At 39.7% G+C, this 72,089-nt stretch overlaps 1 long non-coding RNA gene across 1 annotated transcript; it reads left to right on the top strand.

Annotated features, from left to right (window-relative positions):
* Positions 1-40,328: 40,328 nt before the first annotated feature.
* Positions 40,329-41,270, top strand: LOC110927832. Its single transcript, XR_004889106.1, has 2 exons — positions 40,329-40,470; positions 40,683-41,270. It is a non-coding gene; the product is annotated as an uncharacterized LOC110927832 (long non-coding RNA).
* Positions 41,271-72,089: the final 30,819 nt, after the last annotated feature.

Below are 72,089 nucleotides of genomic sequence, written 5' to 3'. Positions count from 1 at the left end.
GATTCCAGTTGCTACTGATTTTAAATAATAAATAAAGTATTTTAGACTTTATAAACTGTCCGGGAAACTCAGATTTCCTGTAGAACTCAGAAAGCTCTTTAAAAGCCTTTAAAATGACCGAAAAACCCCTACGGGGCGTATAATGAACTTAAACTCGTTACGGGCAATACGGAAGGTATCCTACTGATACCACAACCTCTTTAAAACATATTGACTTAGGAAACAAGTGTAGGACCCCTACGGTTACCCGTTACGCCTTTTGCGCGCACGGTTCGGCTTATGTAACTAGTTTACATAAACTAGCCGAAACGGGCCAAACCATATCGGTTTGACCTCAAATTCCAGAGTGTGAGTATTATACCCACATAAAACGAGTCTCCGAGCTTGTTGGGTCTAAATCACATTCCATTCCCGGTTTTCGCCTTTCACGCGATTAAACCGTAAACATCCTTTGAAACTGACCCGTTAGGATTCTAGTAGGTTATTTTAAAACCTTCGTTCCAGAATAGGAGACCAGTAAAAGCTATCTGCAATTTATTTCAATTAAGGATTATACTTGCAAAGGTAAATACTTTTAACTTATTTTCCGTTATACGGGCTTGGGTTACGGTATCTAAAATACCGCTTGGTCGGGCAATTGACCCCAACTCATTAGAAGTTGGGTATTATCAATGTGACCCGTTTGAAAACTTGTTTTGTTGGCTTGACGCCTTTGGGGGCTTAATGACCATGTCCCGGATATCCTTGGCAGCATTTACGAATGGCCACGACCTTGACATCCCGGTGTAGGCGTACACCCGGCATTATGTCTATAATTATAAAAGTGTAGCCGTTGGTTACCCGCCACGGTTTTATACTATGTGGTGTGTCTATTAAACTTTAACCCGACACGACTCAGGCGACCGAACGCATAGTAACATGTAATTCTTTACAAGATTTGATTATAAATTATCCCTAGTTATAAAAAAGTTTGTGCCTTGTGCATTCAAATCAATTTTATTAAACATTTTACAAAAGTGTCGGTTGAATGTATTTACCAGTGTAAACTGACGTATTTTCCCAAAAAAGATTAAATGCAGGTACTAAACGCAATCGGCTGGCTATAGCTCCTTAGCATCTTAAAGAGTCTCGCAAGCTTTTGATGCCTTATCTGTTGAACAATATTTTTATGTATTATTTGATCCCCTGTGGATTTTATTTCAACGAACAGTGATACTTTGATATTACGGTAAAGGTTGAAATATATTTATCTTTATGCTTCCGCTGTGCATTCATATAATTGTGTGGTTTGACTATATTGTTGCCAACTACGTCACGGTAATCCCCCACCGGGCCCACCGGTGAGACACGTGGAAATCGGGGTGTGACAGGTTGGTATCAGAGCCAACATTGAGTGAATTAAACACTAGCCTTTGTGTTTAATCTCAGTTACACAATTGCACATACTTGAGTCTAGACAAGAACATAGGACAAATTCGAATTTGTTATTCCAGTTTGTCTTTTTATTGTTTATTGTTATTTAAAGTTTTAAAAGCAGGAAAAATGCCACCTGCAATCAGACGAGGAAGAGGAGGAAGAGGCAAAGGAACGATCATTACTCACAATGATCACGAAGCTGGACCTTCGAACACGCGAGCTCCTTCCAGTACAAGGAGTGAAGAACCACAGAGACGAAGAAACCTTTTTGAACCTGCGAGACATTCTACCTCGCATAGCTCAACACCCTCATACCGCTATTCATTTGGACCAGACTCGGAAAATAATCCCAATAACCCTCAACCATCCTTTTTACCTCTACAGCGATCTGCATCGCACCGTGCTTTTGATGATCCCACTCCTTACTTCAGAGGTCAGTTTAACCCAGCAGATTACATTCAGGAACCTGCAGGCTTTGTCCCGTTAGGACCACAGGATCACTTCTCAGAAGACCATATGGATGAGGACACAGATCCCATAGAACCTGCTCGTGGTACGCCCACACATCCTATCGAGATCTATGATGGATCTTCTTTTCATGGCACACCTTATCAAGGGCCCGATAGTTTTCAAGCGCTGTTCAACCAGCACGAGTGGTACTTCACACCCTCCCATCAGACATCGCAACACCAGCAGCAACAGCAAGATCCCTCTGAGGATCCACGTTTCGTGGCAGTTACGCCACCACCTCCGCCACCGGTTCAACCAGAAATGCCTGATCCGCCAAGGCGTAGGAGATCGGGTGCTCGTATGTCCACCCGAAGAGGGGAATTCCACTTCAGCACCCCTCGACACTCAAGTGGTAGTCACTACCCGCCACTACAAGAAGAATGACCTTCAAGTCCAGTACAGGAGGCGAACTCCGCACCAGTTGCACCATCTTCGCCACCATTTGGGTATGACCACCCAATACTTGCATACACGGGTCCAACAGCATACAACCCGTTCGAACAGCCGTCGTACACGCATTACAATTACAACTATGAGCGCAACCCATATGTGATAGCGGCTAGGTATAATGCCCGCTATCCCGACGGAGCTTTTGGAAACCTAGGGATACCAGATTACTCAGCTCATGGGTATCCAGCACCTCCTAGACCTCCAGTTCTGGAACCGGCGCCACAACCATGTTTCTCTCCTCCTGAACAAGAAGAAATCCTCCATCGGTTAAGTCGTGTGGAACGGGATTTCGAGGAAGAACGAAAGAACAACAGGGGATTCCTTAAAGGTCTAGCGAACCTGTTGAAGGGAAAGAAGAAGAAACGTGACCATTAGTCCTTATATATGTAATTTCTATTTTAAAACAAGTCCCTACGTGGACGTTTATCGTATTTCAGTCCCTACGTGGACTTATCATTTAGTCCCTGCGTGGACACCTATCTTGTATTGGTCCCTGCGTGGACTTGTCTCTTTATTAACCTCTATGTAGGTATGTACTTGTTTAAAATTCCCGTTTAGGGCAGCGTGTAATCGTATTTGAAGTTTATGGAATGTTATGTTATAGATTTCATTTTGTTATTACTATATATGAAATAAATCAAAATCATTCCTTTTAAATTTAAATCTGCCTAAATAAAGAATCTTAAGAGTGAAACCTAGCCAAGTGTCTTTTTAGACCCGGCCAAGATGGTAAGACCTGATTAAAAGATTCAGAATTCCAGTTAACCTCTGCAATCATGTTAACGTTCATGGCAAATGTGATTCGTTAAAATCGCACGCGTCATTCTTGTATAAGAATCCTTCTAAGGATTCCAAAGCCCAAATTAATGATATAATAAATCATGGGTTAAATCATCAATAAAGATGATCAATTATTAAACATCCATTAGCGATGTAGTGCCTACGGGCCAAACTTGTTAAACATCCATTAGTGATCTAGTGCCTACGGGCCGAATTATTAAGCATCCATTAGTGATGTAGTGCCTATGGGTCATAATTATTGTCATAATAAGACAAAAGACAGTGGTGGTCTATGACTCCCTGTCAGAAAGGGTAAAAGGACTACGGTTCAAACCTTCATACCTTGATTCTCTGTAATCTCGGCTAATATTATAAAAACGTCCTCGTGACTAGGCTTTTGTGCCAATAACAATATTAATTGTAATTAGGATAAGTATGTTCAAATCCTAAATAAAAGTGAGTAACAAATTAACCAGATATGGTCTCTGTTACCATGGTTAATGAATTGCCATAAAAGACAATTCCATAATAAACTCCTAAATAAAATTTTCGTTATCTTCTGTAACAGATTCAAGTTACCATGGCTGACCCTAGTGGAGAAAATAGCCACTCGAAGGAAGACGAATATGATAACGCCCAAGTTCATCTGACGGGCGCAGAGTTGAAAGCTCTTGTCGATAATGCTGTCAAGGCAGCTCTGGATCGACAATATGAGGAATATACTGAATCTCGGAGCCGAACTATATCCAAACCACACTCAAAGCCAAAAACCCACACCAAATCTCACAGCAAATCGCTGTCCAAGCCTAAAAAGGACGATGATAATCATTCGTCCAATGAAAACAATGTCTGTCAAGAGAGAGTATATACTGACGCATCTCGCGCCAGAGGCTGCACCTACAAGTACTTTATATCATGCAAACCCCGAGACTTCATTGGGGAGAAAGGAGCGGTCGATTGTATGACGTGGCTTGACGAGATGGACACCGTGATGGACATCAGCGGCTGTGCAGAAAGAGACGTGGTAAAGTTTGTGTCTCAATCATTCAAGGGCGAGGCCCTGGCTTGGTGGAGGTCGTTGGTACAGGCCTCGGGAAAGGCTGTTCTATACAGCATGACATGGGAAGAATTCATTTCTCTCATTAAGGAGAATTACTGCCCTCAACATGAGGTGGAAAAGATAGAATCCGATTTTCTATCATTGGTGATGACAAACCTTGACTGCCAAGCCTACCTAACGAGCTTCAACACGATGTCCCGGTTGGTTCCATATCTGGTAACCCCGGAGCTAAAAAGAATCGCTCGTTTCATCGGTGGGTTAGCCCCCGAAATAAAGGCAAGCGTGAAGGCCTCTCGGCCAGCGACCTTTCGATCTGTAGCCGATATATCTATGTCCCTTACTCTGGATGAGGTCCGACAAAGATCGCTAAGGAATAAAGAAGCTGAAAAGAGAAAGCGTGAAGATGAAACTTCATGGAGGTCGAGCAAGAAACACCGTGGAAACGGTGATAACAAGAGGGGGTCGGAGTCAAGGAAGGATGGGCAACAGTCTGGTGAGAAGCCCAAGTGCAAGACTTGCAAGTGACATCACTTTGGAAAGTGTAGGCTCGAGTCAAACTCGCAGACCCAGTCGAGGTCGTATGCTTGTGGGTTGTGCAAGTCCAAGGACCACAAGACCGTGGACTGCAAGAAGATAAAAGATGCAACCTGCTATAACAGCAATGAGAAGGGGCACATTAAAAGCAACTGCCCTAAATATGCCAAGAAGCCTGAAGAGGCCAAGAAGAACAATGCTAGTGTCTTCAGGATGGAGGCGAAAGATGCAGTGCTGGATGATACGTGATCACAGGTACTTTTCTCGTAAATGATATCTTTGGATGATAACGTGATCACATGTACTTTTCTCGTAAATGATATCTTTGCAAGAGTACTTTTTGATTCGGGCGCTGATAAATCTTTCGTAGATCATAAATTTTGCAAATTGCTGAATATGCCTGTCAAAACCTTAAATGTGAATTATGAGGTAGAGCTAGCAGATGGTACCATAGAAACCGTCTCCACTGTGTTAGATGGATGTGTGATATCCATTAAGAACCACTCTTTTCCTCTATCTCTACTTCCCTTTAAATTGGCCGGTTTTGACCTAGTATTGGGTATGGACTGGTTATCTCACAACCAGGCCCAAATCATCTGCAACAGAAAGCAGATTGTGATAAAGACTCCGGCTGGTGAATCGCTTACCATTCGGGGAGATACCCAGTACGGATTGCCTGAGCAAGTGACTATGCTCAAGGCTTCAAAATGTCTAAAGAAGGGTTGTGTCATCTACATGGCACAGGTGATTATTGAAGAGCCTAAACCGAAGATAGAAGAAATTCCCGTCATTTCGGAGTATCCAGAAGTTTTCCCTGAAGATCTGCCTGGTTTGCCACCAGATAGGCAAGTGGAGTTCAGGATCGATATCATCCCTGGAGCAACACCTATTGCTAGAGCACCTTACAGGCTAGCACCAACCGAAATGAAGGAGTTGAGAACCCAGCTGGATGAACTGCTAGCTAAAGGTTTCATCAAACCTAGTTCGTCTCCCTGGGGAGCACCTGTCCTGTTTGTTAAGAAGAAGGACGGATCGATGCGTCTGTGCATCGATTATCGCGAGCTTAATAAGGTCACGATAAAGAATAGATATCCCTTGCCGAGGATCGACGATTTGTTCGATCAGTTACAAGGGGCAAGTTATTTTTCGAAGATTGACTTGAGGTCAGGCTACCATCAGCTGAAAGTCAGAGATGAAGACGTACATAAAACAACATTTAGGACTCGTTACGGTCACTACGAGTTCCTAGTGATGCCTTTTGGGCTCACAAATGCACCGGCTGCGTTCATGGATCTCATGAATCGCGTCTGCAAGCCGTACTTGGACAAATTTGTCATCGTTTTCATCGACGATTTTCTTATTTACTCTAAGAACCAAGCTGACCATGAGAAACACCTTCGCTGTATTCTCAAACTGCTACATCACGAGAAACTCTATGCCAAATTCTCTAAGTGCGAATTCTGGCTACGAGCAGTCCAATTTCTAGGATACGTTGTCAGCGAGCGTGGTATCCAGGTGGATCCCGCTAAAGTAGAGGCTGTCATGAATTGGCAAGAGCCAAAGACGCCTACTGAGATTCGTAGTTTCCTGGGGTTAGCAGGATACTACAGGCGATTCATTGAAAATTTTTCAAGGATTGCTGCGCCCTTAACTTCCCTGACCAAGAAGAAGATAAAATTTGTTTGGGGCCCTAAGCAGCAAGAGTCCTTTGATATTCTGAAGCAAAAGCTGAGCAACGCTCCTGTGCTGACACTACCGGAAGGTACCGAGGAGTACGTAGTTTACTGCGACGCATCACACACTGGCATGGGGTGTGTGCTCATGCAGAAAGGCAAGGTTATTGCCTATGCTTCGAGACAGTTAAAGGTGCACGAAAAGAATTACACCACCCATGACTTGGAGCTGGGTGCCGTTGTGTTCGCACTAAAGCTGTGGAGGCATTACCTGTATGGTATCAAGTTTGTGATCTATTCGGATCACAAGAGCCTTCAACATCTGTTTAATCAGAAGGAGCTAAACATGAGGCAACGCCGTTGGATGGAGACTTTAAATGATTATGATTGTGAAATCAGATATCATCCCGGCAAAGCGAATGTAGTCGCTGATGCCCTGAGTAGAAAGGAAAGGGTGAAACCCATCCGAATCAATGCCAAGAGCATTGAAGTCAAGAATAATTTGATTGAAAGGGTGTTAGCTGCACAGAGAGAAGTTGTGTTGGAAGCTAACTATCCTCAAGAGAAGCTAGGAGTAACTGAGGAGCAGTTAACTCTTAGCAAGGACGGAATTTTACATTTGAATGGACGAATATGGGTTCCGATTTATGGAGGACTACGAGATGTTATCCTCCAGGAAGCCCATAGTTCCAAGTATTCTGTTCACCCGGGAGCTGATAAGATGTATCAGGATCTAAAGGCAAATTATTGGTGGATAGGCTTGAAAAAGTCTGTAGCCGCTTATGTAGCAAAATGCTTAACTTGTGCGCAAGTCAAAGCTGAGCATCAAAAGCCATCTGGCTTGCTACAACAGCCTGAACTTCCTGAATGGAAGTGGGAGTGTGTAACTATGGATTTTATTACCAAGTTACCCAAGACGAGGAAAGGAAATGACACAATATGGGTTATAGTTGATAGACTGACTAAATCGGCACATTTCTTACCCATCAAGGAGACTTATAGCTCCGACATGTTAGCCCAGTTATACGTTGATAAGATTGTAGCCTTGCATGGCATACCTGTGTCTATTATCTCTGACCGAGATACTAGATACACGTCTCATTTCTGGAAAAGTTTCCAGCAATCTTTGGGCACACGTTTGAATTTTAGTACGGCTTACCATCCTCAGACAGACGGTCAGAGTGAGCATACTATTCAAACGTTAGAAGACATGTTGCGTGCATGTGCTATCGATTTAGGTGGTAATTGGGATAAGAATCTACCACTAATCGAATTCTCCTACAACAATAGCTACCATACCAGCATTAAGGCTGCGCCCTTTGAGGCATTATACGGTAGAAAGTGTAGATCGCCTGTTTGTTGGGCGGAAGTTGGAGATGTCCAGTTATCAGGACCAGAGATAGTCTTCGAAATGACGGACAAGATTGTCCAGATTCGAGACCGTCTCAAAGCTGCCCGAGATAGGCAGAAGAGTTACGCGGATCCAAAGCGTAAAGATTTTCACTTCGAAGTAGGTGATAAAGTATTATTAAAAGTATCACCCTGGAAAGGGGTGATGCGTTTCGGTAAGAAAGGCAAGCTAAGCCCGAGATACATAGGACCTTTCGAGGTTATCGAACGGGTCGGGTCCGTTGCCTATAAGTTAAACTTACCAGAAGAGCTCAATGGAATTCACAATGTGTTCCACATCTGCAATCTAAAGAAGTGTTTCGCCGATGAATCACTGGTAATACCACATACAGATGTGCATATAGATGAGAGCTTGAAATTCGTGGAAAAACCTTTGTCGATTGAAGATCGACAGGTAAAGAAGCTTCGAAGGAAGCATGTACCTATTGTTAAGGTCAAGTGGGATGCCCGTAGAGGTCCCGAATTCATGTGGGAGGTTGAATCCATGATGAAAGAAAAATACCCTTATTTGTTTCAGTAAATCTCGGGTCGAGATTTATTTTAAGGGGGTGAGGATGTAACACCTCGAATTTTTGTGTCCAATAAATAAATGACACGTGTCAAATACGACAAAAATATTATAAACCCGGATTTAATTAAGATATGCGATAGGATTTTCGGATATGTCGACATGTTAATTTTATACCTCTGAGCGACTCCGTTATTATAAATCCCGAGACCCCAAGCAAATTTATAAGCACCTAATCTTAATCGGGTCATCATTAATAATAATCAAAAGTATCCAAGTTAATTAAAATGGGTTCTAAGAAAATAATGCAATGCAAATGATAAGACATGAGCCCATCCTCTTTTGCAAACCCATATTGCATAATGGGGTAGACATCTGGTCAAGTATGGGTAAAAGGCCAGCCATCAAAATTATTAATTCAAAGTTGACCGTTCAATGCATGAAAGGTTAATTTTTTTGCCACTGTTGAGCATTTACGGACCGTAAGGGTCATGCCTTACGGACCGTAAGGGGGTGAAGGGGTAAAAGTGTTTCCGCCACAGGCTTACGGACCGCAAGGCCCAAGCCATACGGTCCGAAAACGATGCCCAGCGACAGAAAGTTGGATGTTGGCTGTTTAAAGCGGTAAAACATTAATGTAAGGATCTTCCAAAGATATGGGCGACCCCTACTCACTCCCTAACACTATAGGACACTTGTTGATGATCAAGGAGCATGGGTAGACTTGTTTGTCAACAATCTAGGGCCTTATGAGCACTATATAAGGGCCTCATTGCACAACAAGTCCTTCACACCCTTCTCTTGCATCTCTGATCATCTCTGGAGCTCAAGACTTCTATCTAAGCTTCACATTTCATGCATAGAACTTCTGTAAGTTGGCTCAACCCTTTATGGTTTAGTTTTTGCTTAAAAGTCAAACCGTCTTAATTAACGGTTGACATAACGGTTAATCACAAATGGTCCAGTGATTAACCGAATCAAAAGTAGTTATAAGTTGGTATTCATGTGGGCTTAAACCCTTAAAAGGGTTCCCCCTGATCACCACTCTAACTAGTTCAAATGACGAGTCAAACATGCTTAGAAAAAGTCAACATAAGTACTATTTTGCGATTTACGCATAATCTGTAATGTGGATGGTATGCAACCTATTTAAACACTCATAAAACATGATAATAAGTGTATTAACAAGTCTAAGCTTGTTTGATCCGGCCATTTGCTATATTGACCCGGTTCGGAGCCGAAAGTCGCAAAACTTTGACTTTTGCTTTGACTTCAGTTCTGACCCGTTTTAGGGTAATGTAGATATGCCTTAGGACTCTCTTAGGACCAGGTTACATGATGGTATAACCCTCTGTGACCGGTTCGTCGTTTGTCCAAGTCTTTTACACCTTTCCGTTAAGTGCTTAAAAGTTGACCGTAACGCCCTTTTCAAATTAAAACGAGAATTTCGGACACGCGAAAGGATCAGAACCTTGGTTACTGAATTCTAAGCATGTCCCTAAAGTTTCACGTCAATCCGAGGTCTAGAATAGAAGTTATGCTAAATAGCGCAATTAAAGAAAACTTTTGTAATTAACGGCGCAATTAGCATAACGCCTATATAAACCAAGATTTCGACACCAAACCTTTTACACACTGATGTAAAATAACATTTTGGGATTTTTAAAGATTTTTAATTATTTTTGACCTGCTCATAACCTGCGGTTATGGCATCGGTTCGGTAAATACCGAATATGCCCTTTTTGGTCATAATTTGAGTTCTACAAGGTCTTTTGACCCGATTCCAGTTGCTACTGATTTTAAATAATAAATAAAGTATTTTAGACTTTATAAACTGTCCGGGAAACTCAGATTTCCTGTAGAACTCAGAAAGCTCTTTAAAAGCCTTTAAAATGACCGAAAAACCCCTACGGGGCGTATAATGAACTTAAACTCGTTACGGGCAATACGGAAGGTATCCTACTGATACCACAACCTCTTTAAAACATATTGACTTAGGAAACAAGTGTAGGACCCCTACGGTTACCCGTTACGCCTTTTGCGCGCACGATTCGGCTTATGTAACTAGTTTACATAAACTAGCCGAAACGGGCCAAACCTTATCGGTTTGACATCAAATTCTAGAGTGTGAGTATTATACCCACATAAAACGAGTCTCCGAGCTTGTTGGGTCCAAATCACATTCCATTCCCGGTTTTCGCCTTTCACGCGATTAAACCGTAAACATCCTTTGAAACTGACCGGTCTAAGCTACGGCTAAATTAAAGACCCGTTAGGATTCTAATAGGTTATTTTAAAACCTTCGTTCCAGAATAGGAGACCAGTAAAAGCTATCTGCAATTTATTTCAATTAAGGATTATACTTGCAAAGGTAAATACTTTTAACTTATTTTCCGTTATACGGGCTTGGGTTACGGTATCTAAAATACCGCTTGGTCGGGCAATTGACCCCAACTCATTAGAAGTTGGGTATTATCAATGTGACCCGTTTGAAAACTTGTTTTGTTGGCTTGACGCCTTTGGGGGCTTAATGACCATGTCCCGGATATCCTTGGCAGCATTTACGAATGGCCACGACCTTGACATCCCGGTGTAGGCGTACACCCGGCATTATGTCTATAATTATAAAAGTGTAGCCGTTGGTTACCCGCCACGGTTTTATACTATGTGGTGTGTCTATTAAACTTTAACCCGACATGACTCGGGCGACCGAACGCATAGTAACATGTAATTTTTTACAAGATTTGATTATAAATTATCCCAAGTTATAAAAGAGTTTGTGCCTTGTGCATTCAAATCAATTTTATTAAACATTTTACAAAAGTGTCGGTTGAACGTATTTACCAGTGTAAACTGACGTATTTTCCCAAAAAGATTAAATGCAGGTACTAAATGCAATCGGCTGGCTATAGCTCCTTAGCATCTTAAAGAGTCTCGCAAGCTTTTCATGCCTTGTCTGTTGAACAATATTTTTATGTATTATTTGATCCCCTGTGGATTTTATTTCAACGAACAGTGATACTTTGATATTACGGTAAAGGTTGAAATATATTTATCTTTATGCTTCCGCTGTGCATTCATATAATTGTGTGGTTTGACTATATTGTTGCCAACTACGTCACGGTAATCCCCCACCGGGCCCACCGGTGAGACACGTGGAAATCGGGGTGTGACAACAGTAACCCTAAATGATGCTCGTACCTTCAAACGAATGAATCATGGATCGTACGGAACGAATTGTGGAAGAAAGTGAGAAATTACAAACTACAGGGGCCAAATGTGTCAACATGTTTAAGTTATACCTCTGAGTGACCTTTGGGCATACCCAAGGCTTTGTAATGGTAAATTATACTCACTAGAATGCGCGATATAAATTTCGCGAAGTTCCGATTCAAAACAAGAAAGTTATGATCGAATTCGTTAAAAAGGGTTAAAAGCGTCAAACATTGAAAGATAAGACTTTTCGGGTAATAATAAATTAACCAAGGGTTAATATGTTGGGTAGAAGTTCCGAGGCCCTTATCCGTAAATAAACGAGGCCCTAAAACGCAAAGTTACCCCTTCGAAACCGAAAGGCCAGGGCAATAATGGCAAAAGATTTGAAAATCTTGGAAATCAAGTCTCAGGCGGGCCGCGTTACAGATCTGAGTGATCTTACGCGGGCCGTGAGCCATGTGCAGATTCATTTACTGACAATAGGATCCAGGCGACCCGCGTAAAGGTAGCCTGATCCTTAACGCGGGCCGCGTCAGACCGCCAGATGCAGAATTCGGGGACAAGTTCACTGTTTGCTATTTTAACCGCCTTAGAATGCCATTATGAGAGCATGGGCGCCCCCTAAACGACCCCTAGCACCCAGGGACACATGTTGATGATCAAGGAACCCTTGTAGCCTTAGTTGTGATGATCTTGTGCTTCCATTTTCACTATAAAAGGCCATGAGTTGTGCACTTAGTGAACACACCTCAAACCTGCTTTCTTGATCACCTCTGGAGCTCAAGAGCACTCTTCTAACATCTCTGGGCGTGTACCAAGCTTCTGTAAGTATGCCTAACCCTTTCTGGTTTAGTTTTCACATAGTTATAGCTTGAATGTCAATCCATCGTAATTAACGATTGACTTTACGATAAATCACAAATGGTCCAGTGGTTTGTCGAATCAAAGGTAGTTATATGTTGGTGATCATGTGGGCTCTAAACCCCTAAAAGGGCACCCTCTGATTCCCAATCTAACTAGTCCAAATGTCGAGTCAAACTTGCTTAGAAAAAGTCAACAGAATGCTATTTTGCGATTTTATGCATAATCAGTAATGTAGATAGCGTGTAACCTGTTTTTACACTCATATAACATGATAATAAGTATATTAACTAGTCTAAGCTTGTTTGATCCGACCATTTACTGTTTTGACCCGGTTCGGAACCGAAAGTCGCAAAACTTTGACTTTTGCTTTGACTTCAGTTCTGACCCGTTTTGGTATGATTTAGATATGCCTTAGGACTCTCTTAGGACCAGGTTACATGATGGTATAACCCTCTGTGACTGGTTCGTGGTTGTCCGAGTCTTTAGCACATTTCCGTTAAAAGCTTAAAAGTTGACCGTAACGCCCTTTTTACTTTAAAATGAGAATTTTGGACATGTGAAAGGACAATAACCTTAGTTACCAATTTCTAAGCATGTCCCTAAAATTTCACGTCAATCCAAGGTCTAGAATGGGAGTTATGCTAAATAGCGCAATTACGGAAACTTTAGTAATTAAACGGCGCAATTAGCATAACGCCTATCTAAACCCAGATTTCGACACCAAACCTTTTACACACTGATGTAAAATAATATTTTGAGATTTTTAAAGATTTTTAATCATTTTTAACCTGCTCATAACCTGCGGTTATGGCATCGGTTCGGCAAATAACGAATATACCCTTTTTGGACATAACTTGAGTTCTACAAAGTATTTTGACCCGATTCCAGTTGCTACTGATTTTAAATAATAAATAGAGTATTTTGGACTTTATAAACTGTTTGGAAAACTCAGATTTCCTGTAGAACTCAGAAACCTCTTTTATAATCTTTAAAATGACCAAAATACCCCTACGGGGCATATAATGGATTTAAACTCGTTACGGGCATTATGGGAGGTATCCTACTGATACCACAACCTCTTTAAAGCATATTAACTTAGGAAACTTGTGTAGGACTCTTACGGTTACCCGATATGCCATTTGCGCGCACGGTTCGGTTTGTGTAACTAGTTTACATAAACTAGCCGAAACGGGTCAAACCTTATCATTTTCACTTCAAAATCCAGAGTGTGGTTGTTATACCCATATAAAATAGGGCTTCAAACTTGTTGGGTCCAAACCACATTGCATTCCCAGTTTTCGCCTTTCACGCGACTAAACCGTATATATCCTTTGAAACTGACCGGTCTAAGCTAAGGCTAAATTAAAGACCCGTTAGGTTTCTAATAGGTTGTTTAAACCTTCGTTCCAGAATAGGAGACCAGTAAAAGAAACTTGCATTTGTTTATTAAGTATATTACTTGCTCAGGTAAATACTTTTAACTTATTTTCCGTTATACGCGCTTGGGTTACGGTATTAAAATACCGCTTGGTCGGGCGATTGACCCCAACTCATTAGTAGTTGGGTATTATCAATGTGTCCCGTTTAAAAATTGGTTTTGTTGGCTTTACGCCTTTGGGAGCTTAATGACCATGTCCCGGATATCCTTGGCATCATTTTACGAAATGGCCACGACCCCGACACGCGGGTGTAGGCGTACACCTGGCAATGTGTCTATATTAATTAAAGGTATAACCGTTGGTTTTCCCGCCACGGCTTTATGCTTTGTGGCGTGTCTATTAACCTTAAACCCGGCACGAACCAGGAGACCGAACGCATAGTGAACATGTAATTCTTTTACAAGATTTAATTATAAATTCTCCCAAGTTATAAAGAGTTTGTGCCAAGTGCATTCAAATCAATTTTATTAAACATTTTACAAAAGTGTCGGTTGAATGTATTTACCAGTGTAAACTGACGTATTTTCCCCAAAAAGATTAATGCAGGTTCTACTCGTAATAGGCTGGCCACTCCTTAGCATCATTAGAGTCTCGCAAGCTTGGGATGCCAATATCTGTTGAACAATTATTTTTCTATCTTATTTTGATCCCCTGTGGATTATATTTCGACGATTGAGATACTTGGATATTACATTCAATAGTTGAAATATAATTATCTTTATGCTTCCGCTGTGCATTTATATATTGTGTGGTTTGACTATATTGTTGCCAACTACGTCACGGTAATCCCCCACCAGGCCCACCGGTGATACACGTGGAAATTGGGGTGTGACAGGTTGGTATCAGAGCCAACGTTGAGTGAATTAAACACTATCCTTATGTGTTTAATCTCAATGACACAATTGCACATACTTGAGTCTAGACAAGAACATAGGACAAATTCGAATTTGTTATTCCAGTTTGTCTTTTATTGTTTATTGTGATTTAAAGATCTGTTAAGCAGGAAATATGCCACCAGCAATTAGAAGAGGAGGAAGAGGCAAAGGGCCGATCACTACTCATAATGATCACGAGGCCGGACCTTCGAACATGCGAGCTCCTTCCAGCACGAGGAGCGAAGAGCCTCAGAGACGTAGAAAAAACCTCTTTGAGCCCGCAAGACGGTCTACCTCACACAGTTCGACACCTTCATACCGTCACTCTTTTGGGCCAGATTCGGAGAACAATCCCAGTAACCCTTAACCCTCGTTTATACCTCTCCAGCGATCTGCTTCGCACCGTTCCTATGGCGATCCTACTCCTTTCTTCCAGGGTCGATTTAACCCGGCTGATTACGTCCAAGAACCAATAGGTTATAACCCTTTAGGACCTGAAGACCATTTCTCCGAAGATAATGCGGTAGATATGGACGAGGATACAGATCCCATAGAACCTGCACGAGGTACTCCCAACCATCCTATCGAGATCTCTGATGGGTCATCCTTTCATGGAACACCCTATCAAGGTCCCGATAGTTACCAGGCGAGGTTTAACCAGTGTGATTGGTACTTCACACCTTCTCACCACTTCACGCCTCATGAGCAGCAGCAACAGGATCCCTCCGAGGATTCGCGTTTCGTGGCAGTTACGCCACCGCCTCCACCGCCACCAGTTCAGCAAGCACCTCCAGATCCGCCAAGACGTAGGAGATCAGGCGCGCGGATGTCCACCCGAGGAGGGGAATTCCACTTTAGCACCCCTCGCCACTCGAGTGCAAGTCACTTTTCGCCAGTGCCTGAAGAACCACAGTTAGGGGAACCTTCGGGTCACCCTGCAGAGGTGAATTCTGCACCAGTTGCACCACCTCCGCCACCATTCGGCTATGACAATCCTATACCAGCATACGCCGGTTCCACCGCATACAACCCGTTTGAGCAGCCGACTCACACACACTACAACTATAATTATGATGCCGACCCATACGTGGTAGCGGCTAATTACAATGCCCTCCATCCTGACAGACCTTATGGAAACCTTTGGGGACTAGATTACTCAGCTCATGGGTATCCAGCACCTCCTAGACCTCCGGTCCAACAACCGTCGCAGCAGCCACGTTTTTCTCCACCGGAGCAGGAAGAAATCCTCCACCGTCTAAACCGAGTGGAACGAGACTTTGAGCAAGAACGTAAAAGTAATCGTGGATTCCTTAAAGGCCTAGCAAACCTACTAAAAGGGAGGAAGAAACGAGATCATTAGTCTCTTTATGTACTATAGTATTTACTATTACAATCAAGTCCCTGCGAGGACATTTATTTTGAGTATTTTAGTCCCTGCGTGGACATTTATCGTGTTTAGTCCCTGCGTGGACAATCGCATTTCAGTCCCTGTGTGGACTTATCTTTTTGTCCCTGCGAGGACATCTATCGTATTTAGTCCCTGCGTGGACAATTGCCTTTCAGTCCCTGCGTGGACTTATCTTTTTGTCCCTGTGCGGACATCTATCCTTGTATTTGGTCCCTGCGTGGACTTGTTTTCTGTAAAACCTCTGCGTAGGTATTTGGTCTATTTAAAAAGTCCCGTTTGGGGCAGTGTGTAATCATTATTACGATTAATGGAATGTTAAGCTTATAAATTTCATTTTTGTCATTATATATGAAATAAATAAATCAAAAATCATTCCTTTTAAATTAATCTGCTTAAATAAAGAATCTTAATGGTGGAACCTAGCCTGGTGTCATTATAAGACCCGGCCAAGATGGTAAGACCTGATTAAAAGGTTCAGATTCCTGTTAACCTCTGTAAACATGTTAACGTTCTTGGCAGATGTGATTCGTTAAAATCGCACGCGTCATTCCTATATAAGAATCCTTCAAAGGATTCCAAGACCCAAGTTAATGATCTGTAAATCATGGGTTAAATCGTCAATAAAGATGATCATTTATTACACATCCATTAAGCGATTTAGTGCCTACGGGCCATACTTATTGTCATATAAGACAAAAGGCAGTTGTAGTCTATGACTCCCTGTCAGAAAAGGTAAAAGAACTATGGTTCAAACCTTCGTGCCTTGATTCTCTGTAATCCCGGCTTATATTGTAAAACGTCCTTGTTACTAGGCTTCTGTGCCACTAGCAATATTGTTATAATTAGGATAAGTTATATTCAAATCCTAAATAAAAGTGAGTAACAAATTAACCAAATATGGTCTATGTTTACCATGGTTAATGAATTGCCATAAAAGACAATTCCATAATAAACTCCTAAATAAAACATTGTCATTATCTTCTGTAGCAGATTCAAGTTTGCAATGGCTGACCCAAGTGGAGTTAATAGTCAATCAAAAGAGGATGAAAATGATAACGCCCAAATTCATACAACGGGCGCGGAATTGAAAGATCTAGTAGACGGCGCTGTTAAGGCAGCCTTGGATCGACAGATGAAGAATACACCGAGTCCCGAAGCAGAACCTTGTCTACACCACACTCAAAGCCAAAAACCCACTCTAAATCTCACAGCAAACCACCCTCGGCTCCGTCTAAGCCTATGAAGGACAACGATAGGCACTCATCCAATGAGAATAGCGTCCACCCTAAGAAGAAAGTGGTTGACGATGCACCTCGCGTCAGGGGTTGCACGTATAAGTACTTCGTTTCCTGCAAACCCCGAGACTTTACGGGGGAGAAGGGCGCTGTAGATTGTATGACCTGGTTAGACGAAATGGACACTGTTGTGGACATCAGTGGTTGTGTTGAGAGAGACGTGGTGAAGTTTGTTTCACAGTCGTTCAAGGGTGAAGCCCTAGCGTGGTGGAGATCTCTGGTTCAAGCCTCTGGGAAGGCTGTTCTGTATAGCATGACGTGGGAGGAATTTATCGCTCTCATCAAGGAAAATTATTGCCCTCAGCATGAGGTTGAAAAGATCGAGTCTGACTTCTTATCTTTGGTCATGAAGAACCTGGATTGCCACGCATATCTCACGACTTTCAACACTCTGTCGAGATTGGTTCCGTATCTTGTAACACCGGAACCCAAACGGATCCGCGCTTCATTGGGGGTTTGGCCCCAGAGATAAAAGCTAGTGTGAAGGCTTCTAGGCCTGCTACCTTCAGATCCGTGGCAGATATATCTCTGTCTCTCACACTAGATGCAGTGAGGCAGAGATCGTTGAGAAATGCTGATAGCGAAAAGAGGAAACGTGAGGATGATGATTCACGTAGATCCAGCAAGAAGCATCGGGGCAATCGTGACCACAAGAGGGGGTCAGAGAACAAGAAAAATGACCGACAGTCGGGCGATAAGCCCTTGTGCAAGGTTTGTCAGAAGCACCACTTCGGAAGGTGCAGATTTGAAAAGAAATCCCAGCCAAAGGCCTGTGGGATATGCAAGTCCTCTGAGCATAGGACTCTTGAGTGCAAGAAACTCAAGGATGCAACTTGTTACAGTTGCAATGAGAAGGGGCATATCAAGACGAACTGCCCGAAGATAGTAAAGAAGGCTGAAGATGGGAAAAAGACCAATTCGATGGTCTTTCAAATGGATGTTAAGGAGGCTATCCAGAACGACAACGTCATAACCGGTACGTTTCTTATCAACGATGTATTCGCAAGAGTATTGTTTGATTCTGGAGCAGATAAATCCTTTGTGGATGATAAGTTCTGTGAATTGTTAAAATTACCTGTTAAAGCCTTGAATGTGAAATATGAAGTAGAACTAGCTGATGGTACAATGGGAACAGTCTCAACTGTTTTAGATGGATGTGTTATATCCATTAGGAATCATTCATTTCCTTTATCCCTGTTACCCTTTAAACTAGCTGGTTTCGACGTAGTGTTGGGTATGGATTGGTTATCGCATAACCAAGCCCAAATCATGTGCAACCAGAAGCAAGTGTTAATCAAGACTCCGTCTGGAGAACCACTTACCATCCAAGGAGATACTCGACATGGATTGCCTGCACATGTATCTATGCTAAAGGCATCCAGATGTTTGAAGAAAGGATGTGTCATTTATATGGCACAGGTGACCATCGGTGAGGAGAAACCCAGAATTGAAGACATCCCAGTCATCTCTGACTATCCAGAAGTTTTCCCAGAAGAACTGCCTGGTCTGCCACCAGACAGGCAAGTAGAATTCAGTATCGACATCATTCCAAGAGCCGCACCTATTGCGAGAGCACCTTATAGATTGGCACCCACGGAAATGAAAGAATTGAGGACGAAGCTAGATGATCTACTAGCCAAAGGTTTTGTTAGACCCAGTTCGTCTCCCTGGGGAGCACCAATCCTGTTCGTCAAGAAGAAAGATGGTTCGATGCGTCTATGCATCGATTACCGTGAGCTGAATAAAGTTACAATCAAGAATAGGTATCCTTTGCCCAGGATCGACGATTTGTTCGATCAGTTGCAAGGAGCGAGCTATTTCTCCAAGATTGACCTACGGTCAGGCTACCATCAATTGAAGGTCAAGGACGAAGACGTACATAAAACTGCATTTAGGACTCGATATGGTCATTTCGAGTTCCTAGTGATGCCTTTTGGGCTCACTAATGCGCCTGCCGCATTCATGGATCTCATGAATCGCGTTTGTAAGCCTTATTTGGATAAATTTGTCATTGTCTTCATCGATGACATCCTCATCTATTCAAAAAGTCAAGCTGACCATGAGAAGCATCTCCGATGTATTCTCAAACCGCTTCATCAAGAAAAGCTTTACGCCAAATTCTCTAAATGTGAATTCTGGCTACGAGAAGTCCAGTTCTTTGGACATGTAGTCAGCGAACGTGGTATCCAAGTAGATCCCGCCAAAGTTGAAGCCGTCATGAATTGGCAGGAGCCGAAGACACCTACGGAGATTCGCAGTTTCCTAGGTCTGGCAGGATACTACAGACGCTTCATCGAAAACTTTTCAAGAATTGCTGCACCCCTAACTTCCTTGACTAGGAAGAGTATAAAGTTTAATTGGGGCCCTAAGCAGCAAGAAGCTTTTGATATCCTCAAACAAAAGCTGAGCAATGCTCTAGTGTTGACATTGCCAGACGGAATGGAAGAATTTGTTGTGTATTGTGATGCATCGCACACCGGTATGGGTTGTGTGCCTATGCATCACGACAATTAAAGGTGCATGAGAAGAATTACACCACCCACAACTTGGAGTTGGGTGCCGTTGTATTTGCACTAAAGCTCTGGAGACATTACTTGTATGGCATTAAATTTATGATCTATTCTGATCACAAAAGCCTCTAACACCTGTTCAATCAGAAAGATCTGAATATGAGGCAACGACGTTGGATGGAAACTCTGAACGACTATGACTGTGAAATAAGATACCATTCAGGCAAGGCCAATGTAGTCACAGATGCCTTGAGCAGGAAAGAAAGTGTGAAACCAATAAGGATCAATGCCAAGAGCATTGAAATCAAGAACAGTCTGAATGAACGATTTTTAGCTGCACAGAAAGAAGCTGTGTTAGAAGCTAACTATCCAAACGAAAAGCTAGGGGTAACTGAGGAGCAGTTATCCTATGGCAAAGACGGAATTCTGAGATTGAATGGAAGGATATGGGTTCCTGTTTATGGAGGTCTTCGTGACGTTATCCTTCAGGAAGCCCATAGTTCCCGATATTCCGTACATCCTGGGGCTGATAAAATGTACCAGGACTTGAAGGCAAATTTCTGGTGGATAGGCTTGAAGAAGTCTATAGCCACCTATGTAGCAAAGTGCTTGACTTGTGCGCAAGCAAAGGCTGAACATCAAAAACCATCAGGCTTGCTACAACAGCCTGAGCTTCCCGAGTGGAAATGGGAAATGGTGACGATGGATTTCATCACCAAGTTGCCGAAGACAAAGAAGGGAAACGATACAATATGGGTAATAGTTGATAGACTGACTAAGTCAGCACATTTCCTACCCATAAAGGAGACTCATAGCTCCGATATATTAGCCCAGTTGTTTGTAGACAAGATTGTAGCCCTTCATGGCGTGCCTGTGTCTATTATCTCTGATAGAGATACCAGGTACACGTCACACTTTTGGAAGAGCTTCCAGCAATCTTTGAGTACACGTTTGAATTTCAGTATGACTTACCACCCTCAGACAGATGGACAGAGTGAGCGTACAATCCAAACGTTAGAAGACATGCTTCGTGCATGTGCGATCGACTTAGGTGGCAGTTGGGATAACCATCTACCCTTGGTCGAATTCTCCTATAACAACAGCTACCATACCAGTATTAAGGCTGCACCTTTTGAAGCCCTATATGGTAGAAAATGTAGAACGCCCGTTTGTTGGGCAGAAGTTGGAGATGTCCAGATGACAGGACCTGATATAATATTTGAAACAACGGACAAGATTGTCCAAATTCGCGATCGATTGAAAGCTGCCCGAGATAGGCAGAAGAGCTACGCAGATGTGAAGCGTAAGCCTTTCAATTTCGAATTAGGCGACAAGGTATTACTTAAGGTATCACCCTGGAAGGGGGTGATGCGATTCGGTAAGAAAGGCAAGCTAAGTCCGAGATATATTGGACCTTTTGAGGTAATCGAACGAGTCGGATCGGTTACCTACAAATTAAACTTACCGGAGGAGCTCAGTGGTATCCACAATGTGTTCCACATCTGTAACTTAAAGAAGGGTTTCGCCGATGAATCACTGGTTATACCGCATACAGATGTACACATCGATGAGAGCTTAAAGTTCGTTGAAAAACCTGTGTCGATCGAGGATCGACAGGTTAAGAAACTTCGCAAGAAGTATATACCGATTGTGACGGTGAAATGGGATGCCCGTAGAGGTCCCGAGTACACATGGGAGGTAGAGTCCACGATGAAGGAGAAGTACCCTCATCTATTCCAATAAATCTCGAGGTCGAGATTTCTTTTAAGGGGGTGAGAATGTAACACCTCGAAATTTTGCGTCCAATGATGTAGTGACACGTGTCATAAGTATGCACGTGGTATTAAATACTAAATAAAGGACCAAGGTTGACAAACATTGAAAGTATGTAAATTCGAGGGTTAAAAATGTCAACGAGGGATAAATATACTGTACAGTAACCTTAAATGATGCTCGTACCTTCAAACGAATGAATCATGGATCGTACGGAACGAATTGTGGAAGAAAGTGAGAAATTACAAACTACAGGGGCCAAATGTGTCAACATGTATAAGTTATACCTCTGAGTGACCTTTGGGCATACCCAAGGCTTTGTAATGGTAAATTATACTCACTAGAATGCGCGATATAAATTTCGCGAAGTTCCGATTCAAAACAAGAAAGTTATGATCGAATTCGTTAAAAAGGGTTAAAAGCGTCAAACATTGAAAGATAAGACTTTTCGGGTAATAATAAATTAACCAAGGGTTAATATGTTGGGTAGAAGTTCTAAGGCCCTTATCCGTAAATAAACGAGGCCCTAAAACGCAAAGTTGCCCCTTCGAAACCGAAAGGCCAGGGCAATAATTGCAAAAGATTTGAAAATCTTGGAAATCAAGTCTCAGGCGGGCCGCGTTACAGATCTGAGTGATCTTACGCGGGCCGCGAGCCATGTGCAGATTCGTTTACTGACAATAGGATCCAGGCGACCCGCGTAAAGGTAGCCTGATCCTTAACGCGGGCCGCGTCAGACCGCCAGATGCAGAATTCGGGGACAGGTTCACTGTTTGCTATTTTAACCGCCTTAGAATGCCATTATGAGAGCATGGGCGCCCCCTAAACGACCCCTAGCACCCAGGGACACATGTTGATGATCAAGGAACCCTTGTAGCCTTAGTTGTGATGATCTTGTGCTTCCATTTTCACTATAAAAGGCCATGAGTTGTGCACTTAGTGAACACACCTCAAACCTGCTTTCTTGATCACCTCTGGAGCTCAAGAGCACTCTTCTAACATCTCTGGGCGTGTACCAAGCTTCTGTAAGTATGCCTAACCTTTTGTGGTTTAGTTTTTACATAGTTATAGCTTGAAAGTCAATCCGTCGTAATTAACGATTGACTTTACGATAAATCACAAATGGTCCAGTGGTTTGTCGAATCAAAGGTAGTTATATGTTGGTAATCATGTGGGCTCTAAACCCCTAAAAGGGCACCCTCTGATTCCCACTCTAACTAGTCCAAATGTCGAGTCAAACTTGCTTAGAAAAAGTCAACAGAATGCTATTTTGCGATTTTATGCATAATCAGTAATGTAGATAGCGTGTAACCTGTTTTAACACTCATATAACATGATAATAACTATATTAACTAGTCTAAGCTTGTTTGATCCGACCATTTACTGTTTTGACCTGGTTCGGAACCGAAAGTCGCAAAACTTTGACTTTTGCTTTGACTTCAGTTCTGACCCGTTTTGGTATGATTTAGATATGCCTTAGGACTCTCTTAGGACCAGGTTACATGATGGTATAACCCTCTGTGACCGGTTCGTGGTTGTCCGAGTCTTTAGCACATTTCCGTTAAAAGCTTAAAAGTTGACCGTAACGCCCTTTTTACTTTAAAATGAGAATTTTGGACATGTGAAAGGACAATAACCTTAGTTACCGATTTCTAAGCATGTGCCTAAAATTTCACGTCAATCCAAGGTCTAGAATAGGAGTTATGCTAAATAGCGCAATTACGGAAACTTTAGTAATTAAACGGCGCAATTAGCATAACGCCTATCTAAACCCAGATTTCGACACCAAACCTTTTACACACTGATGTAAAATAATATTTTGAGATTTTTAAAGATTTTTAATCATTTTTAACCTGCTCATAACCTGCGGTTATGGCATCGGTTCGGTAAATACCGAATATACCCTTTTTGGACATAACTTGAGTTCTACAAAGTATTTTGACCCAACTCTAGTTGCTACTGATTTTAAATAATAAATAGAGTATTTTGGACTTTATAAACTGTTCGGAAAACTCAGATTTCCTGTAGAACTCAGAAACCTCTTTTATAATCTTTAAAATGACCAAAATACCCCTACGGGGCATATAATGGATTTAAACTCATTACGGGCATTATGGGAGGTATCCTACTGATACCATAACCTCTTTAAAGCATATTAACTTAGGAAACTTGTGTAGGACTCTTACGGTTACCCGTTACGCCATTTGCGCGCACGGTTCGGTTTGTGTAACTAGTTTACATAAACTAGCCGAAACGGGTCAAACCTTATCGTTTTCACTTCAAAATCTAGAGTGTGGTTGTTATACCCATATAAAACAGGTCTTCAAAATTGTTGGGTCCAAACCACATTCCATTCCCGGTTTTCGCCTTTCACGCGACTAAACCATATATATCCTTTGAAACTGACCGGTCTAAGCTAAGGCTAAATTAAAGACCCGTTAGGTTTCTAATAGGTTGTTTAAACCTTCGTTCCAGAATAGGAGACCAGTAAAAGAAACTTGCATTTGTTTATTAAGGATATTACTTGCTCAGGTAAATACTTTTAACTTATTTTCGTTATACGGGCTTGGGTTACGGTATTAAAATACCGCTTGGTCGGGCGATTGACCCCAACTCATTAGTAGTTGGGTATTATCAATGTGTTCCGTTTAAAAATTGGTTTTGTTGGCTTTACGCCTTTGGGAGCTTAATGACCATGTCCCGGATATCCTTGGCATCATTTTACGAAATGGCCACGACCCCGACACGCGGGTGTAGGCGTACACCTGGCAATGTGTCTATATTAATTAAAGGTATAACCGTTGGTTTTCCCGCCACGGCTTTATGCTTTGTGGCGTGTCTATTAACCTTAAACCCGGCACGACCCGGGCGACCGAACGCATAGTGAACATGTAACTCTTTTACAAGATTTAATTATAAATTATCCCAAGTTATAAAGAGTTTGTGCCAAGTGCATTCAAATCAATTTTATTAAACATTTTACAAAAGTGTCGGTTGAATGTATTTACCAGTGTAAACTGACGTATTTTCCCCAAAAAGATTAATGCAGGTTCTACTCGTAATAGGCTGGCCACTCCTTAGCATCGTTAGAGTCTCGCAAGCTTGGGATGCCAATATCTGTTGAACAATTATTTTTCTATCTTATTTTGATCCCCTGTGGATTATATTTCGACGATTGAGATACTTGGATATTACATTCAATAGTTGAAATATAATTATCTTTATGTTTCCGCTGTGCATTTATATATTGTGTGGTTTGACTATATTGTTGCCAACTACGTCACGGTAATCCCCCACCGGGCCCACCGGTGATACACGTGGAAATCGGGGTGTGACAATATGGGTAAGTCAACCTCTCCATCTGCTGGACAGAAGCCTTGAACACTTCGGAAGCATCAGGACGGAAAAAGGGAGATTGCTCCAAGGCATGGCCAGAGTCGTGAAGCTTAAAACCAGCAATAAGGCTTTGATGTTTCCCCAAATTCAATAGCTTCGTATAAACCTCTCCAAGGGCAGAGTTGAACTCATTGGAATGAAGGAGGTAGGTAACAACCTGGTGGAAGCCTTGTTCAATGAGCCACTAGTTATCACCAGTGGCTTGAACAACTGAAGCCTTTCAGACCTTCTTTCTTTTCATCAAAGGCCTTCTGTTGAACAGCCAAGGCCTCCCTATCAGCTTTTAACTTCAATCGGTCAGCTTCGAAACTTTTCTTGAGATCATTTATCTCAATCTCGTGCCTCCTTGTCAATTCACCCACCTTCTTGACCCAAGCTTCTTCCTTCTTAGAAAACCGATCAATTTCCTTCTTCATCGCGGCCATTGAAGACTTCATCTTTTCCTTCTTCTTAGAAAACTTCTCGTACACCTGCATTCCCTTCTGAAAACGGGTGACACCCTCAGCCACCAAGCCAGAAAGGTTGCAGGAACTCAGCATCAACCTCGCTATAAAGTGGTCACTTTCCATTTCAGATATAGCACCACGAACGCTAGGAGGAGCAAAGTGAGCTAACACATTAGCACAAACATTCGGATCTTTGAAACTATCACCAACCTTCACAGTCCAATCAGGAACATACACTTCATCTTCATTCAACCCTTCAACGTCTCTGCTTGATGAACCTTGAACAGGAGTAGTCACAACCTTCTTGGCTGAAGCCTTCTTCTTCCCATGAATAACCAACTTCTTCTCCTTTTCAACATCAACATCTTTACCCTCAGAAGCCTCAATATCATCACTTAATTCCACCGGATCAGAAGAAGTAGATTGAGGTGCACTCCTTAACAAACGACGAGTAGAACAACGGGTTGAAGCCTTGGGAGCAGCAGGCTTAGTAAAACGCTTGACGTTAGAAACACTAACATAGCCAACATCTTCAAACCTTTGTTCTACACCCCTAGCAACAACATCATCCCCTTCAGCGACTTGAGCATCCATAAAGGCAACATCAGATGTATCATCACTCTTGATAAAGTCCAAAGCAGACATGACTGCAAAATATTTTAAAAACAAAAAACAAATAAGCTACCAAATAAAGATATCCCAAAAAGGCAAAACAAGGAAAAAGCATACCCTGGCCATTCCTCATAAGAACCGGATCCCGATTAGCCCTATCCCACAACTTGCTAACACCTAACAGAACTAGCAAATGTTCGGGAAAAGGATGAACCCTTGAAGGGCACTCTCGGATGGCTTTAAAAAAAAACTTCATTCAAATTAGACTCGGAAGGTTCCGGTTCATTGAGAACGGCGTCCGGGTGCCTCCACACCATTTTGAACGGGACAATAGAATCAGAAACCCAGAAAAATCGATCCTTCCAAGTACCAAATGTGGTAACCATGGAAGAGATTAGGCAAGTGTCAACCTTGGATGTCTCCAAGATGAAACAATCACCATTTTTTGCCAAACGAAAAATCGACGGAATAACAACAACGAAGGGTCATAACCACAAGCCCGACATAAAACCTCGAAGTGTAAAACCCTAGCCATGCCCTTCGGATGAATTTGACCAAAGGAAACACGATAGTACTCCAACACGTTCAATACAAAAAGCGAGAAAGGATGACGAAGGTTGGAAAATTCAAAATGCCGACAGTACAAAGCAACCGAACCAGGGGGACAATGATCAACGGATTTATCACAACCCGGTGCAACCAGATTAAATTTAAGACGAATGCCCCAATCCATACAAAAATTCTCCACTTCCTCTTGAGTAAGGTGCGAAAAACTAACGGGAAGATCTTTCCGTGCACCCATGATCAAAGTAAAGAAACAAGCAAAAGACAAAAGGAAATGAGAACTAACCTGAGTTTAGAAGAGGAAATCGGAATTCTCGGAAGAAGATAACTGAAAAATCTCACCAAAAGATGTTAATAAATGGAAAAGTAATTAAATGAGAGGTTATTATTACCTAGTGTATAAAAACCGCCGACTGAAAAACTGCCACACATCAATCACATCAGTTGTCAGTTTTAAAATTCAAAAAATTCTCAACTGTTCTCAACCCTTGAAGCGTCCAAGCCTTTAAGCAATACAAATAAATGTGTAAAAGTCAGAAGTCTTTGAGCTCATTTCCCAAAAACTCTGACTTGGGGGCTGATGACGGGGGTAGCCCAAGACCAAATAAAATGACATAGACATATGAACGCTTAAAAGGTTAAAGGGTTAAAAGGTTCAGATCCCGCGAACTTGGGTGAGCAGCAAAAAGGATGTGAACAGTGAGCCATCACTTCTCTAATTACTTGTTCAGCCTCTCATAGCCGTAAAAGAAGACATGTGCAGAGAGTGTAGTCTTTTACCCGCAGATCTAAACGTTTCAACCCCTAAAAGGGTAAGTCCCCCACTGCAGACATATCTCACTAGTCAATGGTTTCTTCTTTGGGAGATGTCCTTCTCTAAAATGACACTTCATTTAGTGCCAAAGGACATTCGATCAGCTTTGATTCCATTGGGATCTCTGGTCTTTGCTCTTGAGTACTTGTTCCATGCAAGTCACTCTTCCTCACATTCAACACACACATTTCCATTGCTCCCACACCCGAAGCTGAACACACTTCAGTGGAGGATCTCGAGCAAACAACAAAATCTAACTAGTGAACCTCTCTCCACGTCTTGCAAACGCGGGGGGAACCCACGACCTGCGTTAAGCAAAACTAAACCCTCCAACCCTTTTGCCTGACCAGTCCCGCCACTACCATTGGTCTAGTATTTGTTGGAAGTCATTTGTGTTAATGGCCGCAAGGATAACCAACATATTCAGTCGTGTTATCGATATGTGGACTTTGGTCTTCTTAAATCCATGTCATAATACCATGTCGGTGATCAGAATCAACAATCTGAAGTACAGGCATTGGTTCCATTTAAGCAATTATTTCCATGCCAACCATCAGTGTGCTGTTTTTATTTGTGAGATGGAAAGGGAAAATGGTGATCATACTCGCAAGATGTTATGCTTACCCAATTCGGTTGGAAATTATATGGTTTCGGATAATTATATGGTTTTTGCTTCAAGATGATGACTAAGGATAGTGGGCAGTGGTTCTGGTAGAACAGTTGGTTTAGTGTTCCTGTCATGATATCATGGGCGAAGCTTTTAAGGGGCAGGAGGGGGCGGCCGACCCCTCTGAACTTTTCGCTCAGTAGTGGAGAGTATGTAGTTTTGAATAGAAATTTTTGGGTATATATGTTTTCGACCTCTCAGTTTTGTAGAAATTTTTAGGTCCGGTGACTTCCGCCCCCGGTCGGAAATCTCAAGCTTCGGCGTCACTGCATGATATTACATGAAAAGTCCAAGGTTTAAACTTTAAGGCAGCAATTTCAAACCACAAATTAGTATATCATATTGAACATGATAGCATGGGTATATTACAAATTCAACTTCATAGATATATGTCCCCAGTCATCATCACCTAACAGCATTTGAAATTAAAAAACATAAGTTTTGATAAAATACAAGTAAATATAAATAAAAATTTAGCTATTTCTAGCATACTTTAATTAAAAGAAGTTTATTAGAATGTGACCTGCTCAAGATATGATGAGGCACGTGACCTTGGCCGATATCTTGAAGGGTGGTCAAATTGTGGTCAGTAACAACAGAATTGGGGTGGTTTGTTGATGGAGATGAAGAAGGGGAGATTGAAATTGAGCGCGGGCGTGTGAAGGGAAGTGCAAGAGGAAGAGGGAGAGTGTATGAAAATGGTAACCTCAAATTCAATGAGAGACCCAGCATTTCAGTGGAACAACAAGTTTATTAAAACCCGCACCTCTCCGCATCAACGCCTCTTTCGTCATGAGACACCCCAACACAGCCCCTTCACATAAGGTAATTCACTTTAGGAGTGACTCATTAGAATAACTGGGTTGGGATGTCTCGCGACTAAAGAGACGTTAATGCGGAGAGACATGGGTTTAAATAATACTCTATGCTACAGATGTGGGCTGGCTACTGAAGACGAGAATCACATTTTTGTCGAGTGTTTATCGGCCAGAAATGTGTGGTGGCAAGTATCTAGATGGATGGGGATTGACCCCCCAAATGATGGTGACTCGGTGGCGACTAGAGTGGAGCATTTTAGAAACCAACCAGGAGCGAAGAAGTGGAAAAAGGTAGTGTCAGTTGTTATGCTTGCTAAGTTTTGGAGGTTGTGGTTTTGCCCAAATGACAAAGAGTTCAACTAGAAAGAGACGCCTTATTACAAAATGGTTGAGTTGGTTAAAGAAGACGCGTTTCTTTGGATCAAGAGCAAATCTAATTTCGGGGACCTTGTGTGGGAAAAATGGGCGGAATTTGATATTGTAGAATTCTTGTAATTGTTGTTTTGGTGTAAGGGTGTAAGGGGCACTCCCCTAAGAGGGGAGTCCCCTCTCTTACGCATAACCAATACTCGTGTGCCACGTCAACTCCCCTTTTAAACTCCCCTCACACCCTAAACTGATGGCGGCACTCCCCTCTTAGGTGACTTGGTTTTTAATTAAAAAAAAAAGTTTTCATTGGTTGATTGAATGGGGCCCACCTTCTCTCTCCTCCCCTCTCTTCGGTGCCTCCTCACCGATCATGCTCCCCGATTTTGGCTCCCCGCTGGACGGCGGCACCTCCCCGATCGGTGAAATTGGTCCCCGCACGGGGTCACCGAGGGTGCCCCGCTCCCCCTAATGTTACTGACATGGGCTTTATATCTAGTTACAAAGTTTGCTGCAATTAAGTTACTAATTTTTTTTTTATAGAATTAAGTTACGATTTTTTCTATAAAGTATCTAGTACTAAGTAATTTTACAAGTTAAGCTACCATTTTTTTCTTTTTACTTTTTATTTTCTTTTAATGCTTAACTGGATTTTATTGATAAAAGAGTAAAAATATCAAAATGCTTCTGAGTTTAGGTCAGTTTTGTCATTTATCTGAGATTTCATTTTTGTTGTCATTTCTATCCAAATGACAAACTCAGTTAAAATGTATTGTTATCTTCCATGGACGTTTTGGCAATTCTCAAACCTTAGGGACAATTTTAACACTTTCCCATTTATTCTTTTGTTTTATTAATTTTATTAATTTTATTTTTATCTTTAAATAAAAAATTAAAATAATTATAAATAAAATATATATACATTCACACACATTTAAATACACATAGATTTATATGTTTATACACTTATTTTTTTTTTGTTTTCCTTTTTACCTTTAAATAAAGAGTGAATTACAAATTTTGTTATTTATCTTTATACTTTTTTTCAGGTGGTGTCATTTGTCTTTAAAATTGATTATTTTGTACTTATTGTTTTAAAACGAGTTGACGTCATCCCACGCGTTGTGGCGGGATGTGGATTATGAAATTCCTTTGTATCATTATATGACATGCGTAATTTTCTTTTAGTTTCATGCAGAGACAATATTAGGTATAATGATGAAAACATACACATCCAACCAACAATTACATGATATTTTGTAATACATGTGCTAATACATAAAGTTTATACATCAAGTATTAGACCATTTAGATATTATTATACATAAACCTTATCAAAGTAGGTTTCTATAAAAGCATCTGATTATTTGATATATACGATGAAGCGTGAACTGTGGATTGCTCCTTTCTAATATATGCATAAAAGAACATAAGTATTTTGTCTAAATATAAATCAAAGCTTATCAAATAGTGTAGGTGTGAGAACTCACCTTTTGTTATTATGGTGTTGGCAATGACTACATATCTTGGTCTTTTGTTTTTTGTACATAAATTGATTTAAAACAGTGTTGGAAATATGTTTAAACAATTTGAAAATATAATAATAAAATTGTATACAAAGACAAAGCAGAATTTCTACACCCTTTAAAAAAAACAATTCAAAAATAGGAAACATGCTCAAATCATGAAACCCAAAACATACATACGTGCTTAGAAAGCCTAACATGCCCAAGTCATGAAACCAAACTGACGACGGGGTAGCCCAAGGATAAACAAAATGATTAATATGCAAATAGCTTAAAAGGTTGAAAGGTTCATCGGATGAAAAGCTGTAAAATGAGGAAATCGAGAAACAGTAATCAGTCATGTCTAGAAACTCGTCCCACCAACTCATGCTCACCAACTCACAAAGTCAGAGCAGGTCTGCACAAGCACACTCTATTAACCAGGGGTCCAAAGCCTTCAACCCCAAAAGGGGAAACCCTCCATTTGCAAACAGGTTTAGCTAGTATAGTTTATGCTATTTCAGGAGATGTCTTCCACTATAAGAAGACAGCTCATGTACACTTCTAAGACATTCCGAAAAGGCAGAGATTCCTTAATCTCTAGTCATTCAAAGAGTTCTTTGTCACCTCCAAACAACTCTTCATCACTTTCATTCTATTTGCTCTCTTTTCTGGATTCGAGCTGGCCTCGGAGAAAGAACCTCAAAGCAAATAACAAGAACATACTAGCGAACCTCCTTCCACGTTTTGCAAACGCGGGGGGACCCCGCGACCTGCGTTAGGCAAAACTGAACCCTTCAGCCCTTTTGCCTAACCAACTTAGCTACCATCCTTGGTCCAGTGTTTGTTGCATCAACAAGTTGGCGCCCACCGTGGGGCTACGCCGCTGTTTCTCCTCAAAAGAGACCTGGTACGTGTAGCTCCTTTCATTCAAAACCACCATGTCAGAAAGTGGATCTCCGGGAGAGGTAAACCAGATCCCTAACACCTCTACCCCGGGAAGTGGTCAAGCTCACACAACAATAACAACGCCTTTTTCAACTCCGGGGAGTACACCCGAGTTTCTTACCTTTAACACACCAACCCCATCCAGATCTGGAGCTCCGTCTCCCAACGTTGGTGTGTCAGACACTCCGGCACGTGTTGAACTTACCCCCGAGGGGGTCGCTAATAACTTCCTTGAGCTAAGATCACTTCTTAACCAACATGTGAACAAAGAAAGGGAAAAAGGGGTAAGGATTCGTCTAGATTACGACGAACCTGAGCCAAGGTTGTCTCCTGGGCCACCTCTACCACCCTTCGTTACAAGAGGTGAGGCCGGTCCCAGCAACCCTTCAAACCTTCACCCTTATCTGTCCACTGTGACAAACCCCACTGTTCATCCTATTCTCTCTTCCCAACCAACTGTTAGTGGTACTCCTCTGGGACACGAGTTAACACTCGACCAACTCCTACAATCCCCGGTGACCAGTTGTCCCACTTCTCTAACTACCACATGGGAGCAAGCCCTGTCCGTGCTCCCTTTAGCACGAAGTGCTGTTGCCAGCACCCCTCTTGGGGTAAGTTGCTCAGTTGGTCCGGGAAGCCTTCAAGGTTTCAATTTCATACCCAACATGATGTCTCAGATGATGGCCAACTTCCCCTGGCAACACTTTATCAATCAAGTGCTTGCCACCCAGGGAAACCATGGCAATAACAACAACGTAGGTACGAGACCTGAAGAAGACCTGGCTAAACCTTACAAGCCAAGTAACCTTTCATGCTTTTCTAGACAGATAGCTGATTATGATTTTCAGTCTAAAATCAAAATGCCAGCTCACATCAGAACGTATGATGGGACTGAAGATCCCGAAGATCATCTTCAGATCTTCACTGGAGCTGCTCGAATAGAAAAATGGACGAATGTTGAATGCTGTCTAATGTTCATGCAGACTCTTGTTGGGTCCGCTAGAATCTGGTTCAACGACCTACCTGCTCAAAGCATTCGAAGCTTCGACGATCTCAGCAGAGGTTTTCTGGCAAACTTCTCCCAACAAAGGAGGTACGTTAAAGACGCAACAGTGATCTTTCAGATAAAACAACGCGATGATGAAAGCCTACGGACATTCATTGAACGATACAAGAAAGAAGGGCTAACCTATGTGGGGGCTGATGAGAAAATGAGGGTTGCCGGTTTTATGAACGCCATAACCTCCAAGTATCTCACACGAGATTTCAACAAATCTCTGCCCAAAACCTTGGAAGAAGCCCTTGAAAGAGCCGAGGCTCACATTCGGGGAGAGGAAGCCGTGGATATCAAAGAACAAAGAAAAAGGGGTCCTGGCTGGCGAAGCAGTAGCCCAGCCAGAAAGAGAGGAAACTTTAACTCTTACGACAGACGCTCAAAGGGTTCAGACCCTCGAAGGGTTGAAGGGCGAAACCCTTCAAGCAGAGATAAAGGCATGAGTTTCACTCCCCTCACCAAAACCCCTCAAGAAATCCTGGCGACGGAAGAAGTCAAGCAAAACTTTAGACCTCCCAGACCTCTTCCCAAGAGTCGAAAAAATGAGAACTCTACTTAGTTCTGTGAATTCCATGAAGAAAAGGGACATCACACCAATGACTGCTTCCAACTGAAAAAGAGAATTGAAGAGGCTGTTAAGTCAGGAGAACTCGCCCATTTGGTAAAAGGGGTTCGAGACAAGATGGCTGAAGGCAAAGGGAAGGAAGTAAACATGGTATATTCTGACGAAAAGGTCCCTTACAAGAAGCGACGGTTGGAAGATTGGGAGCTTCAGTGTGTCTGCTTCCCCCCAACAAGGAAGGACCCACTCCCTGGTCCCCTTGTGGTTGAAGCCACCGTGGGTACCATACAAACGTGTAAAGCATACATAGACACGGGAGCAGCCACTGAAATTATGTTTGAGAAATTTTTCAACCAGTTGAGTAATGAGGAACGTTCAAGGCTTCAACCCTCCGGGACCTCCATAAAAGGTATCGCCGATGTAACCCTGAAGCCTTTGGGGCAAATAACCCTTGATGTCTGTCTTAAGGAGGGATCAAAGGAAAGAACCCGATCACTAACCTTCGTGGTTATCAACATCCCTTCCAACTATGACGTAATCATAGGGAGGCCCGGACAATGTGCATTCTACATGGCAGTGTCCGTTGGCCATGGCACTGTCAAATTTCCCACCGAAAGAGGAATTGCAACCCTTCAACCCTCTCAGGAAGCTTATCTAATCGAAGGGGAAAGTTCGAAGGGTGAGAAGGACAAGCAAGGGTTAGTCATCAACCCTAAATACCCCGAGCAACGAATAAGGGTCAACCCCAACCTTTCTCAAGAGACCCTTTCATACCTTGAAAAGCTGCTGAAACATCACAGCGATGTATTCGCCTGGTCTCCCGAAGATATGACTGGGATCCCTCGAAGCATTGCTGAACACGAGTTAAGGATACCACCCAATGTAAAGCCGGTGGTTCAAAAGAAAAGAAGCTTGGCACCCGAGAGTAGCCTGGCAGCTTGCCAGGAGGTCGAAAAGCTTGTATCAGCTGGCATTCTCCGAGAGGTCAAGTACCAATCATGGATTGCAAATCCTGTTATGGTCAGAAAACCCGACAACTCTTGGAGAATGTGCATAGATTTTAAAGATCTTAACAAGGCTTGTCCCAAGGATTGCTACCCGCTCCCAGAAATTGATCTCAAGGTTGATTCTCTCACAGGGTATCCGTTCAAATGTTTTCTCGATGCATACAAAGGTTATCACCAAATCCTCATGAAGAAGGAGGATGAAGAAAAGACAGCCTTCCACACAGACAAGGGCATTTTTTGTTACCAAAAGATGCCTTTTGGCCTCAAGAATGCGGGTGCCACCTACCAACGACTCGTCGATAAGGCCTTTGAAAACCAAATTGGTAGAAACATGGAGGCATATGTCGATGACCTGGTGATCAAAAGCAAAACGGAATACCAAATGCTTGACGATATCCAAGAAACCTTCAAAAACCTTAGAAAGATTAACATGAAGCTCAACCCGGAAAAATGCTCGTTTGGATTTGATGAAGGAAAATTCCTGGGTCACATCGTTGGAAAGCAAAGTATCAAAGCCAACCCAAACAAGGTAAAAGCTGTCCTTGAAGCTAAACCACCAAGAACCAAGAAGGAGGTTGAAAGCTTGAACGGGAAGCTTGCAGCCTTGAAGCGTTTTACCTCGAAACTGGCCGAAAGGTCTCTACCATTCTACAAAACGCTCAAGAACTGCTCAGATAAAAAAGATTTCAGATGGACCGAAGAAGCCGAAGAAGCTTTCAATCAAATGAAGCAGCACTTAGCTTCCCTACCTGATATCGCAGCACCAGAAACTGGGGAGCTCATATCGGTGTACCTTTCAGTTGCCGACGAAGCCGTCAGTGCAGTTCTCACTATCGAAAGAGACAAGGCTCAGGTACCCGTTTATTTTTTCAGCAAGACTCTAAAACTAGCTGAAACAAAATATCCTCCCCTTGAAAAACTCGCTCTAGCCCTGGTCCAAACAGCCAGAAGGCTTAGAAGATACTTCCAAGCACATCCTATACAAGTGGTCACTGACCAACCTGTCAAGAATGTGCTTGAAAAACCTGAGAACTCAGGAAGGTTGGCAAAATGGGCAGTGGAACTAGGTGAACATAACATCACCTACGTCCCACGAAAAGCCATCAAAGCTCAGGTCTTGGCTGATTTCCTAGTCGAAGTCCCAAGCCAAACAATTGAAGAAGTGAACACCACAACCGCTGAACCCTCCAACCCTGAAGCCTGGAAATTATTCACTGACGGGGCTTCAAGCGTTGAAGGGTCAGGAGCTGGTTTAGTCCTAATCAACCCTGAGGGGCTGGAATTCACGTATGCTCTCCGTTTTAATTTTCAGACCACCAACAACGAGGCTGAATACGAAGCACTGATCGCCGGTCTACGGCTGGCCAAAGAAATGAAAGTCAAAAAGCTTGAAGTGTTCACTGATTCACTACTAGTATCAAGCCAAGTTAATGACAGCTATGTCGCCAAGGAGCCAAACATGAGAAAATACAAAGAAAAATCTAAGGAGTTAATGAACACCTTCCAGGCATGCAACATCAAACAGATTCCGAGATCCCAAAACAAAAAGGCCGATGCCTTGAGCAAATTGGCATCTCTCACATTCGCCCACCTCACGAAAAAGGTGTTGGTTGAAGTGTTGAAGGCCCGGTCGATTGATGAATTGGAAGTACAAGATGTGGTCACCGAGGAAGATCCAAATTGGATGACTCCTATCAAAAAATTCCTTCAAAACAATGAACTGCCTAATGATCAAACGGAAGCTGAAAGGGTAAAGATCAAAGCAAGACAATATGTGTTGCAAGGAGAAACTCTCTATAAAAAAGGTTACCTTGCACCATTGCTAAGGTGTGTAGGCCCTGAACAAAGCAAGTATTTGGTTAAGGAAGTGCATGAAGGAATATACGGAGCTCATTTTGGAGCTAGGTCGGTGGTTGCAAAGCTCATGAACCTGGGATATTTCTGGCCTTCAATGCATCGTGACACCGTCGAGCAATTGAAGAAATGTGATGCCTGTCAAATCCACTCTCCAATACCAAAAAGTCCCAAACATGACTTGGTCCCCATAACCTCAGCATGGCCATTCCATAAATGGGGAATGGACATTGTTGGACCATTCCCTCCAAGCAAAGGGGGAGTAAAATTCCTGTTGGTAGCAATTGACTACTTCAGCAAATGGCCAGAGGTCAAACCCCTTGCCAAGATCACAGGAAAGCAAATCATAGACTTTGTTTGGGAATCATATGCCGCTATGGGCTGCCAGGGGTAATTGTCACCGATAATGGGAAACAATTCGCTGAGAAACCCTTCAGCCTTTGGTGCAAGGAGTACAGGATCAACCAAATCTTCAGCTCAGTGGCTTACCCGCAGTCAAACGGTCAGGTTGAAAGGACCAACAGAAGCATAGTGGAAGGCATCAAAACAAGATTGGGGAGATATGAAAGTAATTGGCTGGAAGAATTGCCTAGCGTTCTATGGGCAATCAGAACAACAGAAAAAGCAAGTCACAGAAAGACACCTTACAGCTTGGTATTCGGATCCGAAGCCGTAATCCCCGCTGAAATAGGAGTTGTAACCCAACGAATTGTCAACATGGATCCCGAGGTAAACACACAAGAGACCATGTTGAACTTACAACTCCTAGAGGAGGCCCGGGATCAAGCAGCAATACAAGAAGCCAAATACAAGCAAAGGATGGAAAGCTACTACAACAAGAAGGTCAAGAACGAACGATTCAGGCCAGGGGATCTAGTCCTCAGAAACAACGAAGCAAGCAAAAAAGAAAATCAAGGGAAACTAGGCCCGAAATGGGAAGGTCCATACACCATCCTCGAAGCACACAAAGGAGGGTCCTACAAGCTGGGAGATCTAGAAGGCAAAAGGCTCCCAAGGCACTGGAACGGAAAAACCTTGAGAAAATTCTATGTTTAGAAAGTTTGGTTTGTAGCAAAACAAAAACCTTTTGTAAAAGCAGATGTTGCTTGAATGAATGAAGTTACTTTATCAAACTTGTCTTTCTATCCTAATATCAGGTTGAGAACCTAGCAAAAAACTCCATGGCAAGGGCCATGTAAAGGGATGAGCTCCCAGGCCATATCGCTCAATAGGTTCAAGGGTTGAATGGACCTATATAAGGGGTGAGTTCCTAGATCAATACAACTCCATGAGACTTATCAAAGAAAAACAACAATGTCTCATAGACAGGTTTGAACAGCCTACACCAATCGTTCCTTAAGTCTAAAAAATGTACTCAATAAATAGACTTACGAAATCAAACAAATTACAACGAAATAAAGAAAAGGATAGATACTACGTCTTGATGATAAACACTAAGGCAAAGTGACTGCAGCACTGAACCCTTTAAAGTGTAAAAAACATAAAGACAAAGTAAACAAAGACAAGACAAGAAAATAAAAACAAGGGACAAAAGATAAACGAACTTATCAACTAAACATGCAAACCAAACCAAAAGCTAACCAAATTTCAAGCCAACAGAAAACAAGCTTGAAAGGTTAAAGGCTTCAACCCACTAACAACTACACAAAAAGCCTGAAGGGTTGAAACCTCATAAGGCAAACCAAGCAAATGGAGCAAACAAAAATAACACCAACAACAACCATCATGTCATAGTTAGGAAGGCCATAAAAGACCTTCAGAAGATAGTCAAAGCAAGCCCTAGTGACTTGCAAATAAAACTAGTGTTCAATGGCCATACAGGCCTAACCAACCACAGGAACCTTAAGGGTTCCCAAAAACCTAACATTGTTTAAAACATTACAGACATTAAAGTGTTTGCTAAGAAAGCTACGAATAAATATCAGTTAACAGAAGGCTTGGAACCTTCAGCTTTAGACTTCTTGGCTTTCTTAGTCTTCTTCATCTTAGCACCTTCTTCACCACCAACCGCAGAGGTCTCTAAACCAGCATCCTTTGAAGCCTCAGGCAAACTCGAGAGGGTATCATCACTATCCCCAGAGTAGGACCTTTTCCTTGACAAGGAACCCAAAACCTCAGCACAAACTTTCTCATTCAACCCCTCAGGCTTCAATTCCTATAAAACAGACAAAGGCTTACCAAAGCAAGATGATACCTCATGAATAAAGGGGTAAGTTAGCCTTTCCATCTGCTCAACAGAAGCCTTGAAGATATCAGAAGCCTCGGGGCGAAACATGGGTGACTTCTCCAAGGGTTGTCCAGACTCATGAAGTTTGTAGCCAGCAGTAAGGCCTTGATGCTTCCCCAAGTTCAAAAGCTTGGTGTAAACATCACCAAGGGCAGAGTTAAATTCCTTGGAATGCAAAAGATAAGTCACAACCTGCTGGAAACCATGCTCGATCAACCATTGATTGTCCGCAGTCACTTGACCAAATGAAGCTTTCAACCCTTCCTTTTCTTCACGAAAAGCCTGTTGCTGGACAGCTAAGGCCTCTCGATCAGCCTTCAACTTCAACAAGTTAGCTTCAAAGCTCTTCCTCAGGTCACCCATCTCAATATCATGCATCTTCTTCAAACCATCAACCTCCTTCTTCCACACTGCCTCCTTCTCTGCAAACCCAGCTATTTCCTTCTTCATTGATGCTAGGGAGGATTTCATCTTATCCTTCTTCTTAGAGAAATCCTCATACTCCCGCATCCTTTGGCGAAACCGAGTAATCCCTTGGGGAAGCATGGCAGCAAGGTTACAAGTGGTTAAAACCATGCGAGATAACATAAAGTCGTCGTCCATCTCAGCAATGGTTTCACGAACAGAGGGAGGAGCAAGATGACTAAGAGCATCCTCACAAACGGCAGCATCCTTGAAGGTATCATCATTCTTCACTTGCCAAGCAGGCACATAAACACCTTCAGGGTCCAACCCTTCAGCGTCCCTGCTTGAAGATTCCTGAACAGGAACAACCTTCCTGCCTCAAACCTTTCAAGCCTCCAAGCAACGAACCCTTGAAGCCTTTAAAAGACATGCATAAAAGTCAGAAGTCTTTGAGCATACTACCCCAAAAACCTCTGACTTGGGGGGCTGACGACGGGGGTAGCCCAATCAATCGGCCAAAATAACCATGAGCGGCTACGATATTATAAGTTTCTTCCTATAAACAAAATGATTAATATGCAAAGAGCTTAAAAGGTTGAAAGGTTCATCGGATGAAAAGCTGTAAAATGAGGAAATCGAGAAACAGTAATCAGTCATGTCTAGAAACTCGTCCCACCAACTCATGCTCACCAACTCACAAAGTCAGAGCAGGTCTGCACAAGCACACTCTATTAACCAGGGGTCCAAAGCCTTCAACCCCAAAAGGGGAAACCCTCCATTTGCAAACAGGTTTAGCTAGTATAGTTTATGCTATTTCAGGAGATGTCTTCCACTATAAGAAGACAGCTCATGTACACTTCTAAGACATTCCGAAAAGGCAGAGATTCCTTAATCTCTAGTCATTCAAAGAGTTCTTTGTCACCTCCAAACAACTCTTCATCACTTTCATTCTATTTGCTCTCTTTTCTGGATTCGAGCTGGCCTCGGAGAAAGAACCTCAAAGCAAATAACAAGAACATACTAGCGAACCTCCTTCCACGTTTTGCAAACGTGGGGGGACCCCGCGACCTGCGTTAGGCAAAACTGAACCCTTCAGCCCTTTTGCCTAACCAACTTAGCTACCATCCTTGGTCCAGTGTTTGTTGCATCAACACAAACCAAAACCATGATTCAGTTTTGCTTTTCAAACAATTTAATTAATTTTAGTTTATGGAAATTAAAACCTTTACTAATAATTAGTGTCGATTTACCAATGATTTAACACGAAAACAATAACTATAAACACCTTCACTTTTACTGGGCTGGTACCATAACATGTAAGCCCAACAAACTTGCAAAAGTTGGACCATCATGCAAAGCTCCGAACCTGTATAAACCATAAGTCCATAAATAAAGGGAAAGAGGTTTGTTGAAGGAATAGGAAAAAAATTACGACAGAGTAAACTCGATCTTCTAGATCGTCGTTCTTCGAGCGTTTCAACCGGTAAGTTTTAACTTTCAGTTTCTTTGATAAAATCAAATGTATAAAACATGTAGAAGTTGTATTAAATTTAATCGTACAATGCATATCTTCACAAATTCGATCATCTGCGGTTTGTTTTATAATTTGTGTTTCAATATTGCAATAATAATAACGATTTGATTATGCGTGGAGTCTTTTTTTTTTTTTTTTTTTTTTTTTTTTTTTTTGCCCAGAAGAACTTTCATGACCCTTTTCTTCGTGCTTCTTGAACGGATATTTCCGATTGTCTGACTTAGTCGATGATAAACACATAATTTTCAGACACGAATTTGTAGAAATTAGCGATCTAATTTACAGGGACGAAGATCGATTGAAGGGGAACGCAGGATGTTGATGATGACGTTTTGGGGTTAGCCAAAATTAATTTGTGTAATTTAACACAAATCTATGGAAGATAATTGAAGAAATTGACGATTTTGGGAGCCCTTTTTTTATGTCATTGGTGATATTGATTACGGTTGAAGCGGAGGCACGTTTAAAAATTGTGAATGTGAATTACATATGTTTGATAAAGGCAGGTTGGTTGGGTATATAATTATGTTGTTTTTTAAGTTTACTGAGGAGAAACGTCTATCCATTGGAGAAGAGATGTACCAGTTCAGGAGAAAGGTGTATCCATTCGAGGAAAAGATGTACCGGTTTGGATGAGGTGCATGTAATGGATATTAGAATTCTAGAGATTTTTTTTAAAACGTCGGTTGAATGTAGGAGGTGCCCGTATTTAATATAAATATAAATTGAAAGGGTGTGAGTAAAATAAACTAAAGGATGTAACTTTTAAACAAAATGAAACATAACCCAAGTTACTAATTGTATAAGGGTATAATGTTGCAAGTTATGTTCTTTAGCGTTAACTCAGTTAAATTTTTTAGTAAAGTCAGATCACACAAGGATAGTTTAATCTTTTTACCCATTACATAACCCTACAAAAAGTAACTTGGGGTGCCTTAGAGTAAGTCAAAAGTTGTGTCTCTTTACATCACACCCTTTAATAATACCTTTGGTTTAATAAACACATAACCCAAACCAACATGTCCCAATATACACATCCCTTAAATATTACCTCCCAAACCAACATGTCCCAATATACACACCCCTTGAATAATACATTACTTAGGATAACTCAAAAGTTGTATCTTTTTACATCACACCGTTAACTAATATTTTTTCCTTAATAAACACATAATCCAAACCAACATATCCCAATATACACACCCCTTAAATATTATTTAGGTTGCGTCAACTGCACATCGCATTGCTTCATTCAAAAGGCACCAAATCACCCATAATAGACACCGATTCATTCATTTATGTATAATTATACAAAAAAGTAACTTGCTCTTCAAAGTTATAACTAAAACGACGTTCCGTTCGAAAAGAAAAGTTAATCAACCATCTTATGAATTGGTGTGTTGATTCATCGCATCGTTTCATGACATATAACCATATATATTCATAAATAAAATAGCCACATCATCGTTGTTTTAATTGAACGCTTCCACTTCTCTATTTCAAACCAAATCCCTTTCTTCAATCTTCATTCTTAAATCAAAACCAAACGACCATTCATTTACGTTCGCATCATCAAAGCTAAACATTTTTTTCATGATTTAACTTTATCATTTAGAAATTCTTCTTGAATAGCTTTTTTTATTGACTCCGTACACCAAACAATCTTTTTTTTCCATGTTTGTGATTATTCTTTTTATCTGCAAATACATAAGGATATTGGGTAAACATTTGTAAGAGTTTAACTTTTTTACTTTGTCATACGCGTTTTGTATGTTTGCCTGTATTTTTTCTTCTTGAATCGTGACATCAAGATCTGTTTGTCATATGCAATTTATAGTGATTGATTATTTGATTACAGATACAATTTCAAATTTGCATGTGCTTACAATCAAACGAAAATGATGAATTTCAATTGGTGTATATAATGTACAAAGATATGTAGTCATTAGACACAAAGAACATGTATTATGTATATTATACGCGATTGTATAGCAAAGTTTAAAGAGAGAAGCATTTGTGTTTTTTTTTTGAGAGATGAAGGAAGGTTATTCTTGGGTTGGTATTTCTGTTATTGTTATTAAAATGTTCATAATTATAGGAAATATTAAATTTAGGTTTCATTGTATCATCTATTTTTTTTCAAATCCTAGACAGAGTTTTGTGGTTTCCTTTGAAGGTTTCTATGGTGGTTTGACAAAGGAAGAGTTGTGACAGTTCCGGTAGTAATTGATAACGGTGGCATAGTCTGCAGAAGACCGGTGGTGAGGACGGTGGTGATTTCCCCTCGATTGGGCACCACACCACTCTAAATGGAACGGGCAACTGCCGCTGGTATTCTCAATAGATAACATGCGTAGATAGATCGGCTAGGGAGAGAGGGGTGGCGGATGATGGCGTGAACTCACACCGACTATTCTTTTCCGGTGGAATCAACAGTTTCAATGGGGGTAGGGTCACGGTGTCCCTCTGGTGCGTCGCCTCTATACACTGTGCCCGACCCCCGATATTCTAACCACCGATATTCTAACCACATATTTTGATGCATATATGTTTAATCGCATATTTTTAATCGCCGTCATCCAAAAATTATGTATACCACATTTACGACACATATATTCTAACCTAATGTATACAAAAAAAACGCCCACCAACGCTATTTACACACCCGTGGTAACTGTATAAATTGTAACAATTTTGGCATACACGCATCAAAACTTCCCGCTGCAACGCGCGGGTTGGCGTCAACTCGTTTAGTAAAAAATAAAACAAAAATAAATGTAAAAAACTAATATAATATATAAACATACATATTTATTTATATAATAATGTATATACATCTATCTAAAAAAACAAATACCCCATTCTCTCTCTACCCCTATGTCTCTCCCTCTATTCTATCTCTCTCTACACCACTCTCCACCACCGACAATCACCACTCTCAACCTCCACCGCTACCACCGAACCTCCATCGTCACCAAAACAACCACCCTTAACCTCACCACCAAACCTCCTCTACCGCCACCAACAACCACCACTCTTAATATCACCACCAAATTGCCACTAACAACCACCAACCTCTACCATTGTCACCAACAACCACCACTCTCAACATCACCACCAACCCGCCACTAACAACCACCAACCTCCACCACTGGCAACAACAACCGCCATGCCATCACTGCCATCGACAACCCTACCGACGACCACCTGAAACAAACACCATCACTTTTCATAAAATAAACAACCTGAAATCTGAGCACCACACCTCGGGTTAATTTGTTTATACAAGTAGTGGATGACGGTACGAAGCCGGTCAGATTGGGGAGTTTTGGAAAGGGTGTTGAGGGGTATTCAAATTTCAGATCTTTTGTGGTTTCGATCAGATTGGGGGTTTTGAATGGTTCCTTCTGGTACATCTTCTTGTTCGGCCATGTATGCCTTCTAAATTCTTAGATTAGTGGTTTTGAATGGATCCTTCTGGTCGATCCAATTGAAGAGGGTAGTTGAAGTCCAGAGAGAGAGAGAGAGAGAGGAAAGAGAGAAGGGATGGATAAAATGATATAAGTTATATATATTTTTCATTTTTTACACAATAGTCCTTAGATATCTATACATAACAAATAAAAACAAACTTTAGCCACTTGGCGTTCACTTAGACTATTAGGTGTCACGTGACAACCTCTTAATACATTGTTATTATGTTTAGGAGGGAAAACACAAGGGTTTGATCACAACATATGGTTTAAAGTTTGCTCATTGAATCTTGAATATATATTTAAATCTTTCCTTAATTATGAACTAAAATTTGATGTTAAATTGGTAATAGTCTCATTAACATTAAAGGCAAATATAATAACTAATTTTTTTGATTAATTATCAATTGGATTGAAATTAAAAAATTTGTAGTAAACGGTTTTGACTCGAATTCAAATTCAAGTTCTGTAGTTAATCATTTCCTTATTACAAAATTTGATTTAAAATATGTAAGTGTGTCATTAAGATTAAAAACAAATATAATATTTATATCTTTCCTAACTTATCAAATAATTATAACTTTTTAATGAAATTGTATATAGTAGGAAAGCATTTTTGAGTTTAATTTAAATTTAAATTCAATAACTAATAACAAGTTTATACCAAATTTGATTTAACTAAATAAGTTTAAACCAATTTTGATTTAATAAGCATAATCATCTCATTAACATTAAAATCAAAATTAGTAATGGAACATTTCTTTCATTTTAAATTTTATGTAAACATTTCATTCAACACTTTTAAATAATATAATTTATTGTGAGAACATTCGTGTAATACACGGGACTTAAACTAATAAATTATATTTAACTAAAACACATAACAATATTTAACTAAAACAATTAACTGAGTTAGCGTTAAAAGACATAACGTGCAACATTTTAAAACATTAAGTACAAAACTTATCAATTTTAAAGACAAAGGACACCGCCTGAAAAAATGGTATAAAGATAATTTGCAATTCACTCTTAAATAAATAAATAAATAAGTAAATAAATAATAAATTAATGATGTTTGGTACGACAAGAGAGATGGGTAGTACTGAGTTTTGGTACAACGGGTCGACGAAGGGAGATGAGGTACGAGTGCCGAGATAGAAGGGGTGGTTGTGGCGGCAGTGGTGGTGGTGGTGACGGAGGTGGAGGTGGAGAAGAGAAAATGATATAAGAGAAAATGTGTGTATACAATGGCGTAACTTGAACGAAAACTCAGTGGGGGCTAGACTCTTAAAATACAAATCGATGGGGGCCGAACTCTTAAAAAATCCAATATTTTACACTACAAAAATGTAGAAATTTTTGGTAAAATTATCACTACGAGCGAAAAATCGGTGGGGGTCGGGCTACCCCTGGCCTTAATAAAGCTTCACCAATGTGTATATATATAAAATTATAAATTTGCGTGTATATGTATATATAGGGTAGGGATATGGTAAAAAGTGTTTAAAATGTGAGAAGGGTAAGAAATATTTTAAACCATTGGATATTTGATCTAATGGTTGAGATCAATAGGGTATAAAACTGTAAATTGTGTTTTAATTAGAGGGACCTTATGTAACATTGAAGGGCAATAGTGTCTTTTCCAATGTTTCAAATATGGTAACCGTATCCTACACAACCAAAAACACCTACATTCACTCCTTTTTCCTTAAATATCGGAATTAATGACCAAGATCTAAATCGGAAGCCTCTTTGTTTTATATAAGATTCAAGGCGTGGTGTTTTACGTTTAGAAGAACTGTAATCAGATTCGTGGCGTGGTGTTTTAAACATCTGGATAAATTGACTATGATTCAAGTCATGGTGTTTTATCTGGAATCCAGAAAACATTGTATTGTGATTACATCCATGGTGTTTTAACATCTGGACAATCAATACAAAACATTCCCAGATTTTAAAACACCATGACTATGATTCAACTCATGGTGTTTTATCTGGAGATATTGTTCATGGCGTGGTGTTTTAAACATCTGGAGACATTGTTCATGGCGTGGTGTTTTAAACATCTGAAGACATTGACTCTGATTCAAGTCATGGTGTTTTATCTGGAATCCAAAAAACATTGTAATATATGATTAAAAGATGTTGTGATTAAAAAATGATGAAGAAGATAAAACAATCAGATGTATAAAATCGTAAAAACAAATATGTTTCCTAAAATTTCTCCTAAAATAGTTAACACATGATCTCATTTTCGTAAAAACAAATATGTTTCCTAAAATTTCTCCTAAAATAGTTAACACATGATCTCATTTCCTTTAATTGACTTTAACTACTATTAGGAGTAAATTACATTATTACCCTTATTCATTAATATAATTGATGGACACGTGCCAACACCAGATTATTTCTTACACTTCTCACACTTTGGACACTTTTTACAGGATCCTCTACCTGTATATATATTATGAATATTTTTTTATTTTTTATTTTGTAGGTAAAAAAGAAAACTTAAAAAATAAGTGTGTATATACAAATTTCTGTGTGTATGTATGTATATATATTATATTTATAATTACTTTTTTATTTTTTATTTAAAGATAAAAAAATAAAAAAATAAAAGAATAAATGGGTATATTGCCCCTAAGGTTTGGGAATTGCCAAAAACGTTCACGACTTAACAATGCATTTTTACCGAGTTAATAATTGGATGGAAATGATAACAAAAATGAAACCTTAGGGACCCAAATACAAAAAACTTCATTTTCTGAACTGAAATGGCAAAAGTGACCTAAACTCAAGGACCATTTTGGCATTTTACTCTTTTATAACATCAGAATATATTTTCAACCCTCCTAACTTCAACATGGCCCTTCAACCCTCCTAACATCAAAAAGTTTCAGAACCGCAATCACTGAACCCTTTGTTGACCCTCCTAACCCAATCATGGATCTTCAACAACCGACCATTTTGTGATCTCTAACTAGGTCATTTCATGTTTACTTTGTTTCTTATTTAGTTTAAATGTTATATATAAAAAAATAAATGGTTGAATAATGATTGGGGACTTATTCAATTGCATGTGTGTTATTAGAAGAAGGCAATGTAGCCCGCCTATTGACGTAACGCTGAAGTGAAGCTGAGGCGACGCAATAGAACCCACAGAGGGTTGATTCCACACCATATGCCTTATATTTATGTTTCTCACTTATACAATGAGTGAAGGAAATTTTATTAGTTAAATCACAGTTTTGCTACCCCACTAATCATAGCCATTGGACAAAAAAAAAATCATGTTTTCTTAGCAAGCTAAATGATTGATTGGTCCCTTTGGCTTGTAATTTTTGCAGAGTTGGTTATCAGACTTCAATAATTTCATAAGTGATCTAATTGATTGCAATTTTTAAATTTGGGTGATCCTTATCACTAACTTACATTAGATTTCTTAGTTAAGTGTATGTAAAATATTTATTTTATCCTTAAGATTAAAGATAAAACATTAAAAAAGTAAAATAAAACAGATGGGCCCACCCTCATCTTCTTCCCCTCTTTCTCTCTCAAAAACCCTTCCACCTCCAACAATGAACGTCGTGAGACAGTTCGGTCCATATCCGGTGTGGGCGTTAGAGCATTGAGAGGACCTTTCCCTAGTACGAGAGGAACGGGAAGGACGCACCTCTGGTGTACCAGTTATCGTGCCCACGGTAAACGCTGGGTAGCCAAGTGCGGAGCGGATAACTGCTGAAAGCATCTAACTAGTAAGCCCACCCCAAGATGAGTGCTCTCCTATTCCAACTTCCCCAGAGCCTCCGGTAGCACAGCCGAGACAGCGACGGGTTCTCTGCCCCTGCGGGGATGGAGCGACAGAAGTTTTGAGAATTCAAGAGAAGGTCACGGCGAGACGAGCCGTTTATCATTACGATAGGTGTCAAGTGGAAGTGCAGTGATGTATGCAGCTGAGGCATCCTAACAGACCGGTAGACTTGAACCTTGTTCCTACATGACCCGATCAATTCGATCGGGCACTCGCCATCTATTTTCATTGTTCAACTCTTTAACAACACGAAAAAACCATTGTTCAACTCTTTGACAACATGAAAAACCAAAAGCTCTGCCCTCCCACCTACACCGTCACCACCACCATTCCTATTCCCAGCCATCACCACCAGTCCAGCACCTACCTGATCTGGAGAAAATGGCGGTGACGAACATTGGTTAATGATATTGCCCCTTATTCTCATTTTATCCCAATTTCACTTATTGCTCACAAATTTCAGTAGGTTCTAACCTCAATCTCATCTATGTTTTTGTTAGGGGGGGGGGGGAGAAGATGAGGGGTTGGCCCATCCATTAACCTCGAGGGTAAAATAGACATTTTACATATACTTAACTGAGAAATTGTAACACCCGAAAAATTTTCATCCAATTATGTGACGACACGTGTCTAGTCCTCCAACTAATCCCGACTATGTGGAAGGAGGAACCTCTAATTATTCCCGACTATGTGGAAGGAGGAAGGACCCACACTATACGTTCATTGAAACGTGTCCCCTATCTCCTACTGATCCCGACACTAGGAAGGAGAGGGAATATTATTATACGTTGATTAAAACGTGTCCTGAATTCTCCGGCTAATCCCAACTAAGTGGAAGGAGAGGAACTAAAAATCCCAAATGGGAAAAGAATCAAATTCCAAGGACTAAAAATATAAAAATCTCAAACTTTGTTCCTGGAGGTCCCTTGCAGACCGTAAGGCTTAGCCCATATGGTCCGTAAGGGAGTTTAAATATTTTTGAGCGCCTGAGGTCCTTACGGACCGTAAGTGTGACAGTGACAGTTAAATGGCAGCTGGCCTGCCTAGGTTGCCAAGTTGCCACCTGTTGATGCATTTATTGTGTATCGCCTTCGTCAATCCGAGTCGTAGTGAGAAGCCGGAAGGAATCAAGCGCATAATGTCATATTTAGTTAGAAATGGCAAGGTGGCAAACTTGTAATTAATGAGAACTTTCATTAAGTTGCCTTGACCATATAAATAGGAGGTTATGTCATGATTTTAGTTAGACTTTAGAGAAGTTCTTGAAAGAGTTTAGGAGGAGACTTGGAGGAGAAGACTTTCTAGAGAGAGAAAGTAGAGAGAGAAAGTTGTATATTTGTGATTCTTGTACCGTACACGTCAAATTTAGCAATGGAATCACATTAGTAGTACGTTATCGTGTGTTCGGTCACGTTCGTTCACTGATTCCGCACGTGAAACGTTCGTTACGCAATCGAACGGTCGAAAAACCGATCCTACACCACCTACCTTTGATCTTTTCCACTAATCACCTCCATTAAACACCTGGAAGGACACTAAGCATGTCCACAACACCTGGTGGGACACTTGGTATGAATTGGTGGATTCTTGATTAATATAAATAGGTGATCAAGTTCACTCTTTGAACTTGCACCTTTCATTTTTCTTCCTCTCTTCTTTGGAGCTGCTCTTAATCATTTGAAGCCTCCTCCCTGAAGTTCTAAGCTTTCCTTGAACACAAGTAAGTGTTCTCTTTCAGTTCTTTTCCATTCCTAGGCTAGTTAAAAGCCGAAAGTGAAGCAAATTGACTTTTGCTTTGACTTTCGTTTATGACCATTATGGTCAAGCCAAAGTTCGAATCAAACATGGCTACGTGATCGTAGTAATGAAGGTATTAATCCCCTGTGATTATACCCTCTAAAGATCATGTTTAGTAGGCGAAATGACGAGTCAAACATGTATACAATAAAAAGTCAAAACGCCGATTTTTGCAAATTACGACGAATGATCTTTTAAGTATCTAAGCTATAAGTTTTGACATTATAACAGCTTATATAACATTAAAAAATTTATTTTGACATGTTTAACTCGTCATATTCAGTTTAGAACCTCATTCTATGTCAAAAGTCAAACAGTCTGACTTCTGCTTTGACTTTTGATTCCGACCTGTTTGGTTAATGTTAAGACATGTTTTAGAATTTGTTTTGAGACTATATTATTGTTTAGTATAACTCTCTGAAGTTATACCACATGGTCATTCAGTTTGATGGGTTAATTGACAAGTCTTGATAATATTGTTAAATGACCACAATGCCCTTATGTGGTCGTAATAGCTAATTAAACGGTTTTAATCTAAACCAAGCTACAATATAACTTTGGAATAGAATATACATCAACTAAAAATATGTTTTTAATACTTTGACTTGTCATAGACCCATCTAATCTTCTGAACCCGCTTATACGCGCATAACTAGTTATACGAACCTAGTTCGTATAATTTAGGCGTAACGGGTCTAATTACTTCAAAATAGAATGTTAGGTTAATTTACCTTTATCCAAAGAGTCATTGGACTCGGATAGGCATAAACCACATTTATTTCGGTCTACGCTTAATCTAGCGAAACTAAATATATTCTTAAGTAACGGGTCATGTATAAAAGGAACTAACCTATGACCCGTATACATTCTAACAGATAACTAGTTCTGTTCATTGTGGACTATAGAACCCCCCCAGATAATCGAACTTAGGTCAATAATACTTTTACTTGCGGCTTTTGCTAAGTTATAATCGTATTTTCTTGGAAGCTAGCAAAAGGTAAATATTCTTAACTTATTTTGTTTTAAAACTTGGGGTATGGCGAATATACCACTTGGAGCGGGTATTATATAAATGAGCCATATGATTGCTTATAAATATAAGAACTTGGTTTAGTCCGTAATGCTTGATAACTGAAACAACTAGGGGTTAATTGTCACACCCCAACCGATGGCAGAAACATCAGAGTGAGACGAAAACAAGATTGTTCGAGACATCATAACACTAAATGTGAAAATATTTAGTTAATTCAAATTGCATAAATACTAAATGAAATACATTGTTCAAAACCAAATACATCAAGTAACAAATAACATCATGAAACCAAATATAAGTTTGTATTTAAGGTGAGTATCTAAGTCCACCCTAAATAGTTTCTTCGTGTCATCAACTAGCGACCTGCAACATGTATTAAAATATGATCAACAAAAAGTTGGCGAGTATGCAAGTTTGATAACATAATAATAATAATAATAATAATAATAATAATAATAATAATAATAATAATAATAAGAGTTTACTCATATCCAACATGATAAATGTATATCCTGTTACTAACATACTACACAAGTGTAAGCTATATGTCAAACCAGAGTTTAACACAATCGTGATTACCAAACATCGTCGAAACGAAGATGGTGTAACATAGTTTACTTAACAATACCACTAGAATACGGGCGGGACGGTAGTCCTATAGCGCTATAATTGTTAACTTAGGCTTGCAAAGTTAAAGAGCATATAGACACAAGTATACATAGCATGCGAGATTAACTAGAATACAACAAGTCTCATGTTAAAAGTGGATAGAGTGTGATTTTGTAGCAAGTTTAATAGTGATTGTGTGTTTTTGTATAGTTGTACGTGTTGCACCCAAAGTGTATAAAATTAAAATGGGATCGAGTATACTCACGGTTTTACATAGTTTCCACTAAACCGAGAGCGGAATGGATGAGGGTTGGTACACCGTGATTACCCTACAATGGGTAAACGAAGGTGTCAGTATTCTGATGTGATGGAGCGTTCGGGTCAGAATTTAAAACACGGAAAATACGAAATAAATCAAGTTACTAGACCCTTCGTGTGAAGGGAAGTCTGTTCGTGCGGAGGGAATACTCCCTTCGTGCGAATGGGAAGCCATTCGTGCGACTGGTCCAGTTGTGCGAAGGTTTCGTGCGTGAAATTTAATTGTAAACTGATTAATCGTTGTACATTAATAATTGTTGCCAACAGAAGGTAAAACAATTGATGAAATATTCAATCAGTCAAACGTGGTAGTGGAACTAGGTTGGAAAGCCAAGGCTCCCACAGTTCACACTTCTGTCATGACTCAGATTCATCCATGTTGAAGATGGTGAACCCAAGATGACTTCAACATTTGTAGTACTGGTGAACTTGGATCGAACAGAGAAGAAATAAAATACGTAAACACAGGAAACAGTCCCTTCGTGCGAAGGGCATGTTCCCTTCATGCGAGTGGCGTAAGTTTGTCCAAAAAAAAAACAGTTTAACTCATTCGAAACAAATCATTTCTTGATGAATATTAACCCTAACGCAAACCCACAACTATGAATTGAGTTGTGAGCCTGGTGGGTACCAGATTCAACCAAGTTTGGTAACAGAAATAAAACAAAATCAAAGTTCGTAAATCTTAGTTTGAATCTCATAAGTGGTGAGGCTTCACCAGCAGTTTACCATGGCAAACTCATGAAAACCATCCAAGATATGTCTTCAAACAAGATGATTTGTATAAAAGTTTAAAGAAATGAAATGAAATGACAAGGAAATAATTACTGAAAGCTTCTGTTCGCAAGAGAGAGTTTCAGAGCGTCTGAGAGTGTCTTGGGCGACTGGGGAGGTGAAATGAGTGGGGTTAGGCACTTATTTATAGGCTAGGAAGTGACTTAGAACGAATGGGGATTTTGGGCGAAGGGGCCTTGGAGCGATTGGCCATTCGCACGAAGGGAAAGGTCCCTTCGTTCGAAGGGGTCTTGTCCCTTTCCCCGAAGGTTCAAGTTTGGTTATTTCGTGTATTTTAACCGATTTTAAGTGTAACGAGCATAATTGTGTATTGTACCAGTAATAAACATGTATAATGGTGTTTAAAAAATTGATTTTGAGTATGAAAATGTAAACAAGTCTAAAATGTACAACATAATTGTGAATAAAATACTTGAATTTCATCATGATCAATAGTCTCGGTTACAAAGTTGAAAAGAAATAGGATACAACACAAATACAAGTTTCCAAAAAATAGAATTACAACAATACTTTCTAAATGAAGAAAGTATAGAAATGCGAAGCGTTACATTAATAGTGCCGTGTCTGGGCATCTCGACTTATGAACTATTATGGCCATACAAAATAACGTGTTGGGGTAGGCATACAGACTGTAAGACGCGTTATTCAACTTTGGTGTGTACTTTAATCATTATAACACTGAAAATGACCGGCTCTGATCTTTGGTTCCCATTGTATGACAAGTATGTAAATCTGGTGACAAGATAAAATCCCAAGAAATATTAAATGATTACCTACGGGTTTTCTCTATGTATAAAACTCTTTTTGAAAAACTATTTTGAAAACGAGTCAGTTAATTGTATTTACCAGCGAAAGCTGACGTATTTTCAAAAGATTGAACCGTAGGTACGAACCTTGATGTTAGGTTGGGAATCCAGGTCGGCTATGATAAAGGCTATGGAATTTGCAACTCCTCAGTTTAAGGCCTCTGATGTCTAAAGCTCTTTTTATTAGATCCCGCCCGTGGGCTTGTATTTGAATGTTTTATATAAATTTTATATCTATATTTAATCTTTTATTAAATGAATATTTTTACTCTTTACTTCTGCTGCATTATAACTTGTGATACTGTTATCCAATCGTCACACTTAAACCCTACCCTTCCGGGTATCAGAGCTACAATTTGAGTGAGTTAGACACTAGTCTTTTGTGTCTAGTCTCAAATATCACAATTGTAGATTCCTTAAGAAACTCCGAGTCTACACCCGGATATAAGACTACTCTTATCTGTATATATATATACACATATATATATATATAGTTATTGATTTTATAAATATTTTACAAATGCCGCAGAGACGCCGTAGATGAGGCAAAGGACCTGTTGATACACTTTGTGTGGACGCGACTCGGTTCGGTTCGACTCGGTTAGGTTTGGCTCAAGATCGACGTCGCGACATTCCTCCGTCGTGCGACCTAGAGTTCGACACGCGAAGCATGAATAGCCGCGAACCTTCCCGGCGCCACATCACCATGACATCACCATGTTGATGTCATGATGGTGACATGTGAAGACTTTTCATGTGAAGACTACACGTAAACGTGAATTCATGAGTTGTGAAACTGTTAATATTATTTGCTATTTCTTTTCGGTTGTCTGCATATTGCAGCTCCTCCACGAAGAACTGATTACTCATGTGCCGAGATCCATTATCACGAAGAACATTCTTCGTTGATAACACATTATGGCGAAGAACCCAGTCAAGTGGCGAAGAACTGTGTCACGAAGAACCCAGGTTCTTCGTGGTCTCTAAGGTATTTCGTCAACATGTTTCGCCGCTGCAGGTCCTTCGTCGACCTGCATTATATGTATACACAGCAGACTAAAGGAAAACAAGAGACACCAGATAACAGAGAAAACTGAGAGAGTTTAGTGTGAGAGCTTTATATTGTATAATCTTGTAACCCGAACTCTGCTGATATACAAGTGTGAGACTAGAGAGAAAACACATTGTATGAACACACACACACACACTAAGAGTTTACAGAGATTGTAAACACTGTTTTGTAACGGATACGTATTAATACATCGAGTGTTAATCGTTGAATCGTGTTTGTGTATTTCGTGTTCTAACTTGGTTTAGCAACCCGTTTGGATTCCGCACTCTCAGGTTCGTCGGAAAACAGGGAATAGGTTATACTTGATCCTCCGGGTGGACCTACAATTGGTATCAGAGCATTGGCTCTTTTCCTTGTTAAAACCAAGTTTCGATCTTGTGTTTTGGTAGATTCTCATGTGTTTTTCTTGAAATGTTCTTGAGTTTGAAAAACATATTTTTCTGGAAAAACAGTTGAAAATCTTTGAAAAATAGTGTTCTTTTTGCTGTTAGTTCATACAAAACTTTGTTATATCTCATTCATACATGTTAAGTTAAGGTTTTTATTGAAGTTTCTTGCAAAATTTGTGTTCGGAAATTATTCCAGTGATTATGTTTGGCCAGAAAACTCATAAAGTTCATATAGTTCATCTGAGTTCTTAAGTCATCGTTGTAATTTCTGGGTTTTCATTTGTTGAATTATTGGAGATCTTGATTATTATATTGTTGCTTGAATTATTTGCTTTTCAATGATGGTTATTGTCTGAAAAGTATGTGTATTTGACAAGTTGGCCATACAAGTGGGCATCTTTGTGTCAGTAGGATAAGGTTAAAGGATAAGATTGTTTTTTGAAAATATCTTTGTTGTCTGTACACTTAAGTCAACGAAGAACCCATCTTTCATCAAAGTTGGTTTTGACGAATAACCCATCTTTCATCACATTGTTTTTTACGAAGAACCTTGGTCTTTCGTCGAGTTGTCTTTGACGAATAACGTAGTACTTTGTCACATTGGTCTTTGAAGAAAAAACCTATCTTTCGTCACAATGGTCTTTCACGAAGAATATAGTCCTTTATCGACATCTTGTGCAGATTGTTAACAGAACCTTTTTAAATCATACTTAACAGTGTGTTTTGAGTGTTTTAAGCAGGTATTCTTCAACGTACATCTAAAATGAAATCAGATTGGTGGGGTATTCCATCTAATACGGAGAGCAAGTATACGAGCAAGGGTTTATCTCCATCATGGGCTGAACCTCTCGCACCCTCTTCTTCGTCAGTTCCATCTCAAGCGAGTCTTGTTTCGACAAATCAATGGGCATTCGTTTCAAATCAAAATCAAACTATTCAAAGTATACTTTTAAGCGAAAGTGAAACCAGAAGCAATAATCACCCACCGAAGCTAATGCACATGAATGAATATCCTGGATGGGAAGAGAGATTCCATACGTATATTCTTGGGCAAAACACAGAATTGTGGTTATGTTTTACTACAGATTTCAATCAAGCACTTGATGTTGCCGTTTCAACTGCCGTGACATTTGCAGATCTTACGGCAGACGAGAAGAAGAAATATGATTTGGAAAAGAAAGCATTTTCTATTCTAAGTCAAGCATTGAGCAAGGATATATATCATCAGTTTGTCAGCTTCAAGACGTCAAAGCGGTTATAGGATGCATTGAAGACGAGAGGTCTAGGAAATGAAGCGTCACGCAAATTGCAACATGATCTACTCAAGAAGGAGTTTGATGGCTTCACATGTATGGAAAGAGAATCTTTGGCAGATTTGATAAGTCGATTTTATCACTTGTTGACTGAATTGAATAATTATGGGGTAGCAACAACTCCAGCATAGGTTGTCACAAAGTTTGCCGATGCGCTGCCACTTCAATGGAATGGTTTCTTAGAAATCTTGAAATACAATGGCACTTTGGCTATGATAAACATCAATGATTTCGTTCAGCTCTTGGAGAATAAAGATCAAGAAGAAATCCGGAAGGCGAAAAGATTTCCTGTGCAACATAATCCAGATACGTATTATGGGAGCTGTGGAGGTTCTAGCACTGCTGTAAAACCTGCTCCACATGCTCCGCTACAAACAACGTTTGTCTCAAGCACTGACTTGTATTGAAATCCAATACAATCAGTTCCTCAATAGCAAAGAATAACAAACTTATATGGAAATCCACTACAACCAGTTCCCCAGCAGCAAAACCAAAGGTCTACTGTAGCAGCTGATTTGTACGGAAATCCACTACTTGTTCCACAACAAGCCTGTTATGGAAGCACTTCATATGCTAGTCAGCCATCTAATCCAAATACAGTACGACTAGACACGTAAAGTTTTTCGAAAGTAAGTATTGAAGTAGCTAAGGATCATATGGAGCTATTAAACACATTGGTGAGCGCGTATTGTGGGTTAATAGCAGGTCAGATTGGAAACATCAATCTGACACAAGAAGATTATCAGCAGATTGATAAGGAGGAAATGGATATGATGGACATCAAGTGGGCTTTCGCTAGTACTGTTAGGCGAGCTAAGGACTTCATGGAAAGGACTGGTAGAACCAGCTTGGAAAGCAAGAAACACACCAAGTACGGGTTCGATAAACAATCAGTCAAGTGTTTCAATTACGGTGAACGAGGTCACTTCAAGCGGGAATGTACCAAACCAGCACAGCATGGGAACCAGAATCCTTTTAGGAATCAAGGCAACCAGCAGAATCATAATCAAAACAGGAATAACGAGCGCACCTTGATACCTGTAAACAATCCAGCAGGACCATCAAACAACAATCAAGCTCTTGTGGTACAAGACGATGAAGGTTGTGACTGGTCAATGCAATTAGGCATTGATGTTCAGGATGGAACAACTTGTTTCGCTGAGGTTGTAAAGGATCTGAAACACGCCAGTGGTGGAGAATCTTCCGCCAGTGGTGGTGAATCTTCTGAAGATGAAGACAGTTCTGGATACAGTAGAAGCTCAGATGAAGAAACCACAACTTCAGGCTATGATCTTTTGGATGAAGCATCAAGTGTGACAGTCGATGTAGATGATGATGAATTGTTGGGAGGAGCTGAAGCAGGGAATCATAGAAGATCAATCTTGGTGGATGAAGCTGCTTATTGTTCTTCTTCTTCTTCTTCTTCTTCTTCTTCTTCTAATCTTTCAGCCTTAATGGCTAATGTTGGCAGTTCATCAAACCAGGTATGTGTCGATGATCTAACTTCTGATGAACTGCCAACATCATTGACATATATCCACAAACCAAAGTTGATAGTGGATCTTTCAAAATGCACAGAGGCTAACATGTTTTATGAAAACCATGAAAAAGAGTTTAAAACGGTGGTTGAAAATTTAAGAGAAGATAAAACCGAGCTAACTAAAATGGTTTCAAGAAAACAAACTGCCATAAACTGTTATATTAATCGTCTCGAGGACATGCAAAAAGAGTTAGCCTGTATAAAGTGTGAAAGTGAGGCGATCCAGCTTAAGTTAGATAGTTATTAAAATTCTAGGTATGTGTTGGATCACATCATTGACATACAGAAAGAGAAAAGGGATGTCACGTGCATTGGATATAAGAAGTGTCCACCACCTGTTAGACACAATTATGACGCAATGCCTGATGAGGAGAATAGAACTTATTTTAAGCCATCTATTGCTTTAGACATTGAGGAATTTGCAACCGGACTTGGATACAAAAAGGAAGTATCATCAGATTCGGATGTGTCAACAGTTACAAGTGTGTCAACTGCTGAACAAAATCAGGATCCTCCAGTTGTTGTTGAGGATGCTGATTCTTGAGATGATGAATCCAATGATACTGACTCAGTACAGTCTGATGCGGTAATCAAAGAAGAGGACATACCTCTCGAGAATCATATTCTATGTGATCCTACCGCAAAACCTGCTAAGACTGTTCTGGTCGAGTCCACTTCCTCGCAAGAGTCTGAGAGTGTGAATTTGCTGTACACTCTTGTTGGTGATGATAAAATCTATTCTGACAAAGATTTTCCGATTAAAAATGTAAATCAATCTTTAATCAGTAAAGTTTTTGAAGATTCAACAAGTAGGTTTTTGGGAAAGTCGGGTCCACACGTTGTGGTTACACAGTGCCCTTTGATTCCAAAAGCTGAAGTTCGAAAACAATATGGAAATCAAAGATTGCCAATAGTGAAAAAGCAGCAAAATCATACCAAACCAAAAGGTAAATCAACGACTCAAGGTTGAAAGGAACAGAACCAAAGGAAGAATCAAAAGGTGAACTTTGTGAAGTCGAAGGGAACAGATAAACTTGAAACATTTGCAAATAAATTTGACTTAGATTATATTAATCAAGTTAAAATGTTGAAAAGAAATGGTCAAAACAATTCAGGACCAAGTACCTCGCAATCACAAAGTTCATCACCAAGACATTAACATGATACTTCGGGGTTTGTAAAACGAAGATCATGTTTCAGGTGTGATAAAGTTGGACATATCATTCGAAATTGTCCATATCTTCATAAATTAAAAGCCAAAGTTGATGTTCCCCGTGAACAAAATTACCAAAAGCGATCTGTTTCTTCAAGACAAGATTCCCGTCTTGTAAAAGAAAGGGAAAAGAAACAGAAACGCCAACAAGTCAAGGTAATTGAGAAGGCAATTAAAACCGACGTGTTTCACAAACAACCTGTTTCAGTTAAACCAGAAATTTCTAACACTTCTAATGATCACGAAGTTAAGATTTCAAAAATTCAAACTGGTAAAACACAACAGACTTGGAAACCAAAAAAACGGTTACTAATTCAGGGGGAGCATCACAATTTCATAACCATCGAGAAATTGAAATAACTTTTGTCGATGAAAATGGAAGACCCAAGACCACATAGGCTTGGGTCCCTATCTCCAACTAATCATGTGAGTACATGTGCAGGATGGTCTAGGAGGAACTTTCAGCAATCATTGGATTGTTGATAGTGGGGCATCCAGGCACATGACCGGCGACATGAGGCTTCTCTACGACGTTAAATCTATCAGAGGAGGTTATGTTGTATTTGCTGGAGATAAGGGCGGATATATTTCAGGGGAAGAAATGGTATCCAACGGGGTTGTAAGCTTTGATAAGATCAATTTTGTGCAACAACTTGATCACAATCTTCTCAGCGTTTCACAAATCTGTGATAAGAAGTTTTCAGTACACTTTGATGCAAATGGATGTTATGTGCTGAAACCCGGTTTCAAGATTCCAAAAGACTGGATTCTCTTATCTGCTCCAAGGATTAATGATTTGTATGTCCTTGATATGAGCCAAGCAATTACAACGTCTGCACAAGCAACCTGTTTCGTTTCCAAAGCCACAGAAAAGGAATCAATCTCTTGGCACAGACGGATAGGACACATTCATTTAAGAAAAATGAATCATTTGGTGTCAAATGAATTAGTGACTGGTGTTCCTCTTAAAAATTTCCATCTTCAAGACGTCCGTGTTTCATGCCAGAAAGGAAAGCAAAGAAAGAAGTCGTACCCTACAAAGAAGATCAACACTGTGGCAGTTCCGCTTGAACGTTTGCACATGGATTTGTTCGGTCCTGTCAAGCATAAAAGCATCAGGAATGATCAGTACTGCCTCGTGGTGACTGATGATTATTCAAGATTTTCTTGGGTGGCGTTTATGGCACACAAGAGTGACACTTTCGGAATTATCAAAAACTTGATCACTAGATTGAGAATTTGTATACTTTGAAAGTTAGACGGATACGCAGCGACAATGGAACTGAATTTAAAAATCATGCAATGGCGGAGTTTTGCACATCCAAAGGTATTCTTCACGAATTCAGTGCAAGTTACACTCCTCAACAGAATGGCGTCGCTGAGCGTAAGAACCGTACATTGATCGAAACTGCTAGGACTATGTTGGTAGAATCCCAGTTGCCCATTCCATTCTGGAGTGAAGCTATGGCCTCTACATGTTACACAATGAATCGAGTCCTTACAGTTAAAAGACACAATAAGACCTGCTTTGAGGTTCTTCACAAACGGAAACCAGATTTACAATTTCTTGAACCGTTTGGAGCTCCTTGCACAATGATCGATCCTAATGGAAAGTTTGGGGCAAAAGCAATTGAAGGATACTTTCTTGTTTATGCCACTCCAAACTTAAGAGTCTGGAATCTAGAGACAAAAAGGGTCGAGGAATGGTCTGAAGTTAGAGTACAAAGGCACACATTGCCAGTTAAATGTCCTGGTCAGCTTTGGATGTTTGAGTACGATGATTTCTTCAATTCGATCAATATTGAAGAATTTGCAGTAGATGCTGCGGCACATATGTTTTTCGAGAGTGACAATGCAACAGATTCACCATTGGCTCGTCCAATTATTGTCAACAATCAAGAACCATCTTCAGTTAACAATAAGCTCGACAATGAGGATTTTCATGACGCTACTAAACTGAACGAATCTTCAGAGGATGTTGAATTTCTCAATGCAGACCAAGAAGCTGTACATGGTACTTCTGAGGCTACACCCCCAGTGGATTGCCCCAAAACAGCTGAAGCTACTGCATCATCCTCTTCGCCAGTTCAGAGTATTGATTTGGTTGTTGATCTCAACTTCAATAATCTGGGTACAAATATTCAAGTTCTAGATAATCCAGAAACAAGAATTCATAATACTCATCCTCAACAAAACATCATTGGTAATGTACAAAGTGGCGTTCAAACGAGAAACCAGTTGCGAAACAACAACAATGCAGGCTTGTATGCGGCGATTAGAGAATCTGGGGAACAGAACGATTGGTCCTTCGCGTGTTATGTCTTACAAGAAGAACCAAAATCTTAGAAAGAAGCATTAATAGATAATTCTTGGGTTGAAGCTATGCAAGAGGAATTGCAACAATTCCAGAAACTAGGTGTCTGGAAACTAGTTGATAAACTTGATGATTACAAGAAGATTAGTACCCGTTGGGTATATAAGTGCAAAAAGGATGACCATGGGATTGTCATTCGAAACAAAGCAAGATTAGTCGTTCAAGGTTTTTGTTAGATTGAAGGGATAGACTACAATGAAGTTTATGCACCTGTTACACGTCTTGAAGCAATTCAGATCTTTTTAGCCTATGCTTCCTACAAAGGACTCAAGGTTTACCAGATGGACGTGAAAAGTGCATTCTTACATGGTATAGTTGAAGAAGATGTGTACATCGAACAACCTCCAGGTTTTGAAGATCCTATTCACTCTCTATGGATTACATTAAGCACCGAGAGCTTGGTACGCAACCTTATCTAATTATCTACTGGAGAATGGATTTCGCAGAGGTCTTATCGATTGCACTCTTTTCATCAAAGAACAGGACGGAGATCTTCTATTGGTACAGGTATACGTGGATGATATTATATTTGGTTCAACTAACAATGTTATGTGTAGGAACTTTGAGCGTGTTATGCAAGAGAAATTCGAAATGAGCGCCATGGGGGAAATGACTTTCTTTTTGGGCCTACAAGTGCAACAAACGAAGTCTGGGATATTCATCCATCAGACTAAGTATGTCAGTGACATCTTGAACCGATTCCAGATGTCCGAAGCAACGCCCATTGGTACCCAACTTTAGCAAAATCACGGAATTAATCCGGACTTGAAGGGTGAAGTTGTTAACTCTTCATTTTACCACGCAATGATCGGATCTCTTATTTACCTCACAGCCTCAAGACCAGATATAGTATATCCTACGTGCCTGCTTGCCCGATATCAAGTCAACCCGAAGGCCTGACATCTTGCAGCTGTGAAAAGGATTTTTCGCTATTTGAAGGGATGCTTGGACACCGATCTCTGGTCCCCTAGGGATGATAGTTTTGACTTGATCGCTTACAATGATTCTGATTTTGGTGGATGCAAAATCGACGGCAAATCCACAACGGCTGGATGTCAATTTTTAGGAAATCGCCTAGTCACATGGCAGTGCAAGAAGCAGACTTGTGTCGCTACGTCAACTTGTGAAGCTGAATACATTGCTGCCTCTAGTTGTGGCTCCCAACTACTGTGGATTCAACAAAAAATGCGTGATTACTGTTTTGAATTCCTATCTACTCCTATTTTAGTTGATAATTCTGCTGCCTTACAGATCACTAGAAATCATGTGCAACATTCAAAGACCAAACACATCGAAATTAAGTATCACTTCATACGTGATTGCTTTGATAAAAGGTTTATCGATGTTGTTTAGGTCCACACCGATGACCAACGTGCCGACCTTTTTACCAAAGCATTTGACAATCACGATTTGACTTTTTATTATTGGTAAACTGCATTAAGGTCAAGCAAGAGTAAAACCGACATTGGAAAATCGTTTTTGTAAATATCTTTGTGTTTTCATTTTTTTATCATGGTTTTTACATTTTTGGGGGGAGTAAATCCAAATTTGAAAAATTCAAAAACATCAAAAAATGTCAAAAACGCATACAATAGAAAAACGAAAATGAGTTTCCTGGCGAGCAAAAGAGAAAATGATAGTACATCAGTGGTCTGTCGAAACCTCTTCGAACTGGACTTAAAATGAAAAACGATAAGCAGCTCTATATAAGATGTATCGGTAGGCTCATAATCATTTTAAAGTGTGCAGGGCGATATAAACCTTAATCGACTGAAGACTGTGTGGGAACCGCTCATTGGCATATGGTCTTAGTACCGAAATTTCGTTTGAGAGATTGCCGAGGTTTTGAGATATGTGGTCTTTATGCTGTTTATCATCTGGGTATCATGGTTGTTTCTTTTACCGAAATATGACGGAGACGAAGTCTAGATCTTCCATGATACCATACATACGTGTATATATTGCATACGACCTCAATAAGTGATCAACAATCACATGTCCAAACAAAATAAGTGATAATATATCACAGATTTCATGCGGGAGTCAAGTTCGTCTCTTTGTTTGTACGATAGTACTAACCTGTTCACGGACTTGCTCCTGTGCCCTCATACATCTGAAAATCAAGTTCCTCATCAATAAGTGATTCTATCACATAGGGCTTATTTTTTCAAATCAAAATAAGTGAGTATCTCACATTTTCATATACGTCAAAACAGATGATAAATGGTATACTCACCAGTAAGATGAACTCTCGTGCATACCTTGATACGGGAATGTGTCATGTGTGGATGAATACTGGTCGGTAAGTATAAATCATACCTTAACGTATCCCCATGTCACATGATTACATCTGATCAGTTGAGCTTATGTGGATAACAATACCGATAATCGTTATAGGATGTATAGGATCGAAGAAACGACCTGAACGAGTCTATCAGAAGAGTTCTAATCCATATCAAAGGCGGAAACAATGATATAGACTTGTAAACAGCTTGATTTCCTCTTTAAATGTCTTGTATATTGATATAACACTGTTACAGATTGAATGACACGTCGGCAGCAGCTCGGTATCGAAATCCAAGAACGTTACAAATGACTTGGCACATCAGGTATATATAGGGGTGGGTATTTCGTACAAAATGACCAGGATTTCATTTCGTGCGAAATAGCTAATCGCTATTTCGTACGAAATGACACTTTGACATTTCGTGCGAAATGACTTTCCTACCCTTTTCTCGTTTTGCATGCCCTGATCTTTCTAAACAAATACAAGACTCGATACAAGACGAAGTCGACAGACATATGCACCAACAGACTCCCCCTTGGATGTTGACGAATTCTTCGGTGTCGAGTCTTCACAATCTTCAGTCTTCATCAGTCTTTGTGCTCTTCCAACGTGTCTAACAATGTATAGCATCCTCAATCTTCTTCACTCTTTCTTCCAGAATCTCAATCTGCCTCTATCTTCTCTTGATCAGACCTCTTGATTCCTTAAATTCTTCAAACATCAGGAATCGAATCTGACTCTTGCATCTTCAGACTCCCCTTTTACTAGCAGACTCCCCCTTGAATTGAGCTGGGATTGTAGTCTGGCCTTCACAGGATCAGGATTGTGACCTGGATCTCTACTCAGAATTAGAATCCTGGCTAACCTGCACATTCTCTACCTCAAAATAAGATTTACAAATTTAACAATTTGACAAATTTTATTCTTTTCTTACCACTTTTATAAATAATTCCAAAATGATTTAACATTTAAACATATAGAAATATGTAGAAATAACATCATTTTCAAACAAAAATCTTCCCAAACCTGTTCGTCATGTTCAGCACTCGGAATTTTGAAAATCAGCTTTTCATTATCAGTTGTCGAAAATCTTTTTGTATTTCTCAAAGTTTATGTTAAAACACACTCAAAATCTTTTTGGATTTTTGCTTTTAAAGAAATGCAGTAAAGAAATATTTACAGACAATATTTTTGTGAGTTTGTGTAAGAGGATCATATCAGTTATTTGAGACACGTCACAAGCACCGTTAAGCGTTCAAACATTTTAAGTTCTAAACAATTCACCTAGATTGTTAGTATATTAATCCACTTAAATTTTCACACAAAGTTCAAGTGTTTCGAGATACGAGATTAATGTTTTAATGGACTTAAACTTATTCGCGTTTCCCACCTCAGAATATACTCCCGTATCCAAACTTCTATATTCAGTCTTACAGGTGAAAGTACACTAATGATATCTGTAAACGGGGTAAATGCGAAACCATGAGAGCTTAGGTTAGAACTTCCGTTCAGACAAAGAGATGATGGCTCGTCTTTCGGTGTGTCCCGTTTGGGGATCTTTTCTTCAACAGCACATGATTAGCATTTTGCAATGTTTCATCATTTTTTATGCTGAGGGTGAGCTATAAAGATTAAAGCAGATGCAAAGCATTATACAAGGACTCGGCTATTGCTTCCGCAAAATCAGAAGTCTAGGTATAATACCCCAGATATCATCACGCACAAAGACCTAGTATGTCAGAAACAGAAAGTCTTTCAAACAAGATTTCAGGGGTTGCCTATATATCCGAGAGATGTTCCCCACGAAATAAGCAAGTTTAATATTTAGGTTTATATCTCGAAAAACAATCTACTGAATGTATAAAAACCTACTGGCATATCCGCAGTGAGATTGTTTATCACATTTGACTTTCCACATCTTTAGCGTGCTGTGATAGACCACTGATGTACTATCATTTCCTCTTTTTCACAACAAAACTCTTTTTCATTTTCTCATGTTTTTTGCTTTTTCAAATTTTCTAATGTTTTTGGATTTTCAGAAATTCTTACTCCCCCTAAAATTCAAAACCATTTAAAGAAAATTTGAAAACAAACTGTACAAGTAAAATGACAAACTGATTTTCAAGCTTCAATTCTCCATCCATTTGGCATAAACGATCAAAACTCCCCCTTACAACAAACTATTTCCCATAATGATTTCAAAACACTTAAGTTTGTTTTAATCAAAATGGTTTTTCCGGAAATTAGTTTTATTGATTTTCATAAACCACTTGTAGGTTAGGGGATTACTTTCATCACTTTGTTTTCTCAAACATTTGTATGAGGGTTAAATCAAGTTCAACTTAATGACCCTGATAACCACTTGCAACTGAAAATCTCTTATCAACCATTTGTAGGTTTACTCATCAACCCAACCACTTGAAATATGACAATTTTCAAGAATTACTACCACATGTAGGTCGAAATATCACAGTTACCAACCTGTGAATTTCTCAAGAAAGATGCCGATTCCTGCTCCCCAATTACCAACCAGAGAGTTACGACAAGTCAGGATTTTAAGTAGAAAATGCTGTCACCCAAGCCTAACTAGCCTTGGGTAATTGTGAATCATCCTTTTCCCACCATCTTTTTGATTTATAAAAATCTTTCACACTCTTTACCTTTCCGTCAACCATCTTCCCAAAAATATGTTTTACCTTTCCATTAAAAGCCTTTTCAGCATCAAATTCTTTCTTACCAACAAAGAATTGATCTGAAATCTCAATCTTACCAACTTTCAACTTCAAATTTTCCCTTGGCAATTGCGGAAAGTTTTTGTCGTTCATTTCTCGAACAGAATTCTCAACATTTCTCTAAACAGATAGCTCCTCTGATTTTATGGAATCAGATTCATTGCTAGAACTTTCATCTGAACTTTTGACCACCCATTTTTGTTTGTTTAAATTGAGTTTTTTTTTGTAAAAACGTTTTGAAACATCACCAGTTTCGAAAGTCAAATTTTCAAACACCTTAGATTTCTCAGTTGGTTGTTTCTTTTCATCAACATGTTTTTCTATCAATTTTGAGTTAAAAGAAACTCCCTGTTTTGTGTTGTTGGACTGTTGGCAATTCCAAGCAATGTGTCCAATCTTGTGACATTTGAAACATTTTCTTCTCTCAAATCTTTGTTCAGATCTCATCATCATATTCTTTTTCTTCTCAGCAAGAAACTCTTGATTTGACTGTCTCCAGAAAGATTTCTTCTCTTCTTCTACTGAACTTGTACCTGAAACAAATTTAGTTTTTGGTTTATAATTTTTCTCATTTTTCTGATTTTCTGGAGGAATAAAACCTAATCCCTTCTTTTTGAAATTACTATTATGATTTGGTTTCTTTTGAAAACCGTAACCACAACCGTAACCCATTTTCTTGTTTACTCTTTGTTGAATTCTTGAAGTGTACTTATTAGGTTCCTTGAAAAGATTTATATCTTTTATTTCAGAAATATTAATTTCTGTCAATTTGAAAACCTGTTTGATTTGTTCAGTTTTAACACTTCTTATTGGGAATTCTTCATCAGAAAATAACTTGTCTGAATCATTCAAATTATATGCTACTTTGAACATTTCGTCATTCAAATTATTCTTTGATAACAAGAATTCTTTATTATAAACCCATTTGACTGGTAAACTCGAACTCTTGTCTGATGATCTTGAACTTTCAGATTTAGATTCTGACTTTGACTCTTCATCCGTATTCAACACCTGATCGACCACTTTCTTTAATAACTCAGACTCATGATCAGTGTTAGACGCTGTGAATGTGACGTCAATGTTGTCTGGTAACTCATCAATGGTTTCAGATGTTAACTTTATGTTGACTGCTTTTTTTAATTATTCGTCATTTGGCTTTCTGGGGGAATAACTTTCATAGATTGGAGGTGGACACTTGTTATATTTGACACTTTGTTTCTTACCAGTATCCGTATCTTCTGTGTTTTTATCTTGAAAAGCTTCAAGACCTGCAACAGTAGGATAAACTCGATCAATCAAATAATCACAAGTTGTGTAACTCAACAACAATCTTTTGATTCTTTCACTTTCAATCTTTTCGAATTCCAATTCCTGCTTCAGCTTTGCACAATCTTCAATATTCTCATTAATGACCTTCTGCTTTGTCATTAATGTTGAACTCATCATTATCATAGCAGCATCAACTTCCAAATTTGTCTTGTTCAAACCATCAACTGTTCTATTTAGCACATCATACGATTCTTTCACATACTTCACATCAAACAATATTTTTTCTTTCAACGCTTCAAGTTCACAAATCTTCTTGTCTTTCTCTTCACAATGTTTGCAAGATTCCAAACATTTTAGACAAGGTTTCACGACTTCAACAATCTTTTCGACTTCGACAATTTTCTCAACTTCAACAATTTTTTCTACCACCTTCTCCACTTCAACAATTTTCTCTACCACCTTCTCAATTATCGGTTTATTATCAAATTCTATTTTTACTTCACGCTCTGCATCTTTGATCTTTTCTGTTGGATTTTCTTCAACCTTTGCTTGTTCAGTTACTATTTTAGCCTATTCTTCAGCAATTCTTCTAGCTTCCAACTCTCTTTTCATTCTAGCAGCCTTCTTCTCGTTCAACATCTCGATTTTATCTGCAAAAAAGAAATTAAAACTGTAAGTATCCAGACCTTTTCTAGCTTTATTGATCTACTCTTCTTCATCATCGGTGTCTGCATCACATCTTAATTCACTAAAAATCGGTGTTCTTTTTGGCTGAGATTTGATTGATTCTGCTTCCAAGATTTGAGCAATAAGAGCCGATTTCTATAAAAATTCTTTATCTGGCACGTAGTTGTCCCAGCTAAAACCGTCTAACAATTTTTCATCATCTTGATTGACAAGAAAAACTTTCTTCTTTCCATCTTCAATAGTACGTGATGATGATGGTTGTTGTTGATCTAGTTGATGAAAAATTGATTTTTGATAATAATTGTTGTTTCCAGATGAGTTTTGTCTTTCAGTTGCTTCTTTATTTTTGCATTCTCGTTTAAAATGTCCCTTTTCTTTGCAACGAAAACAAGTGACCTTTGATTTGTCAAACCCTATCGGAGATGCACTCATTTCTCGAAAATCATCTCTACCGGTGATTTGTTGGAATTTTTCTGCTCTTCTTACAGCACTAGCTAAACACCACTTGATGTCCATTAACTCAAGTTCTACTGCATCAATCTGATCATAATCCTCTTTGGTAAGCATTGGATTTCTAATTCTTCCAGCAACCAAACTTTCATATGATTCTAACATAGTAACAAGTGATGCCATGTGTTGCTTAGCCATTTCTGGAGAGTGATTTTGACCATTTTGAATGTTCAATGTAACATTGCATTGCAGATTTGTTGAATTCGATCGTTGAGGACTTGGTGTTATGAAATTCGGATCAAAACTTGAATATGATGATGAATATCCTCCACTCTGAGTTACTGTGCTTCTATTTGTTCCGGATGAACTATCAGCATTGAAAGCAGTCTTAATCTTTGGAGTCGGAGTAGACTCAGATTTGCTTCCTCTGTAGTATAAACTGACATCTTGTTGAGCATTTGGATTACTCATAATAGCAGTTTTCTGAATATCCAACTCATGTTCTTCAATTTTCTGAATGAACTTTGCCAAGTTCATACATTCAGACTTTCTCATGTGTTTCAAAATCAACAAATAGGTTCCCCATTTATGCTGTGGTAGCGCATCGGCTAGTTTATCAACCCACTCATCATCATCTTTCTTTATTTCCATTCTTCCCATTTCCAAAACAAGATGACAATATCTATCGATGGTTGTTTTTGTTGATTCTCCTTCGAAAGCTACACACATATCAAATGACTTCTTAAGTAAAGCTTGTTTGCTCTTTATCATATCAGCACTTCCTTTAAACTTGTTAATCAACGCCAACCAAATTGATCTAGCAGTATTATTATGTTGAAGCAACACAAAAATATCTTCTTTTACGGATTGTTGGAGAAGACTAATCATCATTTTTTCACTGGTGTATGTTAATTTCTCACCATCTGAAAAATCATTGAAAGCTTTTTCAATCCCACGTTCATTTTTCAGTTTAACATAATCTACATCTAGCGACACCATGCGTCAAACTTATAAGCTTGCACCCAGTTTTCAAACCGACTTTGCCAACCTTTGAAATCTTCAATGTACATTAGCTTTGGTAGTTTTTGGTGAGTTCCTGTCTCATTCTCACTGTAAATAGTTTCAACAGCTGTAATTGGTGCAACAGGTGTAGCAAACACATTGTAAAATTCTTCTTCCATGTTTCGATTTCGAAAATCACAAATCACAACTTTCAAACGAAATAAGGATTCACACGAAATGAGATTCTTGGTGCGAACTGACTTTTAGGAGCGAAATACAACTTTGGTACGGAATAAATGGTGATTTCGTGCGAAATGAGATTTGACCGGTTGATTTCGTGCGAAATAAGGATCACAGGGTTGATTTCGTACGAAATGAGTTTCACAAAGGTGATTTCGTGCGAAATAAGGTTCAAGCAGGTGATTTCGTGCGAAAACAAAGTCTATTCCGTACGAAATAGTGCTGACGTCACACAATCCGAGAACATTTTCAAGCGAAATGACCAATTTTACCAAGTTTTAGATCGAATTTAGGCCCAATTCTGTTAGGATCGGAGGCTGTCATGATTGTGCTTGTTTGTGTCACACCCTGGCTTTGCGGAAGCGTGGTTAATTTGGTGTGACTTCTTAATACCATAGCTTAATCATAACAAGCTATATGAATTAAAAATATGCAAGATCATCCATTGATAAAAATATTAAACATTGTCTTAACGGGTTAACACCCAACAACCATAACTTGTCTAAACATTACAAATGCAAACTTAAAGTAAACATGGTTCAGGGACTGTGACTTGTCCAGGAAAGAGTCACAAGTCTCGAACCCTGGATGACCTCGGGCCTAATGCAGCGGAAAACAAGCCGTACCGCGCCAGATCGTTAGTTTCCTGAAATACATGTAAGTTGAAAAATCAACAATAATGTTGAGCGAGTTCATGCGAATAGTGAGTAAATAAACCTTTATCTTTATCAAAAACCTGGTATGTAGCAAATAAGGAAAAAGAGATCACCAATGGTTTGCAAGGCCATTGATATGTGTGAAGTGCAAGTAGGGATGACTCAAACCTAGCGGATTTATGCGTCGGGCACTAAGTCACCCCAAGGTCCGTTATGCTGGACCTGGGGCTGGGCTCGCTACACCCAGATAGATCTACCGCTCCTGTCCCTCGGTCCTACTACGAGGATTAATGGCCTCAAGTTGTGCCTACCCACTCACATGATCTAAGTAGTAAACCTCCTTACGCTAACCATACCATGTATAACATATTCATAATCATTGTAACATGTATTTCACCCCCGCAGTTTATAAAACTGAAAACAGTTAAGAGAAAAGGGGGACATGAACTCACAGGGAGTGCGTCACAATACCAAGTAATCCAAATATCCAACTGCTGCGCAACGACCTACATGTGCTAATTCTATTAGACGGATGGCCGTGCCTTAGCTTTATAGTTTACATTTTGGGAAACAGTTAGACAACCGTTTCTTGTATATACTTGGTAGAAAATCTCCTTCCCAAGGATGGGGGAATTAATACATGCGTGTTTATAATATTAAGTCTCACTTAATATACTTTATTTCTCATTCCAAAATATAATTATTTTTCTCAAAAATAATATATTTTCTTTTTACATAATACTTTCCAAAATAATATGTTGACAACATACGCATTCGTGAATATTTCCGTATAAAGCGTAAGTTACGTTTTAATGACTAAATGGTAATAGTAATTACCGTTGTAACTTATATGTTTGTCGTATAAGCGTTTGTATTATTTTGGGTTTGACAAAGTTAGTAAATATTATTTTTACTCTAAAAATAATATTTATACATTTTCACAAAATAATCATAAACAGTGTTGTGAAAAATATATTTATCGAATAAATATTTATCACGTTTATTTTTGTGAAAACCCCACCTCCGAATATTTGTAAATAAAGTCATGGCGAAATATATTTGAAAATATGTCAAAAGTAGTCTAACACTTGTAAATAATTCTAAGTGTTAGATTTTTAGAAAATTTCGCCAGAGTTTCCCCTGTAACTGGAGGTGGCCACGCTTTTAAGCGTATCATTTTCTTTTACAAAATCATTTCAACACTTCTTTAAAATCAACCAATCAATTTCCAACACATTAAACAAGTTTCAACACTTCAAACTTGTAGACTAGTATGTAAAATCGCATTATTACATGAACTTGTAGTTTTTCTAAAACTATTGTGTAGATCTCGTTATATTTAGTGGATCTATGTATATAATAGTTTAGTCTTGTAAAAAAAAACCCCGTTTTTAGAACAAATCATCCTTTACAACTTCCCGACAACTTTTATAAAAATTGTTATTTTGTCGGGTCTTTCGTTTCACAAGGGTTTATACACTTGTAGTTTATAAAAACCATCTTTGTTAGCATGTTATCCAACTTATATAAAACATGATTTTCTCGACACCCGGTTCTACGAATATACCACTTGTACATACGTAGATCGGCTCGTTTTAAATACTATTTTACATGTCAAAACACTTTTACACAAGTTCATGTTTCCCGTGTGGTGGAGTTTCACCTTTTAACCCTTGTACAAAAGAAACAAGTGTATGTC

Source organism: Helianthus annuus, chromosome 3 (assembly GCF_002127325.2).
Source record: "Helianthus annuus cultivar XRQ/B chromosome 3, HanXRQr2.0-SUNRISE, whole genome shotgun sequence".
NCBI lineage: Eukaryota > Viridiplantae > Streptophyta > Magnoliopsida > Asterales > Asteraceae > Helianthus > Helianthus annuus.
This window is presented reverse-complemented; position numbering and strand designations above follow the sequence as displayed.